Below are 72,089 nucleotides of genomic sequence, written 5' to 3' on the forward strand. Positions count from 1 at the left end.
GTCCTCTACTACTCCGTGGGAGCCTGTCCTCATGCCTGTTGTGTGCTCATTGTCACAGAGCTCCTTCTTTACTTAGATCTTTTCAGTAGTTCGGTTTCTAGGTGCTTATATTTCGTGAAACTTTGGACTCACAAGCGACATCACTATTCATGTTAACTGTTGGACTGTCCCTTTAAGATGTTCAGCTCTGTTGAAGAAGGCTCCCAAGGGGCACGCTTTTCATTCCCGACCCGCCAACTTCCTTTCAAAAATGGCTGCTTCGGCTTCACCACATGCATTACTGGCATTTCTCTGGACAAATCTTCATTTATAATTCATTTAATTTGTAGAAACATAAAATAGGAGATTTTGTCACTTATAATTCTAATGACCTCAAACCGATCAGCTGCATCACCCTCAAGAGAAAAAAAATATAGTGTTTTGTAACAACTCAAAAAACCTCACTAATATTTGCATACCTTCTAATTAAAAAACAGCTAGCATGCTAACAGTGCTAATGAACAATCCTCCAGGTGATTGACCACTGTGGACACGTTCGCCTTGGTAACGCACAACAGCCGTGCCCTAAGCCTTCCGTGTCGCTGTCCCCGATGCCGGATGAGCTGCACCGACACAGTTGGCAGAAAGAGAAGCGGAGGAGCGCGCTGTGACTTGTTATCAAACAGGAAACCTGTACACAAAATAAATTAATAGAATACCAAAGAAAGCAGGGAGGTATGCAAGGGAGGAACTGTCTGATATATATATATATATATATATATATATATATATATATATATATGAGATTATGACCACAAGGGAAGCTGTTTCATTACGTTGCTATTTAAAGAGCTGTTTCTCGTTAGTGGACTTTTTTTTTTTGTGACATGCACAAGACGTTTCTTCTGCTGTTTTTATTTGCCAAGGAGTGTGTTTTTTCTTTCCTTGTATTCACCCTAAGCACATGTCACATGTGTGTGGTGGAATGGCACTAAATTCACTCATGTACTGTGTTAAAGTACAATTTTGACGTACTTTACATGTTCTTTTGATGCTACTTATACTTCTACACACTATACTACATTCCAGAGTGAAATATTGTACTTTTTATTTGTGATGTACTAGTTACTTTGTAGAATAAGATCAATTAAGAACATTGATGACTTCATACAATACGATGCATTGATATAGATAAACTTCCAAGCAGTATATAAAGGTCTAAGCTCCACTTCATTCGGCTATAACTGATTAATTGATGCTTACATATTGATGTGTCAGTGATAAAAATCCAACATTTCAACTACTACTTTTGATACTTTAAGTACATTCTATTGATAATATGTAAATAAACGTATTTAAGTAACAGAGTACTTAGCTGAGTAAAGGCTCTGAATACATCCTCTGCCACCGTGCATTTCAGTACACTCCACCACAGGCTCTTCATATCTGGCACTTTAGCTGCTAAATGCTGCACTAAGATCACCAGCTTGTCACTAATTTTGCCGTTTGGTGCTGGGCAGGTATAGAGCGCAGTGGGTTTATCAATAACAACAGCTGCCTGCCACATCTGGATAGGATACTGATCAGAGTTGCGGGCCAGGAAACCAAAAATAGTGATCTAAAATAGACTGAAATGCTCCAGAACATTAGAGAGTTTTGGTGATTATTCTCCATGGACTTTGCACTGTGAATAATACCTTTCGTTGATCCATTGTTAATGTCAAATATGGAATAAATAAACAAATGGGAACCTCAAAACTCTGGGCAAATGTGGGACGGCCAAAAGTACAAAACCAGAAACTGAGTTGTCTGTGAATTTATCCGAAGAAGAAAGGTGTTTGAACAGAGTGACATCAATGACTGGGGGTTTTGAAGTGTTATTTCTCTCTTTGCGAGACCTGTAATCACTCGAATAACAGCCTCGCCCCTGGGCCTCAAGATCCAAGCTTCAGGTTTACTGAGCCAAATGAAACATCCTGTAAAGGCACCTGAGGAAGTTTGTCTGAGGTCACCATAGGAAACAAGCTCAAAGTGTAAGTTCATCAACTGTGCTGCGACAGGGCTCTGATCCTACTGTACGTGCGTTCAGCATTTTGCACCGCTGACTCAGATCCACAACGGATCCCCACTCTGCGGTGCTGATCTCCACTTTTAGCTCCGTTTTTTGGCTCTGACCCTGTGCTTTTTCATATTTCACTCTGTATTCAGATGGCGTTCATCTTGTTAGTTAGCGGCAGAAAATGTTCCATTTGGATGATCCTCCAGCTGTGAAATGTCTGCCTTGCAGATTCAAACATCTTTGAACTTTAAACATTAACAGGATTTATTACCATTATAAAGGCTGCCACGTAATCTGCCTTCCCAACTTGACAGGATATTGTGTGGCAACTGCTTGCCAAACCGATCTGAGGAATAATGAAAAAGAAATGTCCAGCCATCAACTTTCATAAAATGTAAAATAAATAAACATTTATGCATGCGTGTTCTATTCCTATTAAAACATATATGGTCATTCCTTTTATTTCTATAGAATCACACGCTTTTAAGCAACTTTTTAGTTGCGGAGATAATGTACATCATACACAAGTAACTCTTAAAACTTGTGATGTGTTTTTATTTGTGAAGTTAGTGCACCCTCTAGTGGAGGGAACCAATAATGCAGACTTGCACATCTGTTGATGCGTGCACAAATATACAGAGAGAGTCTTCGCTCCCTTTCAATGGGTATACTTTACTTTGGTCAAGTTTTTTAAAAATGTATTTGAAAAATGAACGCTTGTATATTAGGTGAGTTTATTTTGTGTACAAATTTCAGTTTTTAGGATGGTTAAATATGATAAAATCACAGGGAGGAAACAGGATTGTCTGACAAAGCCTGACAAAGGAAAACAAATATGAAATAGAAGAGAGATTAAAACGTTGCTTCATTTAATTCATCGAGAGCTTTTTATAATATATATGTGTTCTAACTTCTTACACGTTACAATGTTGATGATCTGCCACTAAAGATCCTCCAGTGTTTTCCATAACTTCCTAACGTTTGCAAATTCAATAGAACTGAACAGCTGTTATATTCCAGGTATCCTTTGTAGGAACTTCACAAGCATCACCTCCACCTCCTCAATTACTCTCTTTCTCTCTCTCTCTCTCTCTCTCTCTCTCTCTCTCTCTCCGTTTGTTTCTGCTTCCAACTCAATCAGCTGACTGTTCGGATTTCTCCCACAACCCATCTGAGCCAATAACGTTGTTGCTACCAAACTTTAAAACTCTTCCCGTCTCTGCCGCTTCTCTGCAGCAATGCCGACATCCGACTCCTCAGCCTGGACGAGAGACATCCCTCCTCCGGCTCGTTTGCCTCCTCCACTCACATCATGCTTTGCTCCCGGCAGTCAACATGCTGATCGCCCCCCATGCGGTCTTCTTTCTTCCATCCAAACTATCACTTTCAGCCTCTGCCTCATCATCAGCGTCTGCCACCCAGGCCCCTCGTGACGTAACAAGCCTTCACATCACCCCACACATAAATATTGAACATGTTTAATATTTGCAATCGGTGAGGCCAGGATGGAGCTCCGAGCAGATCAGTGGGATGTAAGAACTTTTTCAACACACCAAATCTGGCAAGATAATCTTTAGAACCAGCGATGCATCGCAGCCGGCCTCCATTTGAGACCTGACTCTTACTTCACTGCTGGCTTTCCTTGAGTAAATATGAAACAGATATGAAATCGTCCCTCTCATATAAATAAATGCAATGCGTCGTGATGTAACAAAGTCTCGATCCTCTGCTGAAAACAAACACAAAGCAACTGACCGGACTTTTTAAGTACAGTACATATCTCGAACGGTTTTAAAACTGTATTCGACACAAGGCTCCTCAACAAGCTGCATTATTAGGACATGACAAAAGTGTCACGCAGGCCCAAATAAAAGCAGATGACCACAATGAATGTGACACACAGGGGCCTTTAGTGGCCCCCGGGGGTCTGGGGCCTTCCAAGCAATTTCCTGCTTTGCCTGGCTGATAATCCAGCCTTGTGTGTCTGACTATCTCTGCACTTTAAATGTGAAGCGTTACTGCCACACAGTGGACATTTGTCCGAAGTCTCTATAACAAAGCTGTAATGCTGTGTGGGATTCATTTTTTCTCTCCTTAAAACTTCATGTAGGCTACACACAGTCTTCAGTGTGCTTTTCCCACTTCATGTATTAGCCCATGTTTTCACATTTCAACCTTCTTGTTCAACGCTGGGAATTTGGTTTGAATTTAAAAAATGTACTATTTATATTTATTTAAACATGTATTTATATTTGCCATATGCTGTCACCTGACTATCCTGCTTTTGTTTTATTGTCCGTGTGTGTAGATTTGGTGTATAGCCTACTAGAATAAGAAGTGGGCAGCCTGTGTTGAGTCTGCATTTATTAGCCCACTCTACTGTACTCCCTCCACGGGGCTGCACAAGTTTAACTCACTACCTCTATTACTGCTTCTTCAAGTACTATCATTATAATTTATACTGCTAACGACTAACGACATCTATTCCCTACCTACCGCCCTCACCAGACAGAACACAAACTGATGAGGCAGCATGCTGTTGTCGTCCATCCATCATTGACTCCAGATTGGCAGGTTGTCCTCCAGAGTCACGTGGTCACGCAGGAGCATCCTTTGCAGATCACGCGAAGGCTGCGAGGCGCGTCTTCACGTGTAGTGTAGTGATCAGTCTCGCTGCCGCATGTGTGTACAGTCGCAGCATCTCTCGCCTCTTGTTTTGGGTTTTTTTTTTATTTCGCCACCCGCTGGACTGCCCTCCGAAATCGCAGGTAAGGCGCACAATTTGATACGGCGGTGTCAAACGCGAAAATGCTACTGCGTTGACTTTTGAGTGGGCAACTACGCACTGGCATCGCGATGACGCTGATCGCTGCTCGGGTACTTGGTATGCAACAAAGACACACATGTGCGTGAGTAGAGGAGATGACTGGCTGGCTTTTTGTTGTTGTTGTTGTTGTTGTTGTTGTTGCTTGGACTGAGATGTGCAATCAATGCTGGACTGTCTGTCTTTGCAGGTGTAGGGTTGCCTTCGGGTGCAGGGCTGCACTGTGGAGCAGGGACGTCCTTATTGTGTGTGTGTGTGTGCAGCTCCGGAGGCGGTGGCTTACTGACTGTAGTATGTTTACAGTCGTTGCTGTGCTGCAGTGTTTCGCTTGTGCAATAGAAAGTGCATTGGCGTCTTGCTAAATAGTAAATATAAGAATGAGATCTGATGCTGTGTAGGTCACATGCGAGCCGTGTGAACTAGTCCGAGATTCAAGTTCAGACAGACGGAGGTGGATAGGGGTCACATAGTAATGACTCAGCAAAACCGTCCGCTGAGAGTAAACTAATGGCGCATCACAGGATTTCCTCAATTTGAAGGCTTCAAATCTGCTGGCTGTGCAGTTCCGGCGGGAACCACATCGGCTGAGGTAACCAGACACCTTTTTAGCCACAAATGTTTTATAAATAAGAAGTTTCAGAATTGAGTGCAAGTATTGATTCATGCACCACTTATGTCCGAGCAAGAAGAAGCAGGGGGTGGGATTTCAGAAGCAGTGTGAACTATACAGTAGGCTCTGCATACATAAAGGAAACTCTATTTTTTGCATTTCTTTCATACAATAACAATATTACACATTTTCAAATTGTGTAAACTCTTGTCACTTAAGATAAAACTGGATGATTTGGGGCTACGTGATGAATAGGTTACGTCACCATAGCCTACACATTCTCCCACCTATAGCTATCTCACCATGCACATACAGAAGCTTTGGTTTGAATTGGCCTTGAGTCAGCGCTGAGATTTATGCCTACAACCAAATAATAATAGAGGTGAATTGAATTTTGTTTAAGCGTCAACATTTGTCTTTTAAAACAACATAAGGAGTCTCTCTATCTGCTAGATAAGGCCTGATCAATATTAGAGTAGGAAACCATAAAGCTCCAGACAGTATTATCAGATCGACTCAATTTATTCAAAGCATCTGTAGCGTCCTGGACATTTATAAACATAGGGTTTTATATAATAGTCCATAAACTGAGATGCTGGTTCTGTCAGAGTCCCATTGGTGGCCACATTGGGCCTGCCCAGGGTGTGTGTGTGTGTGCGGGGCGGGGCGGGGGGGTTAAACAGGCTTGGTCTCTCTATTATTGTTGATTTCATTTAAGTTATTTTATTGTTATGATTATAATTGTCATGGTGACTTTTACAACTTCTTTTGCTAGCCTTCTTGTAGCAAATTAATTTTGATATGGTGGTGATTGTGGTGTAATTTAGGCTCCTGCTCATTAACTGCCTGTGTGAGGATCACGACATTCCACTCATGCAGACACCTAAAGTGCTAAAGGCATTTTAACTACATCCTTGGCTCAGTGCGAGTGTGCCTGAAGTAAGCCCGGAAGCTTATTTTTGTTCTACAGTTAACTAATTTGAATTCTAGAGCACCTTTCATTTCACTTGGGGGTTACCTACTTAACCGAGAGCAGCTGGTATACTCTCTTTTTTTGGTTCTTTGTCGAATTTACAAACGGGACCTTCAGATTGACAAGTCAAATGCCAATTACACAATCATCTGAACAAGGACAAGATAGCTATGCTGTGATGCTAACTGTATGAGAACTAAACAATGGCTAATCATGCATGATTATTATACCGGTATCTTGCGAAATGACCCAAGACTCAGAGGTTTTAACTTCTTTGAGTTTTTTGAATGGGCGCTACAAACATGATCAATCATCCCAGTGGTAGTCAACAAGTTTAACAGCTTGCAGTCATAGAAGCCTCCTGTGTTTCAGTTCAACACATGACCATGTTAACAGGTGACTCTCGGTCGAATGCGTCACGGTTGCTCGTAGTGACAGCAGCTGATGGCGTCGTAAAGGTGAACTCATAAAGGCCTTCAATCTATTTTATATCCATACTCATCTGCGTTTATTACCAACAATTTACGCAAGGTGCTACGAGCGACCAAGGACGCATTCTGCTGAAAGTCACCAGTTAGCATGGTCACTCGTAAAACTGAATCACCTATTGCTCTGAAACTGTTGTGAATACTGTAGGAATGCTGTAGAACTTGAGTCCTCTGTTGCAATATCGATTCTGCCAACCGGACACGCAACAGCAACAGACATTTTGATGCTGGTAGCAGTCTGGATGGCATGGGGCAAAGGGCCACCTCTGTTGCCAACATGCATATTTTTGATGACGTCAGCTGTAAAAGGATCTGCAGTCATACAAATATTTTGGTTTGTCGCCTTTAGGCTATACTTTCTCTTCAGCCTTGAAGCTTTCTCCACTGTTCCACTTGTCTTCAACATCACAGAGTTGAAGTTTGAAGCCTCTTTAGAACTATTAAGAGCCACGGTGTCTCTGAGTTTGCAGCCCACTTGTCTCTAAATATAGATCTATACATGAATAAATAGCTCAAGGCTGTGCCTGGAGTGGCTTGATCTGGCCTGGAGTTAGGGGGGAGGTTGTTACCGGGCAAAGACCTAATGAGGACTCTGCTGGTGGCCTCTGTTCAGGCTTTCTGGCCGACGTGATAGCATTGTGCTTGGACAGATGGTATTTTTGGCAGCGCTGGCCGTTTGTTGATAAAAAGATGTGCATATATGCAAGGCTACATCAAGTACTGAGCAGCGTTAGTTATGCTGCAACACGATACGCGTGGGTTTAACATGTTGGGGTTTGCAGTAACTTGTGATCTTACATTCTCCCTCTGCACTGAGTGTTAAGTCCTGTCCACGTTTGTCATTATGTACTGTGAAAGTCTGCAAGATGTCTCCGCACTGATGCCAAGAGTCAGTCTTGTTCAGTTTCTGATCTAAGATAATCACTCTCTGGTTTCTTCAGCGCCATATTAATTCCCAGATAATATGATCGACTGGTTGCAAAGATTAACAACCTGAAAAAGGACAGGGCTGCAGAAATAAGAACAAGACGGAATATGTATACACAGTGAACAGAAAAACTAAAATTGGCATGTTTAATGCGAATTGTATACATAAAGGATAACTAAATAATACGTTTGATTATGTGATATTTCATTGTTAATGCATCAGGTTATTGACATGATGCATTGCCCCTCCCTGGGTTGGGGACTGCCCCAACTGAGGGAGTTCAAGTATTTCCAGGTCTTGTTCATGTAAAATGAAGCATAAAATTCAATTAAATGTATTTTGTATATGTCACAGCTCTGCCACCATTATCCTGTTTTTTCCATCTCTCACTCACCTAATCAGTTTATTCACCTGCCAGTCACACCCACCTCGTCAGCTGATTACTCTCACTTGCTCACTCTGCTGCATCACTATTTAAACCCCAGTCACACACACACACACTCACTGCCAGATCATTTTCATGTCTACCCGCCCGTTTGGCTCGTCCTGTTCCCGGGTTTTCCCCGTCTGCCTGCCCTGCCTCGTCCTGCTGGATTTCCCCCCTCGTCTCTTGTCTCGTCTGTGGATTCCCTGTTGTGTTTCTGTAAGTTTTCTGTTCTGTTTTCACGTTTCATTAAATACCTGCTTCACTCTACTTCTGGTCTGGTCTGCATTTGAGTCCTCCACCACATCAGCAGTGATGCGAGCATTGTGCCGGACCTTTTGTGGTAAAGAGGGAGCTGAGCTGGGAGGCGAAATTTGCGGTTTACCAATCCATACGCTCCGACCCTCACCTTTGGTCATGCGCTTTGGGTAGTGACCGATCGCGGATACATGTGGCCAAAGTGAGCTTCCTTCGTAGGGTGACTGGGATCAGCCTTAGAGGTAGAGAGAGAAGCTCAGACATCCAGAGGGAGCTCGAAGTAGAGCTGCTGCTCCTTTGTGTCGAAAGGGACCTGCTGAGATGGTTCAGGCTGGTCTTGGATGCCTCCTGGACGCCTCCCTTTTAAAGTGTTTCTGGGCACGTCCAAAGGGTAAGAAGCCCCCGGGTAGACCCAGAACACGCTGGAGAGATTAGATATCTCGTCTGGCCTGGGAACACCTCGGGGTCCACCAGGAAGAGCTGGAAAATATTGCTTGGGAGAAAGGACATCTGGAATATACAGCTGCCCCTGCAACCCATCCGCCGATAAGCAAAAATTGAATGGATGGTTGGATGGTTATTAAGAATCAGTGTATTACTCCAGACTAGACTTTTAAAGAAATGCTATCAGTAGATGCATTGGGATAAACATAATAATACAGGTTTAAAGGATGGATGTAAGTAAAGCAGTGAGCTGACGACTGATGGCGACATTCACTAGTATTCCTGACTTATTTTCGACATGTGTGGAAGTCACCTTTAGTTGATTCAATCCCTACAACCTGTAGGAGGCCACAGGGCAGATATGGCTTTGGCATCGGGAGTTAAATTTGTAGTGCCATTTGGCACAAAGACCCACCTTGATTAAATGATGTGCAACAAACACCAGGCTGCTGAAAAATAAGCAAACAAACGTGTTTCCATCACTGCTTCTGTGTTCATAACACTGTTCAGTTTTAATGTAGGACCCTCCACACAAACCAGCCTCTGTCTCTCATGGTCTCAGCTTACTTTCCAAGCTGCCTTGCAAAAATGGCATTTCATTTCATTCTTAAAACACTTTTTTGTTTTTTCTGATATGTGATACAGCAGAATTATGAGTGTAGTTATTTTTGTCCAGTTTCATAAGTCAAGCTGTAAATTACCTTAAAAAAGACCCTCTTAATATTTAATAGTGCAGCATTGTTAATTGTTGCAATCAAATAAACGGCTTGAAGAAGCTACTGTTCATTGGCAGCAGTGGTATCATTGTGAGATGCGAACATATTTAGATATAATTGATTGCAACCTTACTCGTCACTTAAGCCAACAAACTAGCTGAAACAACTATTCAATTAATCAATCAACAGAAAAACAAGATTCTGATAAGCAATTTGATAATTGAGTCAATATCGGATGTCATTACTTTGGGACTTGAGAAATCAGGTTTTTTTCAGAATTTTTATTTAATTTTTAGTTAGTTATTTTATATATCGGATGTCTGATGTCTGGACTAGTTCCATTCAATTGTGATAAAAACATGTAAGAAAAAAAACATCTTTGTTACTGTTCACTCACTACTGCTTTACAAAAATGTACAACATTTGTGGTTAACATTAATTGTATATTTTCATGACATAACTATTCATTTGTCAGCCACATCATTCTTCTAAGTGTTTCTTGGTGGGTGAAATGTAGCATCAGGTGATGAGTGTGCTGCCCTCTCGTCCGTTTGACCGAGCGTGTGGGCCCAGTATTTCTTCTCAGCAGTGAAATATGTGGCTGACTATTTTAAGGGGCTCCTGCCCTGCGTCACCCTCATCATCTGTATTGTAGCCCTGACATGCACCAGAGGTTTTGTTTTCCTCTTCTTGTATCTGTTTGGCATTCCTCAGCAGCTCCGCCCCCACCACCGCAACACTATCAATGTCAGTCACTTATGTATGTCAGCGTCCCCTTCACACATTCAAAGGGCGAGCCGCGCAGAGCTCTCTGATTACACAGCTGGTATGAAGGGGTAGCAGTGAGTCAGGTGGCGGTGGGCAGGAGCTCGGGCCAAGGTCGCTAACACACTCCGCCAGCGGGCCAATCAGGACGACACACAGGCCCTTCAGACACAATACAAACAAGAGCGGAACATTTGTAGCGGGTATTTTTCCCATAGCATATTTAAACAACACAAATTAATTGTAGTAACGAAAAGGCGGTATAAGTTGCTCAGAACGGATTCGTCCCTGCCTGTTTTTTTATTGAGCCTGTTGTTCTTGGCGATGCAGCACGGCTATAATTAATGCCACATTTGGGCACAACAATTGCCCATGTGCCATACTGCATACTCATCTCATGGTTTTATATATGCAGCGCCTTGTGCGTAATGTGAGCCACGAGCCAGCCGTAAATGTCTCAGAGTGAGTCAGCTGAATAAAACAGAGACGGATGTGGAGCCTCTTGTTGTGACAGTGGGAAAACAGCAGCTCCAAACAGAGTGGGTCACTTGGGATTTATCAGCTATATTCCATTGGCCTCTTTGTGGAGGCAGTATCTAATTGTAATGATGTATGCTCAATTCAGTATAATACGTTTTTTGTGCTGCTGTAACGTTGTATTCAGCAGGGGTAGAACATTCTGGTGTTGCCTATTGATATTACAAAGGGGCACGTAAGCACTGCAGATCGACTCAAATTCTGGAGACTAACTGAGTGACTATCTCGAGTCACACTGTTCAGAATAATTGCTGACCAGCAATCTTTAGCATGTTTACAAGGATGAGAGGCACCTGTTTTCCTCCACGTGAAAACCAAAATAATCAGCGGCTTCTGTTTTGGCATCATCGGCATAATTAAGCGGTCCCAAGGTGCCCTCCCTTGTTTGTTTATGTGTGCGTGTGCTACAGTGGTACCCAGATTAGACTGTGAAGTGAGTATAAAGATAAAAGACGTGGAAAAAAATAATAATTTAGACCCTGGTCCATGAGGTTGAAATGCAATGAGTTCCTCAAAAGGTTCCCCTGTTTTAGAAAAGGGGCTTTAGCCGGTGAAAATGTCCCAGAGGAGTTGGCAGAGGCCTAACGGAGCTAAAAGGACTGAATGTTAGACTCACAGTCGCCAGATGGACAGAGAAATGTCTCCTAAATGAATGCTGATGTTGCTCTGCGACTGCTGGATGTACAATTGTTTGCTAATTTGTTAGCCATAGTAACTTCAACTTTGTTCCACTGCCTCCAAGTGGCCAAATGATCAGATAATGCTACTTTAAACTGGAACAATTTATACCTTTTTATAATCATGATATAGTTACTTGAACAACAAAGACTATGACTTTGTGTTGCTCACGGGGAGTTTTCCAAACTTGTGCTACCAGCCAGATTTAGAATATGCCAAATAAATTAATTATGTGACTCTCTGGACTGCTTATAGCGGTAGTAAACACAAGTCTGGTACCTTGATAGAGACGGCCCTGGTCTGTTTCATTCAAGTGCTGATTCTGGTTCTGTTTGCTACATGCCCCACAAACAAATCATTTTGAAATTAGGATTGATAAAGAACTTGTTTTTACCAATACTAATTTTGCACATGATGAAAAGATAATGAGGCTTGTTAGATAATTTGTTGTTCAAATACTGTTTGCATCCAGCTCTTAACCCGGCCCAAGAGAAGTATGACGGGAGAGTAAAGGGATGAATTGTCACATGTTCTTGAAGGAAGATCCCCTGGTACAAGTAGTACACCGTCCTAGAGGATGTAATGTGGAAAATAAGTGTTATTCAGATCAATGCATAGTGTTCACCTTTCACTCCACTGAGACACTAGAAGTATAATGTCCCCCCCCTAAAGTTTAATACAGTATGACAAGAGGAGGGTTGACATGGGGGTGACCACAAGACCCTCACTTTGAGTCCAGACAGCGGCTCTTGTTGCATGTCAACACCCTCTCTGACGCCATTGAAGCTGAAAAAAAACACAACAGGGAACCAGTGATTCACAACAGATGCATTTATTCATTTAAAAAAATATACATATATATATATATATATATATAAATATTTGCAAAGGTGACATATTGACACATTTTATTTTGCAGGAATTTGCTCAGACATTTGAAGCATTTTGATAAGAATATAGCTATTCACTTTGAACATTACAATTCACTTTGTGTATTTCTCAGCATGTGTTGATAATTTACTGTGCGTGGTTGCTGTGCAACAGTTGCTTATATATTCCTCATATCCGACTAGTAACTTTGTCTCTCCTGTCCACTCTCCTGCAGGTTATGCCACCCCAAAGGCTTCCTGGATCCCCAGCCGTGAAAGAGAAGGGCTGATCCTCGTCCTCCCCGAGGTTCCTGCTGCTCTGCACCCCATCTTTCCCTCCCTCCCTCTCCGGCTTATTCCCCTCTCCCAACAGCACTGACCCCACCCCACCCCCACACCTGCCACCCCTTTCATCACCTTTAAGACTGTCTGTCCCGACACATCCCTCCCCACAGCCACTCCATACCCAGTCTCTCTCTTTAGTTTACAGCAGCCACACTCTTTTCTGCAGACCCGTGCCCTTGTCATAGAGCTGTTCTTCACACACTGGCTGCACGCCCGGCCCCATGGCTACAGGAGGTCATGCCCCAGAGATAGATGTGTTGGACAACCTACAACAGGTAAGAATTACTTTCGGTGTTCCTATAATCTAACCTTGTAAAATGAAGCTATAAAACATGGAAACGTGACTTAAGTAAACACACACCAAACATCTGTAAATAAAACCCACTGTACATTACTGTCATGTCTGGTGTTATTAAGTGTTACAGTTATATGAACTTTTTTCTTCATTCGATTCGGAACCATAAACGTGTGAAATAGGCTTTTGCAGTTTTAAAAATGTCATAAACATTACATTTTATATAACTAGACACAAGCTTGTTTTGCCCAGAGCTAGTCGGTTCTGAGCTGCAGGGATTCTGTTGCCTTTTGGAGGTTAACTATTCAGTCCGGTGTTCAGAATGGCATAATCTTGTGAAAAAGCCAACATCTTTCAGCTTGATCTAAATTGCCCTAATTAGACCCGGGAGCTCTCCCAAGCAGCTAAGTGAGTAAGAACAGTGGCAGAGTCCCTGTGGCAAGTAAGGTAATGCTGTTGGAGTTAGTCCTGTTGATTTCATTCATTTTTCTATAGAAAGTGCGTCGACACTAAATGGGAGTGTATTCTTTGCCAACAAAGAAAACATAATCAATGTGTATATTCACTGTGGGTAATGTGCTAACTGCCCTCTTGCCGAGAGTTAGATGAGAAGAACCATCCATGCCACTCTCATGTCTGTGTGTTTAAAGATTTAAATCCAAAATGCAATTAGCTTAGCTTTGCTAGCATAACAACTGGAAACGGGGAGAATAGGCTACGTCGAAAGTCAATTTTTTGTATTTTCCAAAATGTCAAACAATTCTTTGAACAGAAACTAAAGGAAAATATTAAAATATGTTATACTGTAAGCATACAGACAAACACCGTCTGTGGTATGCAAAATCACTTAATGCAAAAAAAAAATAATATGACATTTTCTTTTCAGCTGGCAGTGCTGGTTTGCATTATGAGATGTAGAAGTAAGGGAAGTGAAGCAGGGTTAATAGTTCATTTTGGAAATTGACTGGCATCTTAAAGATTGGGAAAATGGATATGCAAATGCAGACGGCAAGGGAACTGGAGGAGAGTTTGACTTTGATGGAGTCACTCTCAGTGAGCCAGTAAAGGAATCGAGTAAGATATATTTTCACTAGGGAAATTAATGTTCACAGTGTATTTCTAAGCTGCATAATCTCTAACATTAAATTCACATTTCCACAACAATCAGCTGCCAAATAACATGTCTATAAAAAAAATAAAAAAAGCCTGTGATGTGGTGTTTCCTGTTTCCCTAATCAAGTATTTTCCCAGCTGGATCTGGTATTTCTAAGAGTGTCACTGTTCTCTAACCCTCAGGCCAGTGCTGCCCATTAAAACTGTTTGTATATCATGAATGTCAAACAAAAGGCCTGTTTCAGTTATTTCAAATGGCGCTTTTGATATTGTTGCAATACTGTTGCAAAAAAACAAAAAAAGAAGTTTGAGCTCAAACAAGGTCTGCCTAATGTTTTATCATTATTTGGACATTTATTGACAATAAGAAATTGAGTTTTCCCAGATATTGCTTGACAAGCAATTGCAAGGGCCACAGCAAAAAAAAAATCTGGTGTTATCCAGGAGGCATCCTGATCAGATGCTTGAACTACCTCTGCTGGCCCCTTTTCTATGCAAAGAAGCTGAGCCTCCAAGCTCCTTCAGGATATCTGTGCTCCTCATTCCTATATCGAAGGCTAAGCCCAACCATCCTACGAAGGAAGCTTATTTCGGTTGCTTGTATCCACGATCTCATTCTTACAGTCACTACCATAGGTGAGGATCGGAGCGTGGATGGACGTAGATCGATTGGTAAATAAAGAGCTTTGCCTCCCAGCTCAGTTCCCTTCTCAACACGTTAACTGGACCCACCCCATCACCGATGATCATCCGTCCATCTCCTGCTCCATTTTACTCTCACTCTTGAACAAGACCCCGAGATAATTGAACTCCATCGCTTGGGGCAATGACTCACTCCCAATGCACTCTTTTCTGGCAGACAACACTGGTATCGGACTTAAAGGTACTGACTCTCAATCTGACCACTTAACACTCGGCTGCACACCGCCCCAGTGAGTGCTGAAGGTCACGGTCTGATGGAGCCAACAGAACCACATCATCTGCAAAGACTCTGAGGCCCCCAAACACTCCCCTCCCACACGGCAGCATCCTGAGATCCTGTCCATGAAAATCACAAACCGAACCGATGACGAGGGACAATCCTGGCGGAGGCCATACCCGTTGGAAATATGTTTGACCTTCTGGACGAGTATATGGAAACAGCTTTCACTGTGGTTATATAAAGACCGAATGGCTCGTACCAATAAACTCTGTGATCCCATATTACTGCAGAAGCCCACACAGGACTCCCCAGGGGACAGGGTTATAAGCCCTCTCCAAGTCCACAAAACACATGGGGACTCGATGGGCAAATTCCCATGTCCCCTCCAACATTCTGTGAAGACTGTTCCATGGCCAGGACGGAATCCACACTGCTCGGCCTATATCTAAGGTTAACTTAAACAACCTCTTCTTCCATCACCTTAGAATAAACTTTCTTGGAGAGGCTGAGCAGTTCACACATTACCTAAAATAAGTATTTTCCATTTTAAGGTTTTGAATTGAAGTATGAGTAAGGGTGTCACAATTTTTTTATTAATTGAAAATTGTTTGGACTTGGCTTTCGATATCGAACTGCGAAATCATATAGTAAATAACTATAATAATATAACTATCACAACCTGATTAACAATGGCATAGTGTAAGTGCTGAAGAAAAAAAATTGTGGATTGGCAGAATCATGTATCTTGATTGAAAGAAGCACTGAACTGCCTTCAAGACTTAATTGTTCCCTTCCAGTGTCTCACATAGGGATGGGTCTGTGGGAAGTGCTCAAGCCCTGCATAGCAGAATGCTTCCTAGCTATTAGCCTGTGTTTTCAGGGAGAAAAAGCTCTGCCAACTAAGTCGGTGGTGTCATTACACACAGTGGGGACCATGTCATCCACTGTGTGTATAGCATATTGTGACACTGGTTTGAAGGAAGTAATAGGCTGATAGCAAGTGGACCCTTCAATTTCCTACACTCAATTACGTGTGCACTCTCCACTTACAGCACACACACAGCATCCATAGAGAGACAGAACAGCTTCTTTGCAATGTTACCTCTTATGGCTGATCAATGTCACTCTTAACAGATGTATTTATTTAGTTTTCTGAGGTGGTTTTGTGTGAGTGTGTGGAGGATATTAAAGCAAACCTATGTGGCCCAGCTGAGTGTGGGTTGCCACAGAAACATCACCAGCTGCTTGCCAGCTTGCATCAGCTGCAGTTTTTGAAGAGATCCTCTTATGGATGTTGGTGGCTTTGGTCATCGCGTGTGGGTGTTAAGATGAAGGTGTGCTTCAATTGAAACAATAAGTGTTGGATTTTAACTGTTACTACAAGTTGCATTGCCTTAAGCTCCACTGGCAACCGTAGTAAAGCCTCATTATAAGCTTCATGAAATAGGTTTATTTTCCATCTTATGTTATGCAGTCCATATATTCTATTTCATTTTATATATTCGTCTTATTTTTTATGTGCATTTTATGTCTGACGACCCTCTCTGCCCTGTCGGCCTGTTCGTTTGGCTGCCTTCCTTGCAGGTGGCAGAGGGTCGTCAGGCAGAGTGGAAGCACCTGAGGCCATTAGCAACACTGGCCCTGTGTGCCAGAGCACCCAGTATAAAAACCCTCTGGATTCTCAGTTGGTCTCTCGCTGAGACACCCATTTTGGTTTTGTTTGCGGTTATGGTTTGTTTCTACATGATACAACATTGCATACACACTTTCCACGCACACACTCACTTACACTGCTGAAATCACTGACTTCACATGTCACTGTTGGTTTACGTTTGTCTTTTATGTTACTTTAAACCTAATAAATAATTCATTGAATGCATCTTCCTTTTTTGTCATGGCCGTTCGGCCCGGTTTGTGACAAGTGGGGGTTCGTCCGTCCAAATTGATTGGTTTGAGGCTGATATTTGGTTCTGAATAATAATGGTTTTGTCCGGCACACAATGTGTTTGGGGGATGCATTTTTTTATATGGCAGCAGTTAGTACATGGTCCTCTAGTGTGTTATTTTTTTACTTTTGTGGAGTGTCCCTGGATAGGTGAAGCAACGTGGTCCGTGTGGCTGCGTTGGTTTGTTTTTTTTGTTTATTTTTGTGTGGTGTGCGGTCAGAGCAGTTGTCTCGGGGACACATCCATAGCTGGTGAGTAACCAGCTTGCTGGGGGCCTAAGCGGGCTATTGGTTTAAGTGTTTAAAAAGCCTACCGCTGATCTGCATGAAGACTAGGGTTCAGTGAGGTAGATTAGTTTGGGATAGGCAGTCTAGGTAGAGGGACTTCCACATCAGTTTGGGGGACAAATCATTGTCTCTTTTACTGCACTAGTTGACCTAGAAAACGCTGTCTGGTTTTGGTTGTGGCCTTTGACCTGGTCTATTATGGCAGGGGTAGAGGACTTTGTTGATGCTCCATGTGAGGAGGTTCTGGATCGTTGCACTAGAGATCAGCTCTTCAAGATTGCAGAAAAGTATGATATTGATCTAAGTGATAAACGGCTTAAGGAAAATGTAAAGGCAATGGTTGAAAAGCAGTTGGTTGAGAGAGGGGTGCTGGTGGCTAAACAAGAGGGACTGGGTCAGTCAATATCAGCACCGGCACTTTCAGTTCCATCAGGGAACCTTACCTTTTGAGCAGCAGAAATAATTGCTTTTGTTACAGTTTTCTCATGAGAAGGAGAAACAAAGAGTGGAAGTGGATAAGCAAGTGGAAATTGAATGGTTGCGGTACAAAATAGAACAGGAAAAGATGGCGTTAGTCAGGGAGGGTAAGCTTTCTGGAGATGTTTTGCACGCGGGAAATAGTTCATCATCGCGATATTGTGAGTAGTTTGCATCTCTTGCCTAAGTTTAACGAGAAGGATCCGGATGTGTTTTTTACACTGTTTGAGCGGATTGCACAGGCAAGACATTGGTCAGACTCTTGGAAGACAACTGAGGAGAAAACAGGACACAGACCCCTGGTGGAAGGGAGGGGTCGTCACATGTCCATATATTTTATTTTTATTGTTATTATTAAAGAGTGACGATTGCGGAAGCTCTGCTCTGCTGAATCTGTATTCTCTATGTTGCTGTTGTTCGGTGGCAGATTAGAAGTGCAAAGGCGGTAACATAAATATTTGTGGTAGTTAGATGTCTTTGTGTATGATTGGACCATATTTAAGGGAAACTTGCAAACAATCCCATTCAGTGAGCCGCACATTTTGAAGTAATGGCTGATAAACATCAGCTGTGCGGTGAAAAGGAAAGCAAAACACTGATGCTGATATTTATGTTAGTTGTGATTTGTTTGTCTGGGAAGAGTGCCAGCTCCTTCAATCACTGATGAAGGGATGAAGGGATGAAGGGATGATGGGAGTGGGAAGCAGTTTAAAACACCGCTCAATAAAAACCAGCAGGAAGCAACAGAAAGCGGCGTAATCTGCAGAGGCAAACAAACTGATTGTATATTTTCATCCGACTGGATTTTGATAAATCGCAGCACTATGCGATCCTCTTCGCCTGGCACTGCATTGTAAAATTTACAATATCTGTGTGAAGAACAGCAAACATACAGTGACATACTATCAAGCAGTGTAACGTACAAGAGCCTAGAGACACTTTCTTGCTCAGCATACAGATAGAGACAACTCCCTTTCATTTGATTAAATTAGGTTGATCCACATCCAGCAGACACTGAGCAGCATCTTAAGTTGTGTCTCTGGTCACCTGACGAATGCAAGACATGCACTCTCCTTTTAGCTTTGGTCTCCAATAACTCCTGAGGGCACTAAAGGCTGCTGTTTGGTGCAGAGCAGGTAGAGTGCACAGAGCTTTTTGAGAGTAAACCAAAGCACTGAATGTGCAGGCTGTAAAACCAAAACCTTTGTAGAGCTGAAACTGCTAAATCTAGTGTTAGTTATCTATGGGTTTGTCACTACGAGTGACTCCTTTTACAGTACACGGCTACTTGATCTATTTATATGATACAACTTTTGATTGGAGCCACTTTGTTTTCAAAACCAATATGGCCCACAATCACTGACAACCTTCTTTAAATTATGTTTCCAGAGTTATTGTAGGACAGAGCTGGGCAGAATATGCTGCCCCTTCCACCTGGAACAATGTATAGAAGATGGCATTTTTCAGAGGTTAATACTCCTTGTGAATTTCAAAAGATTTGTATGTGCGGTCGATGCTTTTTCCTTTTTGAAAACACCAATGTTGTTTTTTGTTGCCTTATTGGCTTGAAAAGGAGCTTTTACCTGGGGAAATTAAAGGCAGAATGGGTCGGATGTTTCATACAGAAGTAATCACTCTAGTCTCTGACCCACTAGAAGTGTGTGGTGGTGTCTATATCTGCTAAGTCCCTGCCCTCTGCTTGCATTCTCTTTCTGGGCATCAACAAAAACATAATGCCAGATAGTATGGGCGCATCCTAGATGAAGCTGTGAAAATGGCGGACACAGTGCTGGAAAAAAAATCCCGCAAATATCACAAGGCGAAACACAAAGAACAAATCTGGGGTTGGCTTTTACCAGCTGGTGAGCACCTTAACCCTGACAGCGGTCAGGGGGCGTGCACTTCTGGGTTCGTTTGTCGATTGTTCCAACATCTGTAGTAGGGTATACGATACCTGTAGTTTATTTTATGGCTGCACCATCACATCAGTAAATACATCTACAATATTTTCAGTTTTCAGCATAAATAATTGATTTTTATATAGAGAAAAATAAGTGAGATTTTTTTGGTGAACTTGCTCAGCATGTGTATTGTAATGGAAGGTTTAGGCAACAAAAGCACTTAGTTTTGGTCTATATATATATATATATATATATATATATATATATATATATATATATATATAATGGTTGGGGTAAAAATAAGTACGTAATCTACGTAAAGACGTCATAAAACTAACTTCACAATAACTCAACAAAGTCCTGCATTTGTTTGACCCATCCACCAAAACTCCTCCCCACCACAGGTAATCTCTCTCACTGCTTATACTACATCACTACTAGCATATTTACCTGGATGCGTTCAATAGACATGAAAACCCCAAATATGCCCTCACCCCAGAAGGTTTCCCTGATCACTACTGTGGATGCATTTGATCGTGACAAAACAGGGCAAACACCCTCCTCCATATATTAGTCAGCAGATGATGAATATTTTAATGTGGCTCTCTGGCTCAGCATTCCATTAAATATGAAATATTAATGCTGCAGTGGAAGTTGGGCAGTTGGCTCATGAGAAAACGTTAGACAGCATGTTTTAGCTGAACAGTGATCACACTGTTTGTATTGCAGGCTCTCCTCCTCATAATTGATTAGAAGTGGCCAAACCAGCCACAGAGTAGTTGAGTTTTATACGCATCAAATGTGTTTGACTTAGATGGTAACCCACAGTGCTAATGCTCCTAAAGATGAGAGCTCTTATCCACCATTCATTATTTGGAGATTTCCATCTTCATATTGGCAACACCGCTGACAGGAATTAGATTGTATAACTCCTTTGAGCTCCAGTGGGTTTATACCACACATCAAAGGATACACTCTGTTGACTGCTGATTCTTTTTTTGTTTTATTTTCTTCAATTCATTTTCACTGTGGCTTCAAGTTGCTTTTTGGTGATGCTGTATTGTTCAGATTTTTTTTTTATCTCACATCAGAATTTCTCACCAGACAGAATGACTGGTCCATCTGTGTCTGTGTGGATGAAACTAGAGTTTCAGTGTATCCAAACACTGGAAGTACAAGAGCCTGTTCTAAAATCTCCGATTGCTATTGTGTCCCATACTTGAAATCACTGCACTCCATTGTCTGTCATCCAAATCGGACTCGCATAGCGACTCCACCACCTGGGCATGGCTTGCCCTCCTCCTGTGTCCCTCCACCTCCAACTGACTTCAAAGCGTTTTGTGCCAATGGGGCTTGAGCAAAAGCAGGTTAGGAGAAAAATCCCTTTACTGTAGTATCTGCCACAGCTGAGAGTATTATTTCCCCATGCATTGCATTAGGACTATTAAATTCAGAGTCTTACACGGATACGAAGTAAGAAGAGAAGGATGTTAGAGAGGTTGAAATTAAATCAGAATGGCTTCGCAGGAATATAGAGCACCTGAAGTAATGAGCAACATTGAGCTGGCCATCCAGTGAAAACAAGCCTTTTACTGCTCGCTGAATTTAAAATTCCCCCTTTTATAGTTTGTCTGGCTTCTTCTGCCTCAGCTTTGTGTAGATAGGTAGCTCAGATCATTAAACATATCCCGTCCCTTCATCCCACTGGTAATTAGGGAGTAATGGAGCCCTGGCTCGGAGAAATCGGAGACCACCGAGCAGTTGCCAGACTGCTTACCGCTCTTGCCAGCACCAATCTGAGGCCGAGGAAGTGGCCTGTCCCAAAGATTTGACCTATCAGAGGCAACCAAATGGCTCTGGCAGGACACTTCAGCCTCCGCTGTCTCCAGGGTCTGTCTAGTGCATTAGTTCTTTGCTGCTTAGCACTATGTTGTATTGATTTGATGTCCTCGCATGCAGTGGAGGGTGTACAGACACTATGTGCTTATTGTGCCCTAACAGAATTACAGTACACTACCTTTATTTCCTATGAGAAATACAAAGCAAAAACCAAAACCCTGTTTTTGGTTGGCTTTTGGCTTTAATTGGAGCAGTAACAATGGAAGTTTGTGTTGGCAGAAGATTCTTTTTTTTTTGAGTTATACGCAATTTAAACTGCTTATGCGCAATGCGTTGATGCAGTTTTCAACCGTATATACACACTGTGGAATTTGTGATGGAAGTCCTCCACATTTATTTGTTCTATGTTCATCCTGATTAGGACTTCCTCCAAAGCACTCCCCTTAAAGGAATACTTGATCCATAAAATTACCATTTGTATATCAATTTATAACCCCATGTTACTTTCAATTCTTGAAGATATATATATATATTTTTTTCTCATATGCTCCCAGGGCAAATGGAGAATCCAAAAAAACGCATGCATCCTAAACTATGCATTTTCGACCACAATCGTACTATTTAAAACACTTCCTCCAGTACCGTCTCATGCACAGACTTGCAGCGAGCATCATACAGTAGTGGAGGAATTGTTTTAGATATTAAGATTTGTTTGTCAATCAGTAAACATACGACTAGATACATGAGACTTGGATTATACTTCATGAGTTGTGTGAGAGTTTGCAAAAGGATATTGGCCTCCATTTACTTCCATTCATCAAGACTTATCTCTGTTTTTATGGTTCTTCGTTCACCGCGAAGGCACGCTTGAAAAACTACCTTTCTTCAATTTAAAGGTAACACGGGGTGTGTAATTAATATAGAAATGATCATTTTGTGGGTAAAGTATTCCTTTAATGAACCAATTCTTCCCTTTTTGAGCCCTCTCCGTGTTAACTCTTTCTACCAGTTCCTTTTCAAGTGAAAAGTTTTCTCTTTCTCTCCATTCTTCTCCAGGTGAAGGTGGAGGAGGAAGATGGGGAAGGATCAGCAGAGGAACTGGAAGCAGAAGAGGAGAACTGGGAGAAAGCGTTGTCTGTGGAGCGCTTTGGAGACATCATCAGTGATTCTGCTTCCGCCAGCGGAGACAAGATGGGCCGGCATTACACTGAGAAAGACTTTGAATGTAAGCAGAGCTACAGCTTGCAAGTACTATATATATATATATATATATATACATTATATCGACAAGTACACAATAACGCGCACACTGTTTTATAATCCAGCAGAGAGTATTGATCCAAATTACTATTAGAAAGCAAATTGCTCAGAGTAAAATGCAAGTCCTGTAGTTTTCATTCAACTGTTTCATTTGATCAACATTTTTATAAATATATCATATTTCTGTCTCTACATTCTCCTTATATTTTACGTTGTTTCTATGTTAATTTTAGGGGACTAAAATCCACCACTTCGGTACAATATTTAAGCCATAAGATGGATTGCCCTAAATTGCTGTAGAGGCATTCATGGTCCCTTGAGGAAGATTGCTCTTGACTTTGGTGATCCCCTGAATTTTTTGCTTGCGCCATCATGAGGTTGACATTTTTGTTGTTTAATTGAAATATCTGGTCAACTTCTTGGATGGCCATTACATGTTCTAAAGATATTTACAGTCTCCGGAGGGTGATTCCTATTGACTTTAGCATCCCCAGACTTTTCCTCGATAGCAGTCACCAGGAGGTTGACATTTTAGTTTTTTAGCGAAATGTCTCCTGGACTGCCATGAAATGTGGTACAGACATTCATGTTCTCCTCAGGGGGAATTGTAATAACTTTAGTGATAAACTTTTCATCTAGCACCATCTTCAGGGCAGTGTTTTATGTTGACCAATGCTTTGTTTTTTTTTCCCAAATTCATGCAACTATTCAAGTACTGACTTCCCCATCAGCCTCAGCTCTACTCTGTATATAAGAAGTGGACGTAGTTACTGTGACATCACCCATTGGTTTGTGGACTGCCGTTTTAAGATTTTGAGTTTGGCAATTTGGCCGTCATCATCTTGGTTTTTGACCATTGCCATCTTGGCTTTTTGCAACCATAAGTGACATGACAGGGTGGAGCACAACCAAACGCATAAGGCGACCAACATTTTACTTTCAAGAACTGAAAACGCAGTGTGAAAGGGTTAAAGCTGTAAGAAAACACAAACAACTTCCAACCAGGCAATGATGTAGTAACGACCTGTCAATCACAAGGTAGATCAATCACAAGGTAGATCAATCACAACCCTGATTTATGGTCTGTTTACTCTAAATGGAACAATAACTTACTCAATGAACATCATTCTGTGGGAGACCACTCATGTTTACAATGTTTACTGAGGTAATAAAGAAAGTTAGAAGTAGGGTCATTTTCTCATAGACTTCTATACAATCAGACTTTTTTTTGCAACCAGAGAGAATGCAAGTTTATGTCACTCCTGCATTGGCTTCACTTTCCAGACCCGTAGATTGCCGCCTGGTTCTACTTAGTGTTTTAGGCTAATTAGCAAATGTTAGCGTGCTGCTTAAAAACCAAGATAACATTAACATGGTAAATATTATTCCTGCCAAACATCGTGACATTAGCATTTAGCACCACTGCGCCCAAGTACAGCCTCACAGAGCTACTAGCATTAAAGAATAATATCCATGTTCATTATCTGTTTATATCATCCACTTAAATGTAAATTTGTTTACACGTGTATGAATATATATACAATTTATATAATTGGATCCTGACCTTGTCTATCACAGTTTGGCTTGTGTTAATACTAAGAGATCAGAATTAGAGCAGGGCACCAGATCCTGTGTATGCAAACATATGAGTGGATTATTATTAGACGGATTAGCTGACTGATACCACATGCTCTGGCAGGAGATAATAGTGGCTAAGATTAGATAGAGCCGCTTTCTTTTGATGTGTATTAAACATTGCATTTCTCCATTTTTACATGTTAATTAAAATCTAGAGCTTTTGTTTGTGTTGTGTCTTTCAAGTGCTTAATAGGGAATTCGGGGGAGAGAGAGCATCCTCTCTGAGAATAGCAATGCGTTTGTTCTTTGCATATTTCACCTAATGGAATCAAATCAGTATGTGGTTCTGTAATAACAACAAATTGTGGTTGGTGATGTGATTTCTGTTAGTCTTGTTTGGAATGTGTATAGTGACGCAAATGCTCCTGCGTTATAGCTCAGATTGCATAGATTCAATTCCAGTTTATAAAAAATTGTTGCCCCATGTTTTGGGAAAAATAATTAACAGGTCTAGGAGCATTGTGTGACATGCTGAAAAAATGCGAAGTAGCTTAGTTGTAGTAGTTTAGTTCCATATCCAAAGCACAACAGAACCATTATGTGTCAGCTGTTGATGCAAATATTATTTACATACTACACGCTTCTGATTTCATTCTTAATGTTGTTTAACACAGATCACAGACACACTTTTCACCATACGCACCACCCCTTATCCACCCACCTGCCCCTAACCCAGCGTCTACGCAAGAGGGTGCACGGCACGGACAGGAGGCGCAAAAAGAAACGGAAGAAAAAAAAGACCTCCCTGCCCCCTTCCGACGTTACACCCACCATCCACGAGGTAGACGAGGAAGAGGCCGAGTCTGAGACTGACGGACAGGGAGTGGCTGCCACGCCCACGGAGCTACCTGATACCCAACCACAGGTAAAATAGGACTGAGGAACCATCGGGCCTCTAGTGTAAAGGTGGCAAGATACATTCATACGATTGACGGAGGCTGGTTCCTTCTATTGAGATGGCCGAGGCATGTGTAACTGTATTTGTGCAGGGGTGCTTAGCCACAGGTTAGCACATTCTCCTCCCCTCTCACTAATCTTCATCTTCCTCTCAGTTTAGTTTGGGGAGCCAAGAGGACTTGGAGGAACCCCTTCCCCTTACTGCCTTCCACACGGAAAACGAAGAGGATCCATTGTCTCGGAAAGCCTCGCCCATTCTGATAAAGGAGGAGGCTCATAATGGGGCAATTGCAGTTCTTGGACAGAATGAGGAAGTGCATGGAGAGGAAGCGGCGTGCAACAGGTAGGCTATTAGGACATCTCAAGTTGTTCTGTTTGTGCAGAAGACTGTTGGCCTCATGGGTTTATAAGCAGAGTAGTAGTAGTACATTATCAGTAGTAGCTACATGTAAATGGTAAATGGACTTGTACTTGAACAGCACCTTTCTAGTCTTCCAACCACTCAAAGCGCTTTTACGCTACATGTCATTCACCCATTCATACCCATTCATAGACCGATGGCAGGCGCTACAATGCAAGGTTTAAATAGTCCTGCCCATCGGGACTATGTGATCATTCAAACACATTCATACACCGATTACACAGCCTTCGGGAGCAATTTAGGGTTAAGTGTCTTGACGAAGGACACATCGACATAGACTGGAGGAGCCGGGGATCGAACCACCGATTTCTGATTGAGGGACGATTGAGCCAAATGCCCTATTTCGCAAATGTAAATGTAAAGCTTATTCATTGGCCCATGCTACAGCCTTCAACCACATTTTATGAAAATCAGGCGAGTAGTTTTTCCGAAATCCTGCAGACAAACAGACGAACATAACCTCATTGGCGGAGTGAATTATCACCCGATTTTTCAGTTCCTCTCACCTCTACTGAGTCTTCCTCTGCTTAGCAGAGTTTTCTCTCATCACAGTCATTGAGCAGGAGTTCACTGATGAATGTAAGTTGTAATATTTACTCTCCTTTTAGATCTGTTTTGGTCTCCACCAAGTCCTTATATCTGTCAAACATCCATCTTTTTAGCAGCTAAATGTTCACCAGCTTGTCGCTAATCTTGTCATTCTGCTGTTTGTCGCTGGTGAGGTAGCGTATAGTGGACTTGAAGGCTGTTTTGCTGTAAACAGCTGCTTGCTGGGGCTGGAAACAAGGTGTATTAGAGCAATGACAATGAAATGAACCTGTTCGCCAGAAAACTAAAACAATCAGCTTGAAAATGTCAAAATGCTCTGTGAGGGGAACCGCATTGTTAGGTGAGACTTTTCTTTGACTTTATATGAATAAGTCCTTTGACATTACACACTGTATTTTAGTCCATTGTGCATGGTTTTCCATTGTGGTCCATTTTACTGGGGAGAGTGTACTGGTAATGTAGCATGAAACATACATTACACAGAAGCACAGTGTGCTGCTCTGGTTAACGGCACTTTAAAAAGCCTTGTAGACTGGTTTACTTTTGACTTGTTGAATTCAGAAGAACAATTTTTGTGGTGCACTGTTGTCCGCGAAATTTAACACTCACCTGCCAGCAAGACAGACATTCATATTTTGTCTTCCATGGCATAAGAAAGGATACTGAAGCTTGATCGAAGATGAAGGTTTATTTTTGCATATAATGTAAATGTAAAATAGCAGGTGTAGCAATGGATACAAGCAGCTCAATAGAATAGAGCAGACAAGAGCACAGAGTTGTTTTTGCTCTTATTGCATGCATAGGTTCAGATACAGTGTATGCTTGTGAACTTTACATTAGCAGCGTAAATGTTTCAGTAGTTCTTCAGGCTGGTGGTTCACTAATGGCTCCAGTTGAGTCCTAGTCATTGGAAGACCATCTAGCCAGCACACATCCATAACATCAGAATTACATTGTTTTTTCTTTTCTTTTCTTTAATTATAAAATAATGTATGGGTTTTGCTGGTCGGAGGTCAGGGGCCCCATGTTGATTCAGGTATTCAGGTCTCTGCTAATACCTGGTTGGATAAAAGCACAGAAACCCCACCATGCCTGTTCTATGCAAGATTGTGTTGCTGCGTTTGAGCGGACACGGCTGAGGATGACTCAGAGGTTCGGTGAGGAGTCAGTCCTACTGCTGTGTTGTGAAGCCCCCTTCTGGTGAGGAGACAGCAATGCAACCAAGGAGCACAACACAGCATTTTGGTCAGCAGCTACATTTGAGTAAATCATAACATCTGAATTTCAACACTTTGTACGACATCATTCCCTAATGTCTTATAATGTGAAGCTCATTACTGCAGCATTTAATGATCTTTATCTTTGCTTTTTGTCAGTGTCCCCCCAGGATCAGGTCCCACAAGCTCAACCACCAACCGCGGCTGGTTCCGTAGGAAGCCCGTCCATCATCGTCTGGCGGGCGCCCAGCGGAGCAACTATGACCTGCGGGAGCGGATCTGCATCGGCAGCATGACTGCTCTGGAGACGGCCGTCTACCAGCAGGTGCCCACTGATGAGGCAGAGGCCCAGATGTTGGCCAGCGCCGACCTGGATGACATGAAAAGTAAGGGAGACATCACTGAGGTGGAACCACGTGTATTCTCTTCTAACCTCCACTGTCCTATTGCACACTTCAGATTAGCAGTTGGATAAGTAGCCAAGAAAGAGGAGGTGTTTTGCTGCAACAGGCTGTTATTCTTCTCAAGCTACAATGTAACATAGCATGAAATAAAAGTACTGTTGCTATGGTTGTCGTACCCTGTACGATTTAAACAGAAATGCCACAGACCTGGTTGTACAAAATATTAGATACACCAGTATACTAAAACTCAATCGCTACTTTCCACACCTGCTATCTTGTGGCATATTTTGGCACACAAAGTGATAACATGGCTGGGCCTCGTTTGTTACCAGCTGACTGAAGAACTACCTTTTATATGTTCTCATTGCTGTGGAGAAATAAAAAGGCTTCGGAGCAGGGGAATGGGAGATGAGTTCCTCCGTTGATAAATGCACCATCCGAGATGACTCAGATTCTACTTTTCACCCACGCCACAACAGCGTTGTGGGGTGGGGTGGGGGGGGGGGGGGGGTTTCTGGCGCGATTGTTATATAGCATAGCAGCTCAGTCACTGTGCTCAACCACTTCTCCATCAGACCTTCATGATAACACCTGGTGTGGTTGCTAGGATATTTGTGATATAACTGCCAGGTATAGCAGTTTGTGTAGTCGTGTGTGAAACACATTTTCATGTTTTCCAGAATGTGCTGTTAGGCTGGTGATTCAGTTTCCAAAAGCTCACATCCTCTTTTATTTTCTGATTTATTGGGTTTTTCTTCTGATTATTTATTTAAATCTGCAACTGGTTATCCTGCTTTAATGCGATACACTAGTAATTATGGACACCAGCTCAAAATGGGAGTACCAAATATTAGTATGATCAAAGAAATTGATAGATGCCAGCAGCTCCTGTGTATGTCGGCCTGCACTGAGGGATATCATTGGACAATGGGGGTTAAGACTTTCTGTATTTGAGGCGATAAATGAGTAAATGACTGTGGCAAAGTAGGAGAGAAAACTGAGGATGTCTTAGATATTTTATCTGACAAAAAAGAAGGAAGAAATTGCCAATTTTAGGTTGCATCAGCACACTGATCTGAACATAAATGGATGTGATTTTAGACTCTGTGCATGTCCCTTCTCACCAGACAGTAACGGAAATACATCGTCAGCATCCATTCTACCTGACAGAGAGCTGGAAACCATTTTCATTGATGTCTCCACTGTTTGTATCGTTGGAAAACGGTCTTTGATTACAATATAAATGTTTAGTTATAGGCCTATTTTACTGGTCTTAGTAAAAACATATCAGGGTCTCCCATCAAAGTATCAATTTCAGCAGCAAAATATATTCAGAAAGTCAGATAGTATTTTCACCTGCATTTTGGTTTTAAGGCTGGATTCATATTTTTGGAATAACGCTCAGCAACCTCTCCTGGTAATGATAAATACATCTGCCAGACAACACAGTGATAGTACTAGAGTTATGGCAATTTGAATGTTACAATCTAAACATTTTAGCAATATTTTGAATCACTTCTTTTGCTTTCTGACCTTCCTTAGTATTTACATCCTCGGCATATGTATTAAGAAATATTAGATCACCCAATGGTACACATACACATTTTTTTTGTTTTGTTTATCATTTTATTGGTTGATTATGACTCAGCAGCTGCTGCTCTTTGGTTAAAAGCTGCTTTTTTTACTGAGCCTCCAAAAAAGGAAAATAACTTAAATACGAACAACTTTATCTTATTTAAGAAACCTGAATTATAAATATTGACGTTTTCATTTTTGTGCAAATATTACACACTGAATGATGACTATGTCAGTCTCAGATGAATATCTGCTTCTGTGATCTCGTGTCCTTTCTGGTCTAGCTCACTTATCTTAGACAAGAATTACAGCGCCAGTCAAACCAAAACCCGCTACTGCCACCTCCTGGCGAGAATGAGTATCGCCCTGCAGCTACTTTAGGTGAAAGTAGGTGAGTTTAAAAGTCACACAAAGCGTTTTAAATTCTAATAACCAGAAAATAATAGTGAGGGGGGCAAGGTAATGACACAACTAATACAATAATAACTGTGCAAATAATTGTAGCCATTAAAATGCCCAGGGTGCCACACATATTATATATTATCTGTTCCATTATTTTGTCAAATTGAAAGAGCAAGAAACTTCTACTTTCAGTTTAAAATAACACATTACTAACTGTACACTGAAACATTAATAAAAGTATTTTAACAAAAGAACAAAAAACTGATTAAAAAACATGTTCTTACCCTCGAAATTCAAATAGAGTTAATGCAACAGACCTGTTGGACCCTACAAGACTACTTACTAGAGCATTGTGACGCTGTTCACAGTGACAGTAGTTTTCCAACAAAAGTAGCTAATTTGTACTAAATGCCAAATTCAGAAAAAAAACAATGACCACTTATCTAAAATTCTTGTTATAATTCCTGCCTCTGTCAAATAGTGGTCAAACTGGAAAGCATGTTGTGACATGTATTGACTCCGTTGCTGCTCTGGTGCTGACCATTGATACGTTTTCTCACTGCTGCCTATTAACCAGGCTCCACTGTGGGAGTCCCACACATTCTGTGTCATGAAACCAACCCACACAGCTCCTGCCACCACACACACACGTTTAGAAGTATCTACTCGTGATTCCTGTCAATGATAATCGCATTGACGGTATAATGATAAAGAGAAAACTCCAGATGGATTTTTATCATTGAGTTTCTTTTACATATATGTATATACTCAGTTATCAGATATTGTTGTGACACAAGAGTCGCTTAGTCAAATGCATCAAAACTCTGCATTACCACCCATTTTAATGGGAGGCCAACTACAGTGAAGAATTGGTATGAGGAAATTAGTGGCACTGTTAGTGCAGAAAATAACAGCTCATCCTCATCCCAATCAGATTTGCACATATATTGCCATTTCTTGACGACTTTTTCTCTCAAAAAGGGATCCCAACGTATCTTATTGTTACAGATTACAAGCCATAGCTGTTGATCTGCCAGGGGCACAAATAGACAGAGTTGAAGAAAGAGAGTAAAATACATTAGGTGCTGTGGTAGCTCCAAAATCAGTTAAGCATGCCGCAGCTGAGTTTGTTGCAGGCTTAATTAAAACCCTTGATCATATGTTTACCCTTCTGTAGTAGAAAATAGAAAATGCACCACATATCTCATGTATCCAGGGCAGCCGCTCTCTCCCAGCGTCCAGGGCATTAATTATCAGGGGATGCAGTCGATTCCCCTTCAGCAGCGACCCTGCCCCTGGCCTTTTCTGCTTTACCAGAGCAGAGTAATCATTGACTGTTTAGAAAACCGGAATCCAGATGACCCCACAGTCACTCAAAACCAGCAACTCTGATTTGTAGGGAGTGGCGCTCCAACATCGACAGGCCATGTGTATCACCGCTGTGTGTCGGTAAGCTTCAGCTGCACTCAGAGTTCAGGTTTTGAGTCAAAGTGTGAGTTGGTTTTAGTCTTACTAAAGCTGAAGAAATGATTCTGAATATATAATCATATTGTCTCTGCCGGCGTCTCAGTCCTTAACCCATCTCAATCAAAGATATGTTTAACTGAGACAAACAACACCTTATTGTAAACATGTCAGGTTGGGATAGGTTTTAAAAAAAAAAAAACATGACCTTCGCATCACTAGTGGTACTCTACTCTCTTGACTTGCAAAATTACCTTTTCATTTTACAAACATCATATGAGTACTTTATGGCGCAATTCAATTGGGATCAAAACACGATTTGTCTCTCGACGTTAATGACTGTGCATATTTTTTTTTAATCTCAATCACATATTTTCCACAAATTCTTTCACCATATTTTTCTGAAGTATGATTCATAAACTGTCTTTAAGCATCTCGGGATTATTTGTCTAGCTCCACCCACGAGTCATGACGTACAAATAACTAAAACGCAGATCATGTGACAGAAAACATCGTCACATTTCATTATACCTTCATTTTACTTTATAAACTGACAAGAAATACAAGTTAGTAAAACCTTTTGCTTTCCTATTAATGCTTGTAGACACATGCACGCACATACACACACATGCAAATGCCCGCAGTGACACTCTCACACACAATATTCAAACATGTTGAGCACGTTTTAGAGAGGGTCCTGTTCAGCTCACACTGGGCCACCTGTTGTAGACGAGTCAGACCACGACACCTCAGGGGACGCACAGTTTCCATGGAGACCCAGGGGCGGGCATGGTGCAGCTTGCTCTGATAATTGGCACCATGCTGGAGCTGATTATTACGTGTTCTTCTAATATTGTCATCATTTAGGTATCACACTAGCACTACTTGTGTTCTTAGGCAGCTCTCACTCTATGTTTCTGCACGTGTCTTTTTGGTGTATAAGTGTGCTTTTTCCGTTTAATGAGATTCGAGTGGAGAAGGCAACCTTTTGAAACTTGACCCTCATGCACATCACATGGTTGGAAAGTGATGGCGGCACTGTGGAAACGAAAGTCATCAACTCTTTCGCTCGGATCCATTTTATGTTGGATTGTCAAAAGCCACCAAGATCAATGGGCTGGGGACATCATTAAAAAAGGGCGGCACTACCATCCAGCTGACCGGCAGCCCTCACAAAGTAGACCATCCCTCATCAATACTTCTTGTTGGAGCTGCAGCTAAAGTGAATGTTGTTACCATTGATGCGTCGCTCTGATTGTGGATACAGCAGGGGGCTTCTGCCTGAGGGTGTGGCTCCAACTTAGCGTTGTGTTTGGATTGAAGGCAAACAAAAGAGTTTTTGTGACGTTGAGGATCTTGTGATTTGTATCTCTGGACTGAAGGGGGATTATTTTGACTGACACATCGTTGAAGGGTTTTTTATTGCGCTTGTTTTTTAGCTTTATAGAACTTCCTTTTCCGAAGTTGGACTCCCTGAGCACAAGCGTTTTTTTTCTTGGCTTCCTGAGGCCAAAGTCTTTTAAAAAACATCTAATATTGGAGCTGGTTTTCAAAGTTTTCATACAGGTTATTTTGCACAAGCAGCGCAGGACCACAGAGGTAGGCTAGTATTTGCTGCATAGACCCAGGCTCATCAGAACAGCGACCCAGGGCGAGCAACGGCATTCAAGAGTTGGAAGCCCTGGATGAGCAGTGTGTCCACTCGGAGAGAGGAGGATAGGAGGAGGTACCAACCGTCGAGATGACAGACATTGAGGGACAAGAGAACCAGGGGCATGGGAGCCCTGATAAGAAGCTTGTCACTGACCACCAAGGACCAGAACGTCGGTCCAGTGTCCAGAAAGGCTTAGGCACGCCCAAGCGGAACCAACACGACCATTACAGCTCAATGTCCAACGTGGAAGGGGACCTTGAAGAGTTTGTTTTGGATTTCGATGACTATGACTTGCTCGAGTCAATCCACACTCAACTGGGGTCACCACTCGAGCCTTCCCGTAAGTTGTGTGTAGAGAGAGATACACCTATACTCTTGTAGTGCGGCATTTCAATTCTGTCCATTCAATGCAGAGCTTTAAGTCATGGACATTTGACAGCAGTGAAAGCTACATCAACCTTCCGATGAAGGAAGTTCTGATGCAATAGGAACTCTGAGAAATTTCCATGGATGATTCTATGTTCATATGAATGATTAATGGACCGGGGCTCTCTTTTTTCCATCGATTGTGTTGCATTCCACTTGCTTAATTGATGGCAATATAATGCTCATTCAACAAGCAGAACAAAGTTGCCCACAGTATTGAGCGAATTGACACAGTGCTCTACTGCTGCTCTTCCCTTCTTTCCTATTGATCCAGTGGCACCCATTTGGCTCTGGGGGGAGCCACAGCTAGAGCGGAAAGACATTTAATTGACCAGCAATGTGTGGCTCTACTATTTTTATCCCTATTTGGAACATGGCACATATAGCACATTGTCATGTGATGAAGCTATGTTCCAACAGATGCAAAAGGTGATCTGCCTGCGATACCTTAGCACAGGGCTAATCAATTACAAATTCAGTTTGGCCAGATTTTATAACCAGGAAATGTAGATGGGCTAGACAGTTTCAGAAAGTTATTTAAACACCTTTTTTTTTGTTTTTAGCTTTTGGCAATGATGCAATTTTAAATCAACGCAAATGACTGAAAATTGTTATGATTATTGGTTCATTTTTTTATGCTCACATATCTGATTAAGGCACACGTACAGAGACACACCCCTCCGTCTTCATGCTTCAGGGTTAACGGAGACATATTTTCATGACAGCACTTCCCTTCTTGTGACTGTCATTGGCCAGATGTTTTGAAAAGCTCTCGACAGAGATGAGAAGAAAGGGAGATGACTCACTCAATAGCTACTTCCATACACTATTCAGGGTCAGGGCTTATTAATACCCACACCCACCCAACCTGTTATGGGAGCCAATCTGTACTGTCCAACCTGCAACAATATGCATTAATCAACTACCAGAACACAACCTGCAAACCGCCAACTTTATGCATTATAGTAGCTCAATTGTCAGGACTGAGACAAGACTAACAGAGAGAATGTCTGAGAGCCACGGTACTTGCTGTGTGTGTGTGTGTGTGAGATAGAATGACAGAGAGAGGGGAAGAGAAGCTGTAGGTAGACTATTGCACAAACTATTACTTACAGAAACCGCTGGACCCCCGGGTTGACCCGTGTATCACTTGACATACGTCCGATCTATGTAATGCTAGACAAGTCTAATTTAGCTTCTGCCGGCCACTAATTGAACATTTATAATCACTAGTTGGTGTAGGAGCTGAAAACAGCTAGAACCAACTGGGTACGTGGCATTAGTTAAGCATTTATAACTAATAAGTTGCTTTTGATAACTTTCAGACATTCATGGTCCCCTGATGATGAATCATTTTGACTTTGTTGATCCCCTGATGCTTCCTATTGCGCCATTATCAGGTCAAAACCTGGATAGTGAAAATATAGCTTTAAAACTAAAGACAGTCTGGTCAGCTTTAGCTATACTTAAGTGCTAATTTTCAAAGCCAAATGTTCTAAATGAAGATGGTGCATGTCAACTTTGGCATTTTGTATTTGGTGATGTGACTGTAGACTCTTACTCTTGTTTATCTTGGGTATCTGTTGGCCTGTGGGCCACAGTCATTTTTGAATTTGTTTCATCAACAAGTAAGATGGAGAATTGAGGCCAAACATTATTGTTTTTAAAAACCTTGACCGCTAGTCTCCAAGGTGAACACATCAAAGTGTGTTTGCCATGTAGGGGAGTATTACTGCATATGTGAAAAGTTGTATAAAGTGTACTAAGTGTCTCCGGAGGACGATGGGTAAATTCTGAAAAATGGCCTAAAGTGATGCCACTTGAATCGGCATCAGTTTGTTGTGAAGACAACAGGTTTAAAAAATCAAAAATCTGGAGGGATGGAGGTATAAAGAAGTGAGCATACCAGTGCACTGCTCATCTCTGCCTCAGGCTAGCTGCTCAAGGCTATATTAGCCACTACTAGCAAAACACACCCTAATCTTTGATCCATGCTCCATATTCAGCAGGGGTAAAAAATAGCAAATCCCAGTTCCCAAAGTTCAAGGTTCAACTTTGAATCATAATAATATTCATAAGGAACAAACATTTTAGAGGCAGATGCATATTATCTGACTTTTGAGGCTCTAGATTGCGACCACTTCTATGTACTGTATGTGTCAGGCACATGTCTAGCATTGATGCTCTCTATTGACATATCTATTTCAAGTTCTTGTAAAGAAATATCCCTCTGAAGAACTAACCCTGACATGCAAAGGTTCATGACATAATGTCAAACCGTTTTTTTTAAAGCCACATCCCATTCCAAGCTAGATTTTAGATGATGTGGTTAGAAATAAGTTGCAAATTCGATTTGTACAACAATTGGATTTCAGTCAGGCCAAAGAGCACAGAGGAACAGGAAATCAGATATGCTGACAATATTGAAAATACATTGGTTTTATGATTTATTTAAATTGAAGGGATTTGTCTGATTTCTAAAATGCACAAAGATCAGTGTTATCAAAATCAGATGGTTGGTTACACGGAGATAGTTCAGCTGACTTGTTCTATAACCGAGAACATGTTTGTCTTATCATTGACCCAAGTGAACAATGAAGACTAGTCATGAGTCTGCTCATGTTGCCAATGTTAAGTCCTTTCACAGAGAAAAGACAAAAGGGTTTTTCTTCCAGCTCAATAAATAATAATCAGAGGTCATGAATGTGCCACACGGTTCTTTAAATGGAATATAAATTATTCGAGAAAAGGCTCTGTCTATGATAGTCACTCCAATTCCATTTTTTTGAATGGTATATGGTTTATTTGTATTTACATTTAATTAAGTGTGAATGTTCCAGCAAGTGCATCTCAGCCAAATAGAATTTGGAAACAGCCTAATTTATGCATAACATTTAATTTAGCGGATGATGTAAATTGTTCAAAGCACCATAGGAAACTTCTCAGAGATTAAAAAATGATGTGTGGTATTGTTGGATCATAACAATATGCTCTCACTCCTGTAGATGGAGTGTATAGTGGTATTTTAAGCATATGGCTGATTAGAATCGAAGGCCTTAGCCGAGGTAAGATACCAGCTCAAGAGGAGGAAGAGGAACAAAATGATGTCCTTTTCACACAGAAGTGTATTGCGCTGTCCGTGCCCCGCCCTCTGGTGAGACAATCAGCTGGAGCAGTTGAGTTTTTCCCCTTGTGAGACTACAAAATCAAATACGGCCTAACTCCGTCTTGATTTCCATTTCTCTCTGTTTCCCTTAGCAAGGCATGACGCAGCAGAATGGAACAATTACTGCAGTTTTATGAGCACACACTCACACAAACACACATACCCTCTTTCCTCTCACCTCCACTGTGGTTACCTCCGGCAGCTCATGTAAAAGATTAAAAAAAGACTGTTTATTTCATGAGAAATTATGTTCGGCCGTTGGCCAGTCTGAGTGGTCGACAGCAGTTCCAGACTGAATGCAAATGTCGATTTCTAAACTGTCCTCCAGATCTTTACCATGTCCTTCAATACACCAATCCCATTTCATAACTTAACCATATATATCCTAATACAGTACCCCCATAATCCCTACTTGCTGCCTGGAAAATGGAAAATATGCTTTGAAAAGTAGTTGATAGAACAGTAAATACACCTGATTTGCAGTTAAAACATGCACAACTACTGGTATTTTCCTTTAACCATCTCAAATTTGTGTCTTAAATCATACATCAATTTCACCAAATACCCTATGTTACCATTTATGTATAAAAACACAAACTGGGCCTCAAAATAATTAATAATAATCACAAGTATCTCACCATGTCCTTTAACACTCTAATAACCCATTTCCACACAGGTGGTCAGCCTGTTTTTTCATTTCCCAGTTCCTTTATCCAAATGACTGACCTCACAAGCTTCCCACTCTCTCACATGGCAAATGATAGCCAGGTGCTCACCTTAATGAAAACACCTCCTCATTATGCTAAATTCAATAAAATATGATTTGTGGCTGAAGGAAATTGAAAATGAAATGACTCTTTTTGAACTGACAAATGTCTGGAGGCAAAACCACCTCCTCTGTACCAGTTTCCCATGGCGTCCATGCTGTAGCTTCTCTCTCACCCATGGAGCTGTTGCCTTCTGTTACTGGATGTTCTTCTGTCAACTGGAAACTTAAACAGACATACAAATTTAGATTTCTAATTTTCCAGCCTGGAGCACATTTGTCCGAGTTAGAAAGGATGTTGTGTTCGTTCACAGTCCGAGGAAAAAGAGCATCTCAAGCCGCTGCTTACAGATGCACCTAGTTAGGTTGATTTCGAAATGAGTCTTCCAGAACATCATAGTGACTTAGCTATGTTGACCTTGTACATTTTGTCTTTTTAAAAATGCTTGTGGCTGTTCAGGTCACAGGTTTGAGGACAACCCCGGGGTGAGACGCCACCTGGTGAAGAAGTCATCACGATGTCTGATGAACCGAGCCAGCAACAGTTCCACACCACTGAGCAGCCTGAAGAAGAAGAAGAGGGCGGCAGATAAGAAAACCCATGAGGTTTGCGGCACACTTTTTACCCCTAACCACATTGATCTACATATTGACCGCTGGGTGAACACTTCATATTATGCAGGTCACATACAACCAAACAGCTTCTGTTGTTGAAAACATCATCTTTAAAGCAGTATTCATTTCCTGACCACTTGGGGGCAGTTGAACTACCTACAAAAGAACAGGACTGACATCTTACACCTTATTAAGTCATCATGGTGAACATGTCAGCATGTGTTTGCACAGCATTCCTTTGGAGTGGTGTTTCTGTTCCCCCGAACAAATGTAAGTCCAATATCCACTCTCCTTGTAGCCCTTGGTTTGGTCTCCACCACCTCCTGAGGGTAAATATCTGGGTCTTAAATTGTTAAGCTATTTTTTTAAATGTAATCTTCTAATATCCACTAGGCTTAGCTTTGGTTGCGTTCGGGTTTTTCAGTGGATTTTTGCTTAAAACAGCTGCCTACTGCTGCTAGAAACTCGATTAATCAGAGCAGTGAGAATGAACCAAAAGGTTTTCGTGGGCCTTAAAAGCAAAACAATAAGCTGAAAGAGGCTAAACAGCTTGAAACATTAGAGCTGGATGATAATCCTGAATGCGTGCAGAGACACCTCTCACATGACACAGAGTCACTTGATCCATCGATTAGTACTTCTTGATTAGTATGACTCCATAAATGTTTTTTTTTTGGAGGGTAGTCTTAGTTTCCTCTTCATTGACCTGATGAGACTTGAATACAAACTTGCTCCTTGTGTTCCACCTCAGTGTGACCACAGAAATGTCACAACAACACAAATCCTATAAGTATTATATTGCTTCGCTCTGAGAACACGTTGCTAAGAAGGAATATTATGTTGAAATGTGACTGAATGTCTTTCCAAACGATTTGGTTATCCTCTCAGTCCAAACCACTCTAAGCTGGATCCAAACCACTTAGTTGCTCCCCACAAACATGTGTGTCAGCTGTGTCATTGGATTAGCCGTCTTTGAATTTATTTTTCCTATCAGTTTAATGTCGTGTTTTTGTTGAAAAACTATCCAAGATAGGAACAAGCAGACTGTGGCTGTGTTGGTGGTTTTTCTTTTTAAGTAGAATCATTTGTAGGCTGTAGGCTCTAGCCTCGTTCCAGTTACGCTGTGGTAGATCAAAGTGAGAGGGGCAATATTTGCAGCTTTAAATGCTTATTTATCTGTTCTACTTCATTTTTCAGTTGTTTGTGGAGCTGAACGAGCTGATTGTGGACAAGGACCATGAAATGCGTTGGAAGGAGCGGGCCCGCTGGATCAAGTTTGAGGAGGATGTGGAGGAGGAGACAGACCGCTGGGGCAAACCCCATGTGGCTTCACTCTCCTTCCGCAGCTTGCTGGAGCTTCGCCGCACCATCACACACGGTAAAGGGCTCCTGCATGCATATAGCAAGGCAGATGTTCACAGCACCAGTCTTGTGATTTACCTATTTCCATGTGTCCATTTCCATGATAATCATGACATATAAAAAAAAAAAGCTAAATAAACTTGGATCAATTTCTCCCTAAAAGCAGTTAGCCGAGCGCTGGATGTGGATACTTTTTAAACAATCAAGTTTGGCTCCTTATCTTCCTGTACCTCTCCTCCCTATATAGGTGCCATCCTTCTGGACCTAGAGCAGAACTCTCTGCCCGGCATCGTCCATCTTGTGGTGGAGACGATGATCATCTCTGACCAGATCAGAGCCGAGGACAGACCCAGTGTTCTCCGGGCTCTGCTTCTCAAACACAGGTCAGCAAGCACACTAACACGAGCTTTAATATTTAAAAGACATACAAGTTGATGCGCCTTTCACAAAGATTTGTTTTTTTTCTGTACAGAGTCTTTTAAACAAAAAAAAGACTCTTAGTCAGTCTTTTAAAGCCTGACTAAGTTTAACTTAGTCAGGCTCTCTTTGACACAAACTCTGCTTCACTTAACCTAATATTAACAATGTTCATTCCTATAATTACAAAACGAAAGAAAAAAAATGATGAAGATCCATGTGCAGGCATTAGGTTCCTCACCACAAATGCAACATTAGTATGTTGAAACGGCTTCACTGATCCATTTACTGTCAGAAATGCTGTAAAAGAATGTCAGGACCAGTATTATTTGACATGAGTTTTCATTCATTACTAATACGTCTGTGCTATTTCCTAAAAAAACCGTTTTTATAGACATTTACTAAACTTCTAAAAAAAAACGTTACCCTGTGCTGTTAAAAATGTTTCTAATTGCCAACAAATCTCATTAAAGGCCAAAACCCCCAAAATGAATGTATCCTAATAACAATCCCGCTATATGTTATTCCTCTAAGCCCGACAACTCCATTGTTGTCCATGAATTATCCAAAACGCATCAATGAGCCAGATTGTTGCACTGGGTGACCATGAACACACAAACGTACTGTAGTTCATCTTGAGTTGATCCCACATACACTGCTCCTAAAAATACTCGCTAGAGCACCAAATGTGTATAAATCCGCCGCTGGAAATAGTCCTCAAGAACGGTCCTATTTAAAGCTGTTTTAGTTACTTTTGCTATAAACTACAGTGCCCAGCTGTGCAAGGACATTACTTAGACTTAAACTATATTAAATAATGCATATATCCATGATTTATTTTAAAGATGTACTTGAGAATATGTTGTAAAGTTATTAGCCTTGTCCTGTAAGCACTTGTTTTGACGTGGACATATTATTTTTGACTCATAGTTGATTGATGAGGACTTTCCTCTTTTATATGTTTTTATAAGTTTAATCTGAAGGCCTAAACTAGAACTGTGTTTCTGGTTTGTGGTGTTAGTTACCATGGCATCAGATCACGATTGCATTCCATGTAATAGTTATTTGTTTCTTTATCCATGTATTAAAACAACCTGCCAATGTATAGCAGTGTGAATGCAGCTTTGTTTACATTTTGAGCTGGGATTGAAGGTATGGCAGCGTGAAGAATAAAATCCTAACCCTCCTCATTAATCATTATCCTGCAGGGGAGGTTGTTACAAAAAGGCAAACTCGGGGGAACTGAACAGGGAATTTCCAAATTGTGACATTTAACACTTGGCTCATCATCTGGTGTACTTCCCCGGGTTGACTAATAGTTTGATTCTTCATCGTGTGAGCTATCCTGGCTCTTTGATCTCTGCCTTTTTATTAAAAGGTCTTTGCTTTCTTAGTCAAACATGATTTTATGCATCCAAAATGTCTGAAAACCCAGGATTTCAGATGAAAGGAGGCTGACTAAACATCAGGCTTTTTGGGTGTCTTCATTCCGAGGTTTACTGTTTCTCGTCAACAGGGTCAGTTTTTTTTTTTTTTTGCCTTTGCGGTTTTTGGTGCTTTGTGGTTTCTGCATACGTTTTCTTTTTTTCCATCGCGCCCAGTCAGCCAGTGTTGGTGTCAAGTTCAATGGTGTTGTTAGAAATGATTGGGTGTGATATGCTGTCAAACCAGCAGCAGTGTTTGTGTGTAGATTTGGAGAGGTTATGTTCATCATGGGACACCACAACTTTTTTTTTTTTCAGATGGAAGGATCTCAATTCAAAAAGACATCAGTGACCAGGACTTGCGCACTAGAAAAGCTCAAACACACTAAGTGCTAACAATCACCAGAGGGGCGAGTTACATCACATCCTGCACACTGCCAAATATAAAGTCAGAGAAACACAAGCATTTGGCTGTAATACGTGTGAAATGTCATCTCCACGCTATCTCTAGCGCTCTCAAATGGTCCCCACCTATTGATCGGCATCTGCATTCCTCTGCTAGCTAAGCTGCCCTAACACATGTGGCCAATGCAATAGTGCGCTACACATAGTGCATTATAGATTTATCACAGTTACATAACCCAAAAAACAAACTAGTCAACTAAATGTCAGCTGTCAAAATCTATTAGTAGAGGAAAGGTTAGCCATGCCTGTCCAAAGTCTAAATTTATATTCACATCAACTCAATCAACTCAACTGCAATGAGGCAGACTGAAGTGAATATCCATTCAATGCAAAGTGCAAATATGTTTAGTGCAAACAATTTAATTTTCAAGGATCATCCGGGATATGCACACAAATAATAAAAACTGTAAATTACCTAGAGACCATTAGCTAAAGGCAGATAACACAAATATGCAAAAAGTAATATGCCATATGCAAAGTTCATATTTCAAAGTTCAAGAATTCATATACAAATAATAATTTCAGTGCATTGTTATAGGCCTTTAAGTTTCCTTTTCACATACGACAAATGCTTTTAATTTTAGAGGTAATGCCACCCAGAATTCTGTTCCTAGTTTTGGTCAATAAAAAACCATAAATGAGAGGATTCCTAATGGGAGGTATAATGTCAAGAATAAACTTTCACTCATACCTGTTTAAGTTTTCTAAGGATCTCATCTTATCCTTATGTCCCTGTATACAGCTCTCATAAGCCACTGGTCCAGTGTTCTCTGTCTGGGGGCCCCTCTGTTAAGCCAGAATGGTACAGCCGGGGTTTGCTCACTAACATGGACAATGCATTGGTGTGATGACACTTCACAAGTTTGGATTCGGCCAGTCGATATATGCAAATAATTCAACATTACTTACATTGTGTTGACCAAACCTAACCTGCACGGGATTGATTTTGCACACACAAAGCGACGCAACAGATAAACAAAAAATAAGATGGCCAGCGGACATTCTTAGCAGCAGGACATTGTGTGTTTATTCCATCTTTCACAGCCATTGCACATAAAGTCCCAGCATGTCCTTGGCTGCGTCCACAGCGGAGACAAAACACTCATTAGAGTCATCGCCAGTCTGAGATACCAGATTTATGACATGGAAAGAAACACATTGAAATGCTGCTGAAATTGAGCTCATCGCTTACTCGGACCACTTTAAAGATCCTCTGGAAACTACTTGAGTACAATTCACTTTAGTGTCACACCTCGTTCCTTTGTCCAATCTGGGCGCCTTCTTATTGGACCATGTGGACCTAATGAGGTGATGTCACCAATGGCCTGAGCATGAAGCAGTGTTTAAAATCCTGGCTGGTTTGACGGACTAAATACTTCTCTGTAAGAGACAGAGAAACGTGCTACACAGATTAGTCTCTGGCTATTTTATTAACGTTCTCATGCAAATTTTACTTTTTTGGAGAATTCCTGTGTCGACGCAAGATTTCCTCATGAGCGCATTCTAATTAGCTTGAGTTGAAAGGTGGCTTGGATTTGGATTTTGCGGTTGACTTTTGTATATTTATGAGCTGCATTGCAACGGCATGAGGTAAAACTCTTCAGCATGTCGAATTAACTGGATGTAGATTGGGTTAACAAGAATCACAGCTGTGTGCTTGTCATTGCCAGAAATGATCCTGTAGCCCTCCTATTTAAAATACTTAATGATAATGATTTTTCATTTGTTTACGATAAAGAACTGCACTGTCATGTTATAATCATAGTTTAGCTATCCTCAGGCTGGAGCGATAACATGTAGCTACACATTCCTTTTGAGTATCCCGATTCTTGGGAGAAATATACAGAGCTTGGGAGCAGTAGCTTGACAAAATAATCTTAATTGCTAGCCACTGATAGAAATATATGGCAAATCAGCAAACTCCATTTGTGGATTAAGGCCATGAAATGTGTTTTAAAGCTTGAGTGGACCTTGTGTTAAAGGACCAGTGTGTAGAAGTTAGTGCCATCACCCCTCCGCTCGCCCCTGCCTTTCCAAGCGTGTTCGAGAACTACGGTGGCCTTCAAGTAACTTAAAAAAGCCAAAGGTCCTCTCTAGAGCCAGTGTTTGGTCTTGCCGTTCTAGGCTATAGGCTGTAGAAACATGCCGATGCAACACGGCGGACTCTGTAAAAAGGACACGTTCCCTTTGTACATTTGAAGGGCTCATTCTAAGCTAACAAAAAAGCAACTATTCTTAGTTTCAGGTGATTATACACTGATGAAAATACAGTTGTGAATATTACGTGTCATCAAATGCTCCTAAATCCTAGACACCGGTCTTTTAATAAGACTTTGTCACACACTGTAATGAAGCATACTGATAAGACAGAACTTTACTGACCATGTTGTGACGCTGCCCCTTGTCAATCTGTGTCAAAATGTGGTGCAGATATTCATGGTCCCAAGAGGTTGTATCGCAATCACTTTGGTGATCCCCTGAGTTTTTGTCCAACACCATCGTCAGATTAACATTTTAATTTGTATTTACTTTGGTTGATAAAACTAACAGCTGCACTTTGAGGTTAGTGCTAATTAGCATATGTTAGCATGCGAACACACTAAAACTAAGATAATGACCCTGGTAAATATTGTTTTTTTTATTTGTTTTTTTTTCACAGCCACCCGAGTGATCTGAAACATCGTTTTCACCGCCACCAATCATCCAGCAGTCTTCATGGCAGCTTCAATCACAACAACGTCCAGGATACCAATCTGCCACTGGTGGCTGAAGAGCAGGAGGAGCACCAGGATAACAAGGGGGGGGTATACGACCCCAAACAAGAAGTGTTTGTCAGCCTGTTTGTAAGTTCCCTTGGTACTTTCTGTATGGCATTTGTTTTGTCCGTGACACCTTAACTCTTTGTCAGTGTGAGATGCCGGTGACAAGAGATTGGTGAGATATGAGATCATGGGACAATAGTGAAGGCAGTGAGCACAGTGCATACACTTTACCAGAGCCAAAGTAAGCGAGTAAATAGTTTGGACAAGAATCCACCAGGATAATTGAACTCGGCTATCTAAATGGACGGGATAAAAGCCACGTTGAGCTGTCTTGTTCTAGTTTGTGGTTTGCATTAAGTTCTAAGAATCAGCAGTAAGCGTAGATTTAAGCGTGATTACGCTAAATTCCTGATGTGAGGCCTGTGGCTCTGGCATTGTTATTTGAAACACCCCTCCACAAGGTCAGAAGTCATGTAGGTAGTTCTTGAAGTCAGAAGGAGCAAGCCTCTCTGTGCCACATGTGTTGAATTATATTCTGCAGCTTACAGGTGCTCCTAGTTAAAGCTTCTTGATGCATTAACTGTGAAAACTTAGTGTTCCCTGTGGCTTAAAATGTTGGCAAATTTAAAACAGCCCATTAAAAACATTCTGTTCAAACAATAATAATAAGCAATAAGCAGTCATCCAGTTGGGCAGTTTAAAGTGAATTATGCAAGGCCATTAGAATATTATTGTGCACACATACATTGCCGTTCCCATAATAAGTTCACATTATTGGTCCCATGCTATGTTACGGTGTCACATCACGCGCAGCAGTGTGGATAATCTTTGTTCTATTCCTCCTCCAAGAAATCTCTCCACCCACTACCTCTCGAGAGCCATCCAGCTGCGGCGAGATCGATGAAACTTCTCGCCAAGATTCCCAAAGATGCCGAAGCTGTCATTGTTTTAGTCGGTGAGTTTCGACTAAGTCGATTAGTTGAAGGAATTATGTCTTCTTCTTCTGTTCTCAAGAGATTAAGTAAAATATTGAAATGACATTAGTATGACACCATAATCGTGTCATCTTCAGTTTGTCTTTAGTTTGTAGTGTTGCACTGCTGTTGATGTAAAGTCAACACTTCTGCAGCTGCTTTTCTTTGCCCCTTTAGGACCTCGAAACCTTTTTGCTGTAAAGCTGCAGGATGACTTCTTTTTCTTGAACAGCAAATTAGCACTGCACAGAGACGTCAGTGAAGAGGAGATTCATTTTGCAGAGTCATTTATGTTGAGATGTTTGAGAACAAACTGTGTGTCGAATGTACTAATAGCCGAAGCCCAATCAATAAAAATATTGATCTAGACGCGGTTTCTTTGTCGTTTCCTTTCAGGCTCTGTTGACTTTCTGGAGCAGCCAGCCATGGCCTTTGTCAGGTTGAATGAGGCAGTCCTTCTGGAGTCCGTGCTGGAGGTCCCCGTCCCTGTTCGCTTTATTTTCGTCCTGCTTGGTCCAAGTCAGTCTAACGTGGACTATCATGAGATTGGACGCTCCTTCTCCACTCTCATGTCTGACAAGGTGGATGTGAAACTTAAAAGATGTGAAATTTAAATCAACCCTTTCTCCTGCATCTCTAGGGGGATTTTGAGCTTTTCCATTTTAAAATGTTCAATCTTTTTGGCTGTGTTAATGCATACGGCATGAATTTTTGGCAAAGGTATGAGTTTTGAAACCTTTTCGAGGTGTGAAAAGGTTTTTTTTCTTTCTTATTTGTCAAACACAGCTCCTATAATAAGTCTGTAATAAACTGTGTAGCCAAACTACAGAGACTCAGACCCTTAAGGACAAAAATGTTGCCATTGTAACTCATTCAAACCAGACTTCTTGATCCCACGACCATTACAGCACGAAATCATGTATTCTATTATATCAGGGTTGCGATCTAGAGCCCTGGCTTCACAATTTTCCACCGGATTGAGCCATTTTCTCATGTTTGCCCTACAGGCCAAATGCATGCTATATTCCTGGTTTCCACTAGGGCGATTGCTGCTGTATTATTGCACTGCGGTGTCTTAAAACATTGTAATTTTAAAAGGAAAGAAACAATACAATGTTTGAAATAAGTAAACAATAAAAGGTGATTATGGTCCTTCAGGGCAAATTTTTGTAGACACTGTTATTCAGTGGTGTGGTGGACATCTAAAGCTTAGCATTTTAGTGTTTTTTTAACAGTTTTCACAAAACCAAAAAGATCTTACAAAGCGGACAGCCTCAAGCGGTCTCACTGTTAGAAAGTTGAAAAACTAATAGGGCAAACATGGGGAAAAAGCTGCAAATTTACCCCCCTCAAAATAATTGATGAAACAGCCCTTTTGATGTCTTCGTGTTGCATGAAATGCATTCTGGTGATGACTTTCATTTGTATGTTGTTGCAGAGCTTCCATGAGGTGGCCTATTTTGCTGATGACAGACAGGACCTCCTGAACGGTATCAATGAATTCTTGGACTGCAGCATCGTCATTCCACCCTCAGATGTGGAGGGCAAAGACCTCCTGAAGACGGTGGCTGACTTCCAGAAGCAGATGCTGCGCAAGAGGAAGGAAAGAGAACTCAAGAGGCATCAGTCCTCAGCTGGAATAGAGCTGAACAACAAAGGTACTCTGTCAAGAGCCTCTTTTCCAAGCCAAATCCACAATTGCTAGGCTTGCATGAGGCACCTCTGTTTCAACAAACTACTGTTTGTGCTTCAGTGCAAACACAGATCAATCCCTGGAGTCAGACTTCTTTTAAATTGTGCGCATACTAGTCCCTACAAATCAACTGGACAAAGACATTGAGAGAAACTGTTTTGTATCTTTTAGTAGTTTCACAAATTTGATAATGCATCCCATCACCTCCGTAAACAAAACTCAAGTGATCTATTCGTAAGACTTGTAGTATTTCCAAATGATGTGTCAGTTAAAAGATCTTGAAATGAATTGATTAGTAAAAAAAAAACAGGTCAAAAATATATTTTAATTACAATTCTGTCATTTCCTAAAACAGCTGGCCTTTGTCGTTTTTATGAAATGTCATGCAGACAGGAGTAAATAGTTGATTTGTTGGGGACTTTTTTCGGCTGCGGATATATTCACATTTGTTGCTTTATTTGTTGAATTCTCAAGGTAGCAGGAGTGTATGCTGAATTATTGCAATGATGATCAGTATATCGGTTTCTTTATGTAATGGAGCCTGTAACAAACCCCCTAGAGGTGAGTCCAGAGGAGGAGGAGGAGGAAGACCAGGAGGTGGACCCATTAAAGCGCTCAGGGATCCCTTTTGGAGGCCTGATCCACGACATCCGCCGCCGTTACCCTCAATATGTCAGCGACTTAAAAGATGCCGTGGACATGCAGTGCTTCGCTGCCGTCATCTTCATCTATTTTGCTGCACTGTCGCCCACTATTACCTTTGGAGGCCTGCTGGGTAAACTGAAACTACCAAAAAAAAAAAAAAAATGTGGATTCCATGTCACTTTTGTTACCTGTGCTCTAAAAGGTGTGTTTTTGGCTGTTTTCTCATACAGGAGAAAAAACACAGGGCATGATGGGAGTGACTGAGCTCATCGTGTCAACAGCAACTCTTGGAGTTATATTTTCGCTGCTTGGTGGTCAGCCTCTCCTCATCATAGGCTTCTCAGGACCCTTGCTGGTGTTTGAAGAAGCCTATTACAAGGTGCTGAAAACATCATATGTGTTTTTTTCTGTTCCATAATTCCCATTTAGTTTTCCCTGAACATGTGACTGATATGTCTGTCTTTTCACTCAGTTCTGTCAGGCCCACGATGTTGAGTACCTAACTGGTCGTGTGTGGATTGGCTTCTGGCTCATCTTCATTGTCCTGCTGATGGTGGCAGCAGAGGGCAGCTTCCTTGTTCGCTACATCTCACCTTTTACCCAGGAGATTTTTGCTTTCCTCATCTCCCTTATCTTCATCTACGAGACTTTCTCTAAGCTCTTCAAGGTAACAACCCCAGAAATCGTACAGCACAATGAGCTCCATAGGAATTTGGACAATAAAATAAACTTTGATATGCATTTTCCCCCATAACAACAACTTATTTTCTCGATGAGTCATTTATTATGCTTAATGGTTCGATACTTATTAGTTGATAGCATCTAAGAATGAAGTGGAATCCTTCACTTGTCATATCTGCAAAAAGCAAACAATCAGCAGACGATAAACTGAGACTATCTTCTTGTTTCTAGGTGTTTAAGGAGCATCCGCTGCTGGCAATTTACCACAGTGACTTTCACCCAGTTGCTGGGCATCATAAAGTTGATGACCCGATCTACAACCAGCCCAACACTGCTCTTCTGTCTCTGGTCCTCATGATAGGCACTTTCTTTGTTGCTTTCTTCCTCAGGAAACTCCGAAACAGTCGTTTCTTAGGCGGCAAGGTAACCTAACCCCAACAATGGATGTCAGGCTTCTCATGGGCCTTTAAAGACGCCCTGTTGTGTAAATACACAAAGTCATGTTGAATTTAGACAGCGTTTTTGTTTTACGCTAAGTACATACGACAAAGTATGCGCTGTTGCATGCAGTATGCATTCAATTGGGGCGTACTACTTTATCATAACATTGCACCTTGAAATATCGCCATGGCAGTTTGAGGAAAATGATATTAATACTTTTCAATTAAAGAACTGAAAGAATGTGTTTAACAAATGCATCCTATGTGATGAGATGTGCGCTGGATGTTGACTGGATTTAATTGATGTCGGGTTTCTCAATATCCTTAGGCCAGAAGAATCATTGGGGACTTTGGCATCCCCATCTCAATTTTATTTTCAGTGTTGGTGGATTACTCCATTACTGACACTTACACACAGGTAACTTTAATGTAAATGACTTCAGTGACAGCAACAGTGGAAGTGCATCTTTATTACAGTACCAACAAATCAGGGCTTTTTCTTTTTCTCTTACCTCTAGAAACTCAATGTGCCGTCGGGCTTCTCAGTCACCTCCCCTGACAAGAGAGGCTGGTTCATCAGTCCCTTTGGCGACAAGAAACCTTTTCCTACCTGGATGATGGGGGCATCTATTGTACCTGCCATTCTTGTCTTCATCCTCATTTTTATGGAGACTCAGATCACTTCGTACGTACAGTATGATTATCTACAGTAGTAATGTTTTGGGTGGAGAATCTGTGTTGTAAGGTATACTTTTTTTAATCTGTTCAAATTTCCCCCCCAATCTATCAGGTTGATCGTCTCTAAGAAGGAGCGTCGCCTGGTTAAAGGCTCAGGGTTCCACCTGGATCTTCTTCTCATTGTCATTCTGGGTGCCATCTGTCCTCTTTTTGGCCTGCCATGGCTCACCGCGGCCACTGTGCGCTCCGTCACTCATGTCAACGCTCTCACCGTCATGAGCAAAGCCACGGCGCCTGGCGAAAAGCCCATGATCCAGGAGGTGAAAGAACAGAGGCTGACCGGGCTTCTTGTGGCTGTTCTTGTTGGTAAGAGGAAAGAGTGGGAGTGTTGGATGGTAATTTGGTAGGTGATTTTCCTTTTTTTGTCAGGATTGTGTTTGTTGTTGTAATACTCATTGTGGCCACAAGAGGCTAAAGTACATGTTTACCATATTTTAAGATAGATAGATAGATAGATAGATACTTTATTCATCCCCAGGGAGAAATTTATCAAATATTTGTTAAATTGGACTAAAAGCATGTTTTCCTCTACATAACACACAAACCTTGTGTTTTTTTTTTTACCACATTATTACAATGTTGGAATTTCCAGGCAATTGTTTGTCTTGAGAGAAAACACAAGGTCAAAAAGGTACAGAGTGCCACTTCTGCAGCCCCTGCATGCCTAGACATTCACGAAGTATGAATCAGCCGTTGCTTTAGAGAGCTTACAATGAGTTTATAATCTGTTTACAAATTGTCCTCAAAATGAAAATTGTTGGACTGTCTGACATGGCAACATTGTTTTCATCCACTGGCTGGTACTATTTTGCCAGCAGGATATCTTGTTTCAATTAAGGTAGGGTTCCCAAAGTAGTCCTAAGTATTAGTTTGATCCAGTTTGAGTATACAACAATAATGACTATCGTGATTGTTGAGCCTTTGTTTGATTGAAATACTGCTTGAGATTTGGAATAAGACTTTTTGGATTAGCCCAAAGAGCGTTTCAACCAAGACAGTTTAACAGTGAATGTGTTTCGAATCAACAGCATTGACAGCATGTTTGTCATGAGGGCTGTTCTCTTGTTGAATGAATAATTCTCTCCACAGTTGCAAATGTGTGGCTCAAAAAACAGTAAGACTGCCATTTGACAAATAAACCTTTAACCCATTTCTAATCCATCAGGCATGTCCATAGTGATGACAGACGTGCTCCGCCTCATCCCTCTGGCTGTGCTCTTTGGCATCTTCCTGTACATGGGGGTCACCTCTCTGACAGGCATCCAACTGTATGAACGCATCACACTCATGGTCACGCCCGCCAAGCATCACCCTGACCACATCTACGTCACCAAGGTAGTAGCACACGCAACACGGACGTTGTCAAGCGCTCGTCTTCTGTTATTAGTGGTAAGATGGAGAAGCCAAACCCAGCACAGTGGTAACTGCAGCAGAGCAGAGGCAGACATGGTTCTGCAGTTTTGGCTTTGAGCTTGGTTTGATAGAGAGACCTGATCATTCAGAACCCTTTATACACTAAACATGAAAGGCATCCAGGTTTTTTACAGCTATAGGCCATACTTGGACTCCACTACATCCAGCAAATCTGTTATTTCTTTAACCAACAGAGAGTTACAAGCAGAGGAGGAAAATATTGCTGGATTTTTGAGTCTAAACAGAGTTACCTCAACAGTTGAGGATGAACACAGTTGGGTTTCTGGCTGCATTCATCACACTGCTGGATTTAGCGACTCCATCTGACCATCAGTAATGGAAGAATACACTTGTTTTGTCCTATGCATTACTGGTGTCAGACGGTTACATTTATTTCAGTGTTTTGATCCTCATTGTATTGTTTATCGCTATATTATTTGTTTTACTGACTAACTGCTATGCAACTCTATCTCAGGGCGCAGCTGCACACATAGCAGAGAATGATCAGAAACCTGGATAAGGTTTTTACATAAGGCCCAGGGGCCCAAAGTGTCAGGGTCCTTTACCTACAAAATGTCAAATAAACTCGTAACAGCCAGCAAGAACCTCTAAATTACAACATGGCATAAAGCGACTACTATAAGACACAAAAAGACTACAAAGAGACTCAACAGGACTACAAAGGACACAGTTATCTCAAAGAGACACAAAGCAACTACAGAGAGACTCAAAATGACAACAAAGAGACACCAATCAACTATAAAGATACTCAACATGGATTCAAAGGGATATAAAGCAACCACAAAGAGACTCAACATGACTACAAAGAGACACAATAATCACAAAGAGACACAAAGCAACTACAAAGAAAGTCAACATGACTACAAAGAGACACAATGATTACAAAGAGACACAATGATCACAAAGCAACTACAAAGAGACTCAACATGACTACAAAGAGACACAATTACCACAACTACGAGTCGTGGTGGGGCCCAGGGGCCCATTGTACGCATGCAGGTCATATTATAGGATAGGCTCACAGTTTAAAACAACAGCTAGGTCCCCATCTGACCATTAACACTTGCTGTAATCATTCCTCCTCTTTATAAAGGCAATTGCAAGATTCTTAATTCTCACAGGCTTCCAATGGAAGTGATGGGGACAATATCTGCACTCGCTGCTCTGTGGAAAAATGAATTCCAATGTTTATTTGAAGATAATATAATAAATCTTCTGGTTATGAAATGCCTACTTTGTATTTTCCACAGCCAACGTTTCCTTGCTGAGCTGCGGTGGAGGGAGAGTAAATTTAACAATACAAGCACTGTAACTTTAACCATTTGTTTTTTCTATCTCTATTTGCTGCAGCCTCATATCAACCTCAGATAACCTTAAGAGTACTTATTTTACAGAGCAAGAACAATAGATTTACACACATTAGAATAAGCTATTCTTTAAGCTGAGGTGAGGGCTGGTGATGAATATACATGAATATACAGTAGGAAACACTCATGCAGACATCCTACAATACCTCCACTGCAGGATGGACAAGGCTTGAATAATAAATGGAAATATAATAACAATTTGTATTTATTAATAAACCAAACCCACACAAAAAATAACACAAACACTGCAACACCGAATTAGCTCACTCATTAAACTTAGAAGAAAATGGGAAGATGACATGAAATGACAGCCGACAGGTTCAGTAGGCACAATTAGACGAGCACAACCAACACATTGGCGTAGACATTGTAGAAGCAGAGCAGGGATTTCCAGCACAGCTTCACCTACTTCCAAGGTTGGATAAGGGAAACAGCCTGAAGAGGTAGATCTCCAGCAGCACTTGTAGTGTAGAACAACTTTATTGTTAGAACAAAGCATTTCAGTTTGTGGCTGTGATGACCCTGATGAACGTGACTGAAACGTGTGTAAAGTTGTTCTGTATACTTCAAGTGTTGCTGTTTTACCTCTTCAAGCGTTCTAATACATTACAAAGGCAATCCAACAAAAGTATGACACGCGTTAAGGTACTTTAAGTATAGATACCACCAGATCTTGTTTTGAGCATTGATACTGAACGAATGACTAGAATCAATCTCAAAGAAACATTACATTAGTAAAATCCCACGTGAACAGGAACATCTGTGTTGTGTCTGTTGCAATGAAAATATACTCAGAGGATCCTGCTAATGATGACATATGGCTCTCCCCCACATAACTGTACTTTGACGTTAACAGTATTGGCATCAGAGTTATGGATTTTGGTCCGGATTTGACTCGGTGTCAGATTGGAATCAAATTTTGAAAAACAAGAAAAAGACAGGAACAGTTTAGAGAAAGTTCAGGTTGACTTACATATATTTCAGACAAATCATTAGATGCAGGATTTTCCACTAGATGGAGCCAAAAACATGTAAGATTGTCTTCATGCAAGGGCATAGTTTGGGATTCAGTGTTCAATGTGCCTCTATATGCGTCTACGAGTATCTCTCTGTGTACGTCTGCACTGTGTTTGTCTGCATTTGTTTTATTCCCTTTAACCACCCCACGTGTGTGTTGCTTCAGGTGAAGACATGGCGTATGAACATGTTCACCATCATCCAGCTGGCGTGCATCGTGGCTCTGTGGGTAGTGAAGTCTACTGAGGCCTCCCTGGCGTTCCCCTTTGTCCTCATCATGACGGTGCCGCTTCGCCGCCTCATCCTCTCCAGGATTTTCGAGGAACGAGAGCTCCAGGCGGTAGGTTGTGTGTAGCAGAGGAACGCCCCAGGAATGTTTGAATCTTTGCCACAATAATCTGATCCCACATAGCCCCAGGATACTTATTTTACAGCAAATTGAATCCACGGATGTTGGCATGTTTTTAACATCTCTTAAAGAAATCAAACAAAGAAGCTACGAATGATTTTCTCCCCTGTGATCATGGACGGCTTTCTAGTACTAATATTTTCAGATGATGTGCAAATATTTCTTTTTCGAACCACAAAAAGATTCACAGTCCAACCTGAAGCCGGGCTCCATGTTTTCTTGGTTAGATCCCTGAACCCATACATGTCAACACTGTCAGATTAAAGCCTTCCATTTCCAAAATGTCGACTTTTTCAGGAACTAGTATAAACAGCTTTGTTCTTAACTTGACCACCATCCGGGTTGTGTTCATCCAAAGGTCTCATGAACCCAAGGCACTGTAGAATCAAACTACAGAGGACCTTGGAAATAATTAAAAACTTACCAAAATTAGACCTCTGTGATGTCAGATCCATCACCCGTCTAACCGTCACCTTTATATGAACCAGGTTGTACACACTATATGATTTATTTTTATTCTTTGGTTTGTTTTTCTCTAACAAAGAGCTGTAAGCATGAAGAGCTGGAGCCTGCTTTATCAAAGGACCAGTAAGACATTTGAGAAATACTTGGGCTTTCTTGCAGAGAATCAATCTTCTCATTCAACTCTCTATTAGAAAGCAAATAAGCAAATTTTACAGAATGTCTCATCATTTATTTCCCCTTGAAGCAGGCCGAGATCCACAATTCACATGGTCTCAGTCCGATAGTTGAATATACAGCTCTCCGATCAGTCAAAAGTGCAACCAGAGTGTGTTTGAACAGCTTCAAAAGGCTTAGGTTTCAAAGCATCCGAAGTGGCCTGATTTTGACCTTTTGAGTGAGCCTTGAATGAAAATGATTGAAGATAATTTGTCTTTTTCACAGCTGGATTGCGACGAGGATTCTCCCAACTTCGATGAAGATGGACGAGACGAGTACAACGAGATCCACATGCTTGTATAAATTTACAATTGGACCCTGCCAGTATGAATGCCTCCCACCCTCCAGCTCGGACCAATCGGAGGTAGCCTCTCCGGAAGCCTCGCTGTCTCTGCGTAGTGGTGATAAAGCGAGAGGAGCGACAGTAATGGTGTTATAGCTGGATGTTCCCTTCTTACCTTTGTTCATTCCAGTTTTTACTAAAAGAGCACACATACTGTTAGATCTCTGTGGTGGTGGTGGTGGTGTTGTGTTAAACTCCCTGAAGCCTGAGCACCCTACCTGAAGTGGACAGTGCAAATCTAGCAAAGAAATGTAACTTACATGAACACTTTATCTATTTTTCTTTCCTGTCTATCCCTTTAATTACTCTGCAGGTTCTGGGCATGAGTGCAATGATGACGGTGACCTCTAGGGCTACAGTGGGCTGGATCATTTAGACTTATTTTTGTCCAGAAAACGGGAAAAGGGGGTTGATTTGCTCTCATTTCATTTTCATCCAGGAAGCGGATTTTCATCAAAATGCATAATGATGAACTGAAACTGAATCTCAAAGCCCTAAATTCCACTGCCTGTGTAGATTAGCTGCCTTTTCCCTTTATACTACTGCCATTTCCTATAGGTTGCAATGATGTGCAAACAAGGAGTTAAGTAGTCCTTTCCCTTTCTGTACAGACTTTTAGTAATGAGCACTTTGACTGGGCAAAAGTTCACTTTTGCCGCTGCCAACTGAGCTCCCTGGCACGAAGCCTCCTCTCTAAATGTACTCTCCCCTTGAAGCCAAAGTCTCCACAGAGACTGTGCAAGTCTCTTCGAGGGGGTGTTTCTGTACTTTGCTAGGTGTTTAATGCCCAACATACCAGTCCACTGACCCCGTTATTGTGACCTTGGATGTATAAGTAAATAGCTAACATGGTCTCAACCTTATTTTTCTACTCTGTTGTATCTATTTATTTTGTGACCTTTGGACTTGATGCCATGCCAGATTCTCAGTGATGTTTAGACTCCCAATAGCTCAGATTGCTATAAGAGTTACTATGAAATTAAAAAGAAGAACATTGTGTTGGTGGACACATTCAGCCATTCTTCTTTCATCTTCTCCGCAATATTTCCACGTCGTGGTGCATTTTTATTTCAGGGATGTCATGAATAACATAGTAACACATTTGGCTGGAAAAGCATAAGCACTAAGCAAACACACAAGCACTGAAAACGCTGGGGAACAGTTGAGTGTTGGCAGGACGTATGAATGATGCATTGTACAGTAAGACTGTGAGCTTGGAATTACAATGTACCGTCTGTGTTCAGAGTTCTTTTGAAATACCAAGAGATTTAGTTTTCACCTCCTTATATCGCGAGCCCACTATAGAATTTAAATGTAATCGTCCAGTCATGACACGTAATCAGAGACCTTACTTCTCCCACACAGAAACACCAGTTGTAAATAAAAAATTTTTCATAAGAGACTTTAACAAGTCGAGCACAGATTTGCGTGACGCTCTTATTTATAAAGGAGAGGAAGAAATTGATGTGATTTTGGCTTATAATGCCAATGAGTTAGACTCCATTCTCACTAGTTTTCCAGTCTAAATACTACATTTCGGAGCATTTTATGTATGTTGTAGTTGCTGGGAAGTAGTAGAAGGTTTCTGCATACTGTCACTATTCCCAAGTTTAATATTTTGTCTATAAAACATGACGTTTTAAAATAGTATCCTTCTAGCTTCTATCCTTGCACCTTGCATATGTCTGCGTGTTCACTTCTACACTGTATCAGCTTCAATGGGTAAAGACATTGAAGGTGGAATCAGCTCACTGGGTGTCAGCTGAAGAGGATTCCGTAAATAACTATGAAATATGGCAAAATAGAAAACAAAAACATGTTTTCTTGTTTTTACCTGATAATAATGATTACTTCTGCAGGTATACAAACAACTACTAAAAACTCCAAAGTGCTTAAAAGTGAAGCAAAATGTCATTCTGAGAGTACCTATAAAAAAAAAAAAAAAAGATTTCAGGGTCAGCAGTGTAGTATAGATTTTGTATGCTAACCAGATTAGTATATCTTCATTTAATTTAACCATGTCCTACATTATGAGCCATGCAAGAATTCTGTCTCAGGGGAAACTGACCTTCGATCTGTAAATATTGCTTCCAAGCCTTTAGTTTGTTGTCCTCTTGTGTGTACATAAATCCAACACTTGCGATGTAAAAATATAGAGCTTACGGTCCAGACGTTTGTGTTATACAATGGAGAAAATGAATATAAGTGAAGGGAATAATGTGTTTACTCCAGCAATGTGACATAGAATTATGCTGTAAATGAATCCTCCATTGTTGTCTTTTGGCAAACACTTGAAGCTACACTTTGATGTGAAGCGTACACCTGCTGTAGTCTGTATTTAATTCTGCAGCTCCCCAAGTTAATGAGTGACAGAATGTGTTTTAGGACTCTGATAGGAGTGTGCTTTTGTTTCAGGGTTTACAAAGACTAAAAGGGCAAACTGAGAGCAAATAAACTGATACGTTATCTCCATCATACTCCGTTATACGTGGCCCCGCTGTGTTCATGACGTTATTGAATATAAATGTTTGGCTGCCTGTATTTTCAGGCACATGATTTTTGCTTGTCAGATTTAGTAAAGCTGATTTCCTATTTACGGAGGTCCATTAAAGACAACGCTAAAGACAGTTGAGCACACAAGAGGTATTATGTGTTAGATACAAGCGAGCAGGGCTCTGGCCATACTTTCAGAAATACTGAGATTTAATCATTTAAAAAAATGTGGACAAAAAAATTGCCTCCTATATTTAATTCATTACAGTTTTATTGTTACCTTATTTTGTGATGTTTTTATTCATTTTAAATAATTATATGCAACAGAGATTAATACAAGATTGTCCAAAAGCTGTTTGGCTAATATAGCTTTCCTACCATCCGCTAGGAATTAAATTGTAATCGGGAAAAATATTTTTATATTGGCAAATGTAAAAGAACCATGTCCAAAAAAAATTATGGTAACCGCCTTTAAACATATGTGGGTTCCGATACAGATATTGCTCTACTGTTAAGTATGCCAGAAAAAGATTTAATATGTCCTAATGCATAGTTTTTCAAATGCAGTATGCCAAAAATACCAGGATGCAGTTAGCCAGAATGCTTTTCCGGCTATTCTGACCCAGAATCTTCAGCGCAGTGGAGAGCAAGAGGGTCAAAGTTCAAGTTGGAATATTAAGACAAAGTTGTATGTCTCAATTAAAAGCATTCTGCATGCAACAATATATATATCTGCAGAAGGTACTCAAATGAAAAAGTATGCGATTTGGAAGGCATTGTGTGTGTCCTGCTACAAAGCTAGTTTGAAACATCTTTCCCGATTGCTACATGTCGATGCACGTTACCACCACCCTCTGTTGATCAGTGTAATAACGTGTAATAATGGCCTTCACACTCACGAAAGGCAAACGGAAAGGGGCACATACTTAAAAGCATTGCTCCATAGCGCTACTAGTGGTGAAAACCTCCACATGGTTCCTTTAAATCCACTTATTTTAAATGTCTATTACCAATACAGCGTATATTTTGTTTCCTGGTTGTGTGTTTTATTACAATCTCACAAGGTGCAATGCTGTGTTAATATAATATGCCCCGATTGAATGAATACTGCATGCAACAGGACACATTTTGTGAAGGCAGATGCGCTATATACGAAAAGTAAAAAGAAAAAGTATGGGATTTGGAACGCAGTGTAAATGTGACCCTTAACTGAATGATGAACTGTAACTACAATTTCAAATTCCTCAAACAACATACAGAGGACATGAACTCTTGTGCATAGTAGCTGCAGCCCCGTTAGCTGGCAGTAAGGCTTCCTCTTCACTCCATCTTAGAAGTCATGCTCTGTGTTTTGGCTCTTTATATTCCTTTGATGTTAACTCCAGCTGAAAGCGGAACAGGCCAATGTAGTCGACCTGGAGTATCATCTGGTAAGAAGATTTTAATTGTGACCTTAATAGCTGGATGTGTCTATGTCTTGTTGAAGACTGTTGGCCAACATTTATTGGCGAGCAGTTTGACATTCTCAAGACCTCAGGCTGCTGAATTAGCTTGAGAAAAGCGAGAGACCATTTTTAAACGGGGTCTTACACAAAATGTGTTTCAGGCCGATGAATCTGTCCATGTTGACTATCAACTTTATTGAAACGTTGACTCATTTTGTGCTCGATTAATAGTTTTGTTATTGATTGACTTCCATACATAACCAGCACATGGCGAGTATTCACACTTAAGTGCAACGCTATGGAAAACAAATATTAGATGGACACCATACGATTAAGATCTGACTATGACTTTTAGTTGGTATCTGCCATCTGAGTCCAGTGTCGCTATGTTATTTGGTGAGCTGGTTGACCCACAGTGGTAAAAGAGTCACAAGGGTCGTTGTCCTTTGTTGTCTGACGATACAAGACTAGGCTGCTCCAAACAGCCACGTGCTCTTGTTATGGCAGGAACTGGTGTGTCTGAGTATGTGTGGAGCTGCGTAGGCCATAGCCAAGAGACAGCCAGTGAGCGTATATACTTAGCAAAACATCCTCTCAGTGTTTACACAAGAGGAAAAAGTGGAATTGTGGGTATTATTAAAGATAATAAAAGGTGTGGTGCTGCCACTCTGTCCCGCCTGGGCGCTAGATGTTGAAACACGCAAGATGAAAAGAAAAACAGTTTTTTTTTTTTTTTGACCCTCAAAAAGTTCTGCCGTGTCAATGTTCTGAGTTCACCACATTTAGTCGCCTTATACCACCATGGTAGCAGGGCAGACCACCCACCCAAATCTAAGACCTGGCTCTGTTATTTTTGAACCTCTTTTTAATTCAACATCTTTGGTTTGAGTAAAGACGTCTGGCGATCTTGGAGTTCTAGCATATGGAATAGTGTGTTGGGTCCAACCATTATTTAACTATAAATCCAATGTGTGTGCAACTAGATCCACTATTATAAGGAAGGTTGTTCACAGTGATATACGAGCACAGAATTATAGTTGATACTAGTGTATTTTGGATACTGCAGGAATGCCATTCATGTTTCTTTAATTGCACTGCATACCAAAGGATTAGTTTCCTAATTTCGGTCTTCATTATATTTTGTTGATCTCATGGGTTATAAATTAAATACTAATCCTTTGTGTCTACTCTTTTTTTTATTCAGTGAAATGCTATCTTTAGCATTAGAAGGTTTTATTATAGTGTTGTGACAGGTTTGTTCATTCAGGAACACGTACGATTTTTACAACCAATTAAAGCCATGATTTCCATTAAAGCTGCATTCAGCAATTTTTAAACCTTAAAAGCAAAGGAAATGACTTTACAACAAGCGTACAGTAACTTCCAGCAGAAACAAAGTAACATGGTCATTCCATTGGATTGTTATATGCAGAACTATTCAATGCTTTCTTGTTTACTTCATGTTTGTGTGGACAGAGTGCACTCTGAGCTTCGGATTGGTTTGGATTCTCAGTGAGACGGGCACTACTAGCATTGATTTCACGTTCGCAGAAAGTTCCTTAGAGTTGACATTGAAAACATTGCTTAATGGAGTTTTGCGTTGTTTTGATGACACACAGCTCTACACAACAACCTCTTGATGTATACTCATCTGATGACAAAATTGTAAAATGCAGTATGTCTGCATTTGTAACACAGACTGACACTTGGTTTGTGGGGGCTGCTTGAATAGCAGGTCCTTGTGGCTGTAAAGAGGTTCTCAATCAACTGTAAAACATTATTTTTTTGTCTGGAATAAATATTTATTATGTGTTTCAAATACAAAAAGGTCAGCTTTTTTTTTGGTCAGTTTAAAAAAAATGACAATACAATACAGATTATTCAAGTATGAAGTTGGTGTCAAACAGTGCAGTCGATCAATAAGGTTTTATTTTCCTCGACTCACTGTAGGTGCCAGATGAGTGGAGTTCACCATATATGACAGAATAATGAGTTCCAGAGAGTTCAGACATTCACAGCTAAGTATTTAGACAGTCAAGTATGAAGTTCTACCTAGAATATATACTTAAAGGCACAGTGTGTATGACTAAGGGTGAGCTATTAGCAGAAATAGAAGTATCTATAACGTATATATGTTTTTATGAATGTATAATCACCTGAAACCATACGAATGACATACACAGCCATTGAGAGCTATAGAACATGTGAAATCGGAGGTAAAGATAACGCTTCAACATTAAATGGTTTGACAGTAATAAATATTAGTCCTGGGGTGCACATTTCATATCATGCAGAACTTTTTTTCAGGATTAAAATGAGAAGAACACAATGAATATATGATATATAATACTGCATATATGTGGATGCTTTGATAAGAATATTCCAAATTTAAAATACTTTTTAGTTGTTACTTTTAACAGATTGTAAAAGTGGAGTGGTATGTATTGGTCTGTTTGTATCTATTACTTGAAGGGAAAATACAGTACTTTCATAATTGTGGGTCATGCCAACTTTGCACTCACAAAGATTCCGTGAAGATTAAATTGGGAACAGCTTGAGCCTTTAGTTCTTCATGAATCATCATTTCAACGCTTTTCCATGAGTCCGACTAGCAAATAGCCCTATTGATCGGCTAATGTCTCCAACTAACTTGTGTTAGCACATGTTGTAAACCATGGTTTGTTTTGCCTTAGTCCACATTTCCCGGTATCTCTCCACCACAGGTGGTGAGCGCAAAGTTACATCACATTCTCACTTCCAACTCGTCCCAAGCGGAGGTTTGATCACAGCATCTTTGGCGTCATTTTTCATTGAGCAGGGTAGTAGATAGACTTCCATACATGGTAAATGTTGTTAATTCAAATAAAACTACTTTGTTAGGTTTATGAAAAGATCATGGTTTAAAATGTTTAAAATAAGTGTGTTTTGTTACGTGACTTAGGTTACATACGTAAGAGAGAAATTAGGTAAAAAATACCTTTTTAAATATTTTAGATGACATCGGCGGTCGTTTTGTGCACCTTTTTAACAATATGTAACGACAAATTATTTTCATATCAAAATACAATCATCTTTCCTCCTGTAAAACAAAATATGAAGTGTGCTCACGTAAGGTAGGCCTAGTACCAACCAGTTTCCACAAATAATATGACATCCATCCATCAATCGCTATTGATACTACGTCACCTGACTTCCTCTGTAACTCCTGTCATAATTACTACAGCCACTAGAGGCAACCCTGCACAACAAAACTGACGTGGACCAATCTGCCGTACAAGTGTGGGAGTGAGAACGCGGTGAAAGTTATCATGACCCACTGTCAGAGTGGCCACAATTATGAGAATAAGTTCCATGCTGAAAAATACTGCTAGCTTCTTTGTCAGCTCAGCACATCAGAGCCCAAAGGTGCTGGCCTTATCCTAAGTGTTCCAGGTAGTGAGATTAACACAGAGAATTGGTAGGAAGAGTGTGACAATGATAACAGGCGCTATCAACATAATGAGAGTGGTGAGCGGTGGGTCTTGGACCTGCCCACAGAGTCTAAAGTACATCTTATGAACCTCCAAGAAGACCGTGTCTTTCAGAAATCCGTGACCCTTACAACAAGACTCTTTTGCCCAGTGGTCCACGCACATATTCAGTGTGTTGTAGATGCTGCAAAGGAGGAGAGCAAGGCAGATCACAAAGTTAAGATGGCTCTAAATGCTTCCAGAATTGATATTAGTCATTAGTTAATAAAGCAATCAAAGCATCTCACAATAATAGACACTATTGTGCAACAGTGAGATGAAATGGGACAAAAATCCAGTCAATGCATGTTCATCGTGTTGCAATACTAAACTGTAACATCTTTCAAGCCTGTATTGACTTTCATTTCACATGGAAATTAATAGAACACAATGTCTTCAAGGTAGAAAACCATTTGAAACCAGTTCCAGCGGTGCTGAAGTGAGTGCTGTGGCACCCCAGTGTTTGGAAAGCGGTCGCTAACGTGATTTGAAGTTGATCGGATGGCGCGGCCCTTTAAAGCTGTGATTTTAATATTCAAACTCAATATCTTAAGATGACGCGAAGTGAGCCAAAAACATCTAGCTTTGGCAACTCCAGAAGTTTCAATAAATGGAGAAATCGCCCACTGGTGTTGAGGAGGGCAGCTTACATTTCACTGTAAAGTTTTGACGTGTCATGTCCTCCGGGCGGAGAAGCGTCCACTGCGTCAGTGAAGCAACATGAATTGTGGGAGCGGTTGTCACTGCACAATTTTTAGTGTGGAAAACATCAAGATTCAATCGAGCCTGACAGCTGGAGGCCTTATCAACAAGCTGGGCTCCTTGTGATGATGGACACCCCACCCTAACGCACCATTTGAGCTGTATGGGAGCTTAGCCTCAAACATGTTAACAGTAAAATATGGAATATTACAGCCATAATTAAAGTCTACTGCAGTCTGTTGTAGGTATCATGGCAAGAACGAAAGTCTCCACAAACAACTGCTGTCTGGAAATATGAGCCCAGGAGTCCAGCACTTATTTTTATTAAAAGTTGAGTAATTAGATGAAACTTTGACCAGCACATAACGTAGCCAGGAAACAGGAAAGTATCTGACTTTCCCCATGACTAACGGTCATAGATCTTCACTGAAAAGGCCATAAAACATGTGTAATGTGCCACTTTATCCAGCCCTCAGTTTTCACTCACTGGGCGCCACAATGTTGAGCTCGGGGATGGCTTCCTGCAGTACGTGCATACCAAGGCTCAGCACAGACTAATAGATGGTGCGGCTCATATTCGTTATGACGTGCATATTCTTGATTATACACAATTTATCATTTCAGAAGGCATGTCCTGACCAAGTTTTTGTTCCAAATCCTGATCAGAGTTTTTTAATAGTGGGTATCTCCGATACCAAGTCTAATCTGATACTTATGTTTACTTAAATGTTGATTTAATATAGAAATAATAGCTGTAGTTCACTTAATCTGGCACCTTACTTTTACTTGATCCAAATAATATTACATTTGTAATCTGGGATATGGATGAAAGATTAACTTGGAGAATGTGACTGTGAAAGAACCTGACATTTGTTAAATGATAACAAAAAGAGACTGTAAATAAAATGTACCGTTTTTCAGTAGGCCATGGGCAACTGTCCTGATAGCCACTTGGCTCCATGCTCTTGTTGAAGTGTGACAGGCAGTCGTCAACGCGGCTGTCAAACATGTGCTGGTCACATGCCATTCCTGGAGAAAACGGACACTTACATGAGTGAGAATGACGGTCCGAATGCTCCATACGGCTCTAGACCAACGGCTAAACATCATAGACACGGTGTATGAATGTGGTGTCAACATGTATTAGTGAAGATCTTGTCAACACTGAAATAGCTGGAAAATGTCTTTAAAGCAACATACCTACGTATCAGAGCCCAGTTACTCTGAGTTACTCTCATGAGCTGCAGCTGATTGAACCTTCGTTCTGTGCCCTCCTGCTCGCTGTGTCAGACTATTGAATGAGCACACGGCTTTTTGATTTGAAAATACTTTGTCAGCTTTTTTTTTTTGTTGTTTGTGAATTCACTATATGTATCTGTTTTTCTAACTTGTATTATTGCTGCAAGTCCGCTGCATGGTAAACTCAACTCTCTCTTTTGGGGGTTTTCCATTAGCAAAAGTTAGGAGCTGGTATCTGGTACTTGTTTTGGTACCACCTCAGTCAAAGGTTCCAGGAGAGCTTAGCCGATACTAACGGTGTATAACACTGCAGGCCACTGTCATATCCTGCACAAACCCAGCACGGGAAAACGAAATATCGAGAAAAGTACTGGTACCAAAAAGGGAGTTGAGTAGAGTCAAGCCGATCATTACAGTAGAAATGAGGCATATGATCGGTGTTGCCAACTCTATTCCATTGAAAGTAGCTGCAAAAGTCGCTAAAAGTAGCCAGACGACTAGATATGCTCATTGGCATATTGGTGGCGTCAATGTGCAACGTTCGCTTCAATGAGAGCTCTGAGCATCATGGATGGGAGTCAATTATTTTCCCAGTCGCTAAATTTGTCTCTCAATTTGTTGCTAGTTGCTTTTATAGAAATACTTAATAATATTATTGCTTTTCAGCCAATGATAATGATAATGATTAATTGAACTTGATGATTGATGATTTCTCTTTTTGGTATAATGACTGACCTGCTGCTAGCAAGCTAAGGGGGCGATTGTGGCTAAGTGGATAGCAGGGCCGTCTTTCAATCAGAGGGTCGGCGGAACCCCGGCTCCGGCTCCGCTAGTCGCATGTCGATGTGTCCTTGAGCAAGACACTTAACCCCAAAATTGCTCCCGTAGCTGTGCCTACGCTGTAGAAATGTGATAGACTCTGAATTGTAAGTCGCTTTGGATAAAAGCGTCTGCTAAATGACTGTAATGTAATGTAATGTAATGTAATGTAAGTACCTAGGTATATTGGAATTCTAGCTTACCTGTCCGGATGAAGATAAGTGCCAACAAGTAAGTAGACAACACCATCTATTAAAACAAAAAGAATCGTGGCATTCACATAAATTGTGTGATTAAGGACCATGAGGTGATCAACCTTTTTACACGCATACAACGAACAATGAACAGAAGATGACAAGATGAAAACTTCATTTTTACAATGTTTTCTGACTCGGTTCGTGATATCTGTAATTTCCAGGAGCACAGGCACACTTTCTCCAGCTGGAAAATCGACTTCCTCCCCCACTTGAGTGATAAGAAAGTGCTTCGTTAAACGCATGACCAAAGAACAATACATGACCTCTATCGCAACAATTCCTTTATGAACATGTCACATTTTAAATAAAATAATATACCCTTACTTTGAAAAAGCTCTGTTACTTCCCACACAGGATTTTGTTTAAAAGTCCAGCCACAACAAAGAAAAGCCATTAACATTAACAATAAGCCCTGTATGAAGCAGACATGGTGGCCATCTGCTTCCTGGACATTCCCACAAATTAATGGATTTATCCCGTGGAAGGCAGACACTGAAAACAGATGTTACCAGGGAATGCAGTGAGAGGAAGATTTTTTTTGAATAAACCCACATGTGATGTCTGTGCTTGTGTGGAGCAAATGCACTGTAAATGCTGTGAATTCTCAAATTGTCATGTTAATTACAGGTCCTTAAGGAAAAATAAAGATTGATAAAAATTGACTAATTATATGTATTTACTCTCTTTTATATTATTTACCTTAATAACACGAAAACATCAGTGATTGTATCGATTATATAAGCAAATCTCAAAAGCCCAAACTGATCAGCAAAGAGAAAATGCTCTGTAAGCACATACCCCAGCTTTTACGTTGCTGTCTGAAGCAAAAATATTTTCCTGCCGGATTCCCGGTAAATAGGTTTGATTAGAACCTGTGCTGAGGATGCTTCAAATGGTTTACCAGCCAGCTAACAGACGCACAACTGGTCACAAAAACCCTTTGTGTCATCTGGTCCAGTTTTCTTATCTCTGAAACTCGGAGCTAATTGGATTGCGCAACAGCAATGCAGAGCCTGCTTCCTTTCCCAGTCCGAGCCGGCTGTTCCCATGCTACCCAAAGACACGTTCCATATAAAGCCTCCCCAGAGACACTTGAACTAAGAGGCCTCACTGTCAACAAGCCCGGATGGTAGCATCTCACAGAGACATTTAATGTCAATGTTTATGTTTTGAGGTCAGTCTTATTCCTATACGAGATCAGATGGGTGGGAGTCAGAGATCAGGGTGGACTATATTCTGCTAATCCAGCATGCACTGAGCAAAATGTTTGGGAATACCTTGAACAGGTTAGCCAGGCTGTTATTGCAGGGCTCACAAACAGACACAGTCAAACGTTCACAACCTGAGGAAAGCTGACAGTTTCCATTTCACATGAGCCTCATGTCAGTCGACTGTGAGAGGCAGCCAGAGCTCCCGGAATGTTCCCATCCATGCTCAGCACTTTCACTACTGGCTAAAGATGCACATATTCAGAAGCGAACATCACTTCCTGGACGCCTGGCTTAACCTTCCAGCTCACACGAATCCTGACCTTAATTAAGTTAGAAACCGTTCAACCATGTAGAATGCAGCTGAAACCAAAATGGGAACAAACCCTTTTTTTTTTTGCTATCCCCCATATCTTTCTGTAGTTCAGATAATCATAAAACACACATACTGTAAATACAAACACCTTGATTCTTTAGCTTTTGTCAGTTATAACTCGAATGATTTTGCTTGAACTTGTAGACTGTCAGTGAGAATGTCCACTGGTGTCCTGCAGGGTGTCAAGGGTGCTAAAAACGTCTAAAAGGAGCAGCGTTACATAATACTGTATATTATCAATACGTATGATTTCTATCGTGTGTAATAACCTGCAATTAAGAATAGTCGTGTTTTCAATACCTGAGAATGAGATGTTTAAATCTACATACAGAGCGGGTCCTCTTCACCATGCTGGCCGCGGAAAAATACATTAGCATTTTCACGCGTAGGCCACCGTAGTTCTCGTACACGCTTGGCGTTAATCAGCAACCTCACCGCTAAATGCCGCCAAATCCTACACACCGCACCTTTTTAAAGGCAGAATGAGGAGAATCTTTCTAAAGAAGCAATGTATAGACTCCTACCAAAATAATCCCTCGTCACTTGTGACCCTATAGAAGTGTGTGGGGGTGTCTGTATCTGCAGAGAATCTGCTCTCTGCATGCAATATCTTATTTTGATGTGTTCGGGACTTCACCCTCTATAAAAATGTTGCAAACATGCGGCAGATCATAAGCACTCATCCATAAAAAAACGCAGACACAGCGTTAAAAAAACACAAATATGGCGAGGCGAGCAGACAATGCTCGTTCCAAAACCAGTCTGGCCACTGGCGAGCACCGCAACCATGGTCAGGGGGCGTGTCCTTCTGCTGTCATTGGCCAACTTTGACAGAGGACACTGGTTCACATTCAGTTCTAGCTCTTCATGTACAGACACTGTTTGATAGAAATAAGGCCGGACATTGTTCTGGCTGCGGGGCTCTTTGGTGTCCTCTGAAGTAATTACATGATTATCTGCTTCCACAGATCTGCAACTGAGCCTGCTTCCCCAAGCAACCAAATACTGCAAATAGTTTTTTTTCTTTTTTTTACTTACATAATGGTGATTTAAATATGTGTCATCAAATATATTAGAAAGAACCCTGTGTGGGGAATATTGATGAATACCACTTTTGTTGAGTTAGAGTTTTATACGTTAACAGAAAACAACAAGCAAGAGAAACCCCTTCTTGTACTTATGCTGATACTTTATTGAAAATCATTCCGAGACCTTTTTTTCATAATCCTACAACCTCATTAATCTCTTGTTTAGGGCTTGGGTGTCAGAGGCCTCCCAAATATAAGCCTCCTTTTCACTCCTCTCCTTTGAATTTCATCCATGACTGAGGAAAATGACTGACTGTGGAAAATGTGACCACCTTTCTTTGGTATAGCATTTGTCTAGACTAAATGAATCTTTGAAAGATGGATCTTTCAGGAGAGAAAATATCTCTCAGCACTACACTATCAGGTCGTTCCGCTTAAGTGCAAAATTAAACGTTTCAACATTGTTCAGCTATTGCCCACCCATTAGGAGTTGCTAAGCAATGGGTACACACAATACAATCATAATGCATTTGTGAGCGGAGAAATGCTGAGGAGTGGTCATAGGAAAATATTTCCATTTGCCTAAATTGAAGGCATAACGGTGTAAGCGACAGAGCAAACAGATTACACGGCAGATAGACACTGTTTTGTGAATGCTCTGTGCCTGTGAAAGGAAATGGAAGTGCTGTTTGCACAGCGTCTCTCATTCAAAGTCATGGAAAATATTTTGTCAGGTAGGAACAGGAGCAGAACAAAGAGGCCATGTACTGTAAACTTTGTATTTGCCTCAGAAAGTTGGGGGAAAACATAAATCCTTGATTTGGTCTGCAAAAACTATACTTAAAGTCCGAATGAGGAGGATATTATGAAAAAAAAATAACCCTTCTCACTAATGACTTACAACCCACTAGAGGTGTCTGACTCTGAAGAGACCTGCTGTTGGGACATTTTTGGGCATCAACCTTTATAAAAATGTGGCGACAAGGTGCCAGATTGTAAGCATGATACCAAGAGGAAGAAAATGGCTGACACAGCGAAAAGGCAAGCAGCAAAGGTCATTACAAAATGACCACGGTCAGGGGGGGGCGTGTGTTTTAGGTGTCGTTGAGTCGGGGCTCTGATGACAACTTTGAATGCTGTGTTCACAAACTGCAACGCAGTTGATTATTAGGTGGTACAGATAGAAGGAGAAATGCATTGAAAAATGCAGTGTTGAAAAACATTTTCCTATTTAGCAATTAAGATGCAGTTTAATGGCACAAAAATGGACGAATCCACAAATGTGTGACTTTGATTCAGCCCTTGCAATAATTCATGGTCTTGTCTAGTTGGTATCACGCAATTTGCGAAACTCTCGCAAGATGATTAACTTTCACTTGACCTCGAAAGGTTAAGGTTAAATATATTGACTTGTTTTGGTCACCCTCTTAAACGATACCTCTCTCGCTACTTTCAAATATGGTGGCCTACTGATAACCCAGTAAAGTAACATTTTCACACCATTAAAAAGAAAGTAAGTTTACAGCACATTAGTAAGTCTAATGAAGAAAATACATTACCAGCCTTATAGGGGGTTGAGAATGTCTTGTGATATGCCAGTTGTGTACTGGGACAAGTGTATTCCATCACCATGCAGCTGCAAACGTGGGTGGGGAGGAGATTGTAAGTGTCCTAAAATGTCAGTAGGCTGGAATTTCATATGTCAGGAACTGACATTTGTTTTCTTTTTCCCCCCATTGGTCCTAAAGCAAACCTTTTTTTTTCCATCCCAGAATTGTTATGCAAGTGTCAGAATCAAGCAAATAGGATATATGACCCTGAGATTACTCCATACTCCCAGACCAGCTAAATTGAAGCGTGTAACACTGTGAGCTACAATGACATCATACTGCAGTGCTCCATCCTCAGCGTCCATCCTGGGGTCGGACAAAGATGAGGAAATATCTTCCTTGTGTAATGAGTGAGAAGTTTCCGGCTAGTTCACAGTCTCCAAGAGGCGCGGCACGCACTTCATCGCATGACTGTGTTAGTTCAACATTACATCGCGTCACTAAGTCATCATCTTCTAGTTCTAACTTTCCTGTTTCAATTAATTGAGCAAATTTAAATATTGCTGGTTACTATATTTACTTGCAAATTCCTTGAGTCATTCAGTTTGCACATATTGAGAAAAAGTGAGCAAAATCGATAACTTTTTTTGAACTGTCCTGTTTGGGAGGGATGTATTTAGTTTAACCCTAACCCCGTCAGTGGCGACTGACATACCTGTCCTGCCAACGCCATTTTCAGCATGGCACAGTAGTTGTTAAGTCATGTGGACGGGGCCAGAGCGGAGTAGAATTTATATGTACTTGGCTTATGAATATAAATGAAGGTACATTGATAAATTGCACAGCTATATATATAATTTATGTTATTGGTTAATTTAATGAAGCATTACAAAAAACAAAATAGTATGGAGTTTTTTAATTTGAGACCTGACTTTAAGTCATGTGACTGAATCTATAGCTATGCTGACCAAAGTAAAAAAAAAAAAACAGAATGTCTATTTGCACACAGGTGAGAATAGTCACACGACAGCTATTCGGATATTTATACCTGACCAAGTGGAAAATGCTACTTGACTTAGCAATAGTTAGCTAGTCGCAAGCTAATTATTAACTATTCCAAACATTGCTTTAATGCAGAAACCTACCAAACTAACTAAAATCAGTCCACTTTGAAGTAATGGGCCCTCTTGTTCCTGATTTACAGTAAGGTAGTAATATGGGAGCAGATAGGACCCTGTGAGTGGCATCACAATGTTTACGCACACACAGTTGACTTTCAGGCTACTGAGCTTGATACTTTTAACTTCCAAGGGTCATTCTGGCTTTCACTCGTCACTAATAAACCTAAAAAGTGTCAGAATGGTCATATATTTGACTTACAGGTTGCTGTTTGCATACCTTGCATTACCTGGAATCTTACTTGGGGATTTAGCTTTCCGATGCCCAAGTTGTACTGCGGAGCGTCTGGCTGTGTGTCAAATAGTCACGGCAGCATGTCCAGAAATAGTGAGGGAGCCGGGCTGCGGCTGCTGTCCACTGTGTGCCAGGCTGGAAGGGGAGCTTTGTGGGGTCTATACACCGAGGTGCTTCGGCGGCCTGAGGTGCTACCCCAGCACAGAGTCTGAATTACCTTTGCAACAGCTCATCCACGGTTTAGGACGATGTGGACAACAAGTGGACTTGGATGTCACAACAAGTCTGGACCAGCAGGATACAAATGGTAAGTTATTTTAAGAAAAAATGCTGAAAGGGGGAAGTTAAAGTTAAAGCTAGACTACAACAAAAAACTTTAACAATGGAGCAAATGACAAAAGTGTAAAGGGTCACTCAGTGATGAACTCACATCAAATTTTCTCCAGACTCTACAGCTCCTCTTATGCCGTGGTCACATCAAATGCGGCGCAAATTATTCGCGTGAGTAGATTACATACAAAGTCTATGCACAGACGCAAAGAGACTGGAGTGACGCGAATGGCGCGAATGACGCAAATTTGCGTCAATCGCACCATTCTGTACAACGTGATTGGTTGATGCGGTGCGAAAGCTAAGAAAAAGATCTTGTTTTGAAAAAAATACGTTGATTTTTGGCCGCGTAATATTCTTTTGTGAAAGTACTTGTCACAAAAACTATAGTGATGTGCTTAAGAAGTAAACATGTAGTAAACCAAGATATTTCCTGACATTAACCGTGATATCAAAATCTCATTTGGTGACATCCCTACAAGTAAAAGTCCTGCATTCAAAATATTACTCAAGTAAAAGTACAAAAGTATGTAAAAGCCTCAATACTTAAAGTGGGCCACCAAAAGACAAAGTACTCCTTATGCAGAATCGTCCATTTCAGAAGAATATAAACTAGGCCTAGTATCAGATTATAATTATCGATGCATTTATTTGCTAATCACGTTATTGCTGAGCTGGTAAAGGTGGAGCTCATTCTAATTACTTGATATACTGCCGGGTTGTTTCATTTATATGAT

General features: G+C 41.0%; 2 protein-coding genes across 3 annotated transcripts in view; both read left to right on the forward strand.

The window, feature by feature from the left end:
- The first annotated feature begins 13,103 nt into the window (after positions 1 to 13,103).
- On the forward strand, positions 13,104 to 54,943 carry slc4a3 (solute carrier family 4 member 3). 2 transcript variants are annotated; one of them, XM_076105585.1, is made up of 23 exons: positions 13,119 to 13,172; positions 22,749 to 22,902; positions 25,190 to 25,440; positions 25,628 to 25,815; positions 27,819 to 28,045; positions 37,977 to 38,122; positions 39,329 to 39,509; positions 39,741 to 39,876; positions 42,542 to 42,601; positions 44,459 to 44,642; positions 45,411 to 45,516; positions 45,932 to 46,116; positions 46,974 to 47,193; positions 47,788 to 48,003; positions 48,104 to 48,252; positions 48,346 to 48,540; positions 48,786 to 48,977; positions 49,323 to 49,412; positions 49,513 to 49,679; positions 49,785 to 50,038; positions 50,898 to 51,067; positions 53,717 to 53,890; positions 54,866 to 54,943. In XM_076105585.1, exons 1-23 carry the CDS (start codon positions 13,119 to 13,121, stop codon positions 54,941 to 54,943), a joined length of 3,777 nt encoding a protein of 1,258 aa, XP_075961700.1. The 2 variants fall into 2 exon arrangements, with proteins under 2 accessions (XP_075961710.1, XP_075961700.1); XM_076105595.1 differs by lacking the exon at positions 42,542 to 42,601 and having other exon boundaries at positions 13,104 to 13,172; positions 22,734 to 22,902.
- A 16,025-nt stretch (positions 54,944 to 70,968) lies between these two features.
- The window catches only part of igfbp2b (insulin-like growth factor binding protein 2b), a 17,289-nt gene continuing 16,168 nt past the window's right edge, over positions 70,969 to 72,089 (forward strand). Inside the window, exon 1 of the mRNA XM_076102872.1 lies at positions 70,969 to 71,329. Within this exon, the coding sequence (XP_075958987.1) occupies positions 70,969 to 71,329 (361 nt within the window). The remainder of the gene's footprint in view (positions 71,330 to 72,089) is intronic.

This window comes from Anarhichas minor, unplaced genomic scaffold (assembly GCF_050575085.1).
Source record: "Anarhichas minor isolate MPS153535 unplaced genomic scaffold, ASM5057508v1 ptg000004l, whole genome shotgun sequence".
In the NCBI taxonomy this organism is placed as follows: Eukaryota; Metazoa; Chordata; class Actinopteri; order Perciformes; family Anarhichadidae; genus Anarhichas; species Anarhichas minor.

Coding starts and splice junctions, on each gene's coding strand:
- slc4a3 (XM_076105585.1), top strand. CDS start 13,119: ATGGCTACAGGAGGTCATGCCCCAGAGATAGATGTGTTGGACAACCTA. Junction 39,510..39,740: donor TCGCCGCACCATCACACACG/GTAAAGGGCTCC, acceptor CTCCCTATATAG/GTGCCATCCTTCTGGACCTA. Junction 44,643..45,410: donor AAGTGTTTGTCAGCCTGTTT/GTAAGTTCCCTT, acceptor TCCTCCTCCAAG/AAATCTCTCCACCCACTACC.